A 72,089-nucleotide genomic window follows, 5' to 3' on the forward strand; every position below is an offset into this window, starting at 1 on the left:
CGCAGTAGACATACCCCGCCGCCAGTGATGGAAAGAGGCGAAATCGAGATATCGCTGTCAAAAATTAAAAAATAAAAATAAGTAAAAAAATTTTATTCCGACGATAGAACCACAGACCGTTGTTTTTTAATGTCAGATAACACTGGGTCCCAAGTCTTACTTAAAAGAAAACCCTTGTCTCTATTAATAAGATTGTCAGATAACCGAATCTCTATGGATTCTTTTAAAATACAGTCCCAATAGCGAGATGCAGGGGCAACCATTTGTGTCTCGTCATATAGTATTCTGTGTCCCTCGGTGAGACAGTGTTCCGCCACTGCAGACTTCTCAGGTTGAAGCAGTCTTGTGTGCCGCTGATGCTCAACACATCGCTCCTGAATGGTCCGGATTGTCTGACCAATATAAGTCTTTCCACAGTGGCAAGGGATCTTGTAAACACCGGGCTTCCTCAAACCCAATTCATCCTTAACAGAGACAAGGAGCGCTCTAATCTTGGTGGTGGACTAAAAATACTTTTGATGTGATATCTTTTCAGAATCCTTCCTATCTTCGAGGAAATGCTCCCAGCAAACGGCAGAAAAGCTACCGATTTGCAGGTATTTTCTGGTGGTTCAGGCGAAGGTCCAAACTGGAAAACACGACGGATCTGTTTATCTGTAAAGCCATTCTGCTTGAACACAATCTTAAGATGGTCCAATTCTTGTGTCAAGCTTTCTCCATCTGAAATGGCATAAGCTCTTCTCGCCAACGTCCGCAGGACCCCCGTACGCTGGAACGATGGATGACAGCTAGAAGCATGTAAGTAACGGTCAGTGTGCGTAGGCTTTCGATAAACGCTGTGTCCCAGTGTCCCATCATCCTTTCTGTACACCAGAACATCCAGAAACGGAAGCTTTCCATCATTTTCCACCTCCATTGTAAATTTGATGCTAGGATGCAGGGAATTGAAATGATCTAGGAGGCGGTCCACAGCTTCTCTCCCATGAGGCCACACGATAAACGTATCGTCAATGTACCTCCAAAAACAGGTTGGCTTTAAGGACGCTGTCTTCAGCGCCATGTCCTCAAAATCTTCCATAAAAGGATTGGCGACTATTGGGGACAGGATTAGAGCGCTCCTTGGCTCTGTTAAGGATGAATTGGGTTTGAGGAAGCCCGGTGTGTACAAGATCCCTTGCCACTGTGGAAAGACTTATATTGGTCAGACAATCCGGACCATTCAGGAGCGATGTGTTGAGCATCAGCGGCACACAAGGCTGCTTCAACCTGAGAAGTCTGCAGTGGCGGAACACTGTCTCACCGAGGGACACAGAATACTATATGACGAGACACAAATGGTTGCCCCTGCATCTCGCTATTGGGACTGTATTTTAAAAGAATCCATAGAGATTCGGTTATCTGACAATCTTATTAATAGAGACAAGGGTTTTCTTTTAAGTAAGACTTGGGACCCAGTGTTATCTGACATTAAAAAACAACGGTCTGTGGTTCTATCGTCGGAATAAAATTTTTTTACTTATTTTTATTTTTTAATTTTTGACAGCGATATCTCGATTTCGCCTCTTTCCATCACTGGCGGCGGGGTATGTCTACTGCGCTAGAGGGCGGTTACGGCACCTTCTCGCGCACGCGTTGTGGGTCTTCTGCGGCCTATATAGGGGCCGCCGCTTGCGCTGGGAAGTCAGTTCCGGCGAGATCGTGCACCAGCACTCTCACCTGAAGATGGCGGCCAGTTGTACCGCGGAAATATTGTATCATGAAGACGTCATGATCCGGCTGCATACCCGAGAAGAATATTATCAATTATTACGCCGGGAAAGCCTTCTTAGTTACAACTAGAATTGACCTACGTAGGTCAATTATAGTTACCGATTCCAAGATTAATTGTTATTCGCAGTTGCACAGACAGCTACACAAAGTAGGAATTCTACATCAAAGAACTGGACGCATTTACCGAAAGAACGCTGACAATAATGAACCTTCGAATTGGTGACTAGAACTGATCTGTAGTTTAATTCCACTTACCAATTCCAAGACTTCTTATTATTCCATGAATTTTCGTTACTACTGTAGTTCCATTTCTTTCAGGATTTCTGTGTTGCGTTCTTCTTATTTCCCGTTAATATCCTTTTACGTTTCCTATATGTTACTTTTTACATCATTTTGCGATTGTTACGCTGATTTTTGGGTTGTCTCCACCAAAAACCCACTTTCACGCGGTATTTCGCTTAAATTAAATTTTTATTATGTTTCACAACATTACAAGTTTACGTTACGTGATATTGTAGTGGACTGTAAAGGTCGTCTGGGGTTCTTTCACGTACTCGCGCGACCTCTGATAATTCAATTCACGTGTATTTCCTGGTTTTGTATTGTTACTTTCCTTTAAGTTAACTCAATGTCTTTTCGATATCATTAGTTCAATATAATCAATCTCGTGAACTGTGACTGTGTATTATTCATTACACTGTTGTATTGTCTTCTGCCATACATTCGTTGGTTTACGAATAATTCTCTGTGCCTTTAAACATCGCCTCTCTGTATCTTCTTTGTTTTAGATATGACGTCATTGGTCGAAGACAATCGGTGGGATCGGACACTAGAATTTATCCGAATCTTTTACATACTCTGTTAAAAGGAGATTCATGTAGCAATAAAAATAAAGCAAAACATAGTAACTTTTCTTATTTCAGAACAAAACCAAAAAAGGTACTTCAGATCATCAAAGACACAATTAAGGAGTAAAAGGAAACACCAGAAAAGATAGGAGAAAAGGAAATTATAGCTCATAATCAGCAATACCTTCATCACAACCATTGTCATTACAGTGCTGAAATCAAACAAAATTTCCCATGTTATCAGACGTAATGACTCAATAAATAGAAAGGTCAAAACAACTTAGAGTGAAATTAAAAGCAGGGGCGTCAGCATAAGACTGGAGGGAGGCTTCGGCTGTTGGGGGACGGGCGACAGGTGGTAAGAATACACTGAAGACGTCTATGAGAGGGAGGAAGTGTCTGCTGAAATAAGAGAAAATCTGGGAGCCAGTTTGGGAGATATAACGGGTGCAGTATTACAGTCTGAGTTTGGTAGATCTTTGGAAGGATTCCTATCAAATATGTTGGAACTCGTAGTTAACAGTCCTCTGAAATATCTAAAATAAGTGAGGGGAATATCAACCAAGCTACTGTTGAAGTTACTGAGTAGAATCAATAAGGCTGCTAACATACCATCAGCCATTCGGAAAAATTATTATCCGCGCAATTCCTAAAATAGGAATGGTAGATTAGTGCGAGTGTTATCGAAAAAATGGCTTATTAGCTTATGCATCCAAATTCCTGAGAAGAAAATTGTGCAGAAGAATGGAAAGGAGAATTTTCGATCTCTTAGGTGACAATAGGCCTACCTTTAGGAAAGATAAAAACTCAAGACAAATAGTTCTTTTGTTCTGCCTGGTAATGTAAGCAGAACTTAAGACTCGAGTCACCTTTATAGGATTTGTTGACTTAAGAAATGCATTCGAAATCCGTATAACGATAGGTATAAGCTAAAGGGAAAGACAAGTGATATACTGTACGTATAAGAACCAAGAAGGAACAGTAAGAATAAGATATCAAGAACAAAGTGCGCAGATGAAAGAGGAGTTACGTGAGGGATGTAGTATTTCTTTCCAACTGTTCAATCTCCACATCGAAGAAGCAATGACAGAAATAAAACATATGTTCAGGAGTGGAATTAAAATTCAGGACGAAACAACATTAACGATGAAATTCAATGATAACATTGCTTGCAAAGAAAGTGAGAAGGAATTATAGGACACGCTGAGTGGACTGAACAAAGAACTGAAGACAGATTATGGATTGAGAATAAACCGAAGAAAGACGAAAATAATGAAAAGTAGCAGCAATGGGATTAGCGTTAAACTTAACATCAAACTTTGGGGCGAAATAAATAAGTGAAGGAATTGTGGGATCCTGGAAGCACGTATGACGGATGAAGCAAGAAGCACATAGAAAGTAGACTTGCACAAACAATCAGAACGTTCCTGGCCAAAAAAGATTATTGGTACGAAACATCGGACTTTACAAGAGGAACAGATTTCTGGTAATGTACGTGTGGAACACGGCATTGTAAGGAAACTAGTCACGGACTATGGGTAAACCCGAAAAGAAATGAACCGGAGAGTTTGAGGTGTAAAGCCGCAACACATTTTCCTAGCCGCCCAGTTATTCTTGCGTGATTCATTGTTGTAGTCGCCTCATCCTATTTTCGGCGGCCGGAGGTTTCATGGTTCAAATGGCTCTGAGCTCTATGGGACTTAACAGCTAAGGTCATCAGTCCCCTAGAACTTAGAACTACTTAAACCTAACTAAGCTAAGGACATCACACACATGCCCGAGGCAGGATTCAAACCTGCGACCGTAGTGGTCGCGCGGTTCCAGACTGAAGTACCTAGAACCGAAGTGGTTTTATGTTTGACCTGGAGAAGAGGGGCTAGATTTTTTCCCAATCCTTCTAAATGGGTATTTGTATCCATGTAAATCTGAAAGTGACGGTTTCGAATGTCCTTTTCTCTGTTGTCTTCTAATTGTGTTCCTGATTGTTAGTAGGATAATGAACAACTTCATTTGCTAACAACCAGTGATTTGCAGGCTATTAGCTGTGAATTCCTCCAGTTCAGTGATGAGACCTCAGTCTCTTTCCTGAAAGTGGTTAGAGAGCTACAGGATTTTTTTTATTGGCTTTCGAGTTATCATGTAATACTGTCTTGTTGGTTAAAGCGATGTTCGAGATACTTATTTATATTGATTTGGCATTGAATCAGTGTAAACCATTGCTGCGGATATGTCAACAAATGTACCCAGGTATAGAGCGTCAGGTCTCCTCACTTGTGTCAAACGCGGCGTGTCACACAAAAGAGAGTGGATTCTGGCCGCGACAGTGACCGTCGTTTTGTGCGAGGCCATGGAAGCCCTAACAAAGGACGCAATGGACGTTTCACTACTGTAGAAGGATACTGAACAATAGACTTATAATAGAAGAAAAGTTTCTTCTCTTATTCGGCGAGGTAAGGAGTAAGTGTAAAACAATGACCGATGCTACTCCTGATTTTGGGAATACGCAGACTAAATATGTTAGGTCACCCGTCTGCTATTCAGCCCCGAGAATGGAATTCGTCTATCCCCATCTGTCTGCGTGGGCAACGGCCTTGCACAGTGGATACACCGGTTCCCGTCAGATTACCGAAGTTAAGCGCTGTCGGGCATGGTCGGCACTTGGATGGGTGACCATTCAGGCCGCCACGCGCTGTTGCCATTTTTCGGGGTGCCCTCAGCCTCATGGTGCCAAGTGAGGAGCTACTCGACCAATAGTAGCGGCTCCGGTCAGAGAAAACCATCATAACGACCGGGAGAGCGGTGTCCTGAACACACGCCCCTCCTATCCGCATCCTCAACTGAGGATGACACGGCGGTCGGATGGTCCCGATGGGCCACTTGTGGCCTGAAGACAGAATGCATCTGTCTGCGTCCAGAGTGAATTCTATGTGTAAGTTTGAGAAATTTTTCCAAATGTTTGGGCAGCGTGTATCTGAAGTGGGACGTTCGTACCAGCCCGATATTCGCTTAGTAGGGTGTGAGAGACTGCCTGAAAACCACATGCAGGTTAGCTGTCAGACCGACTCTCGTTGTCACTCCGTCATGCGGATTCGAACCAGGATCTGCGCACCTCCCTGTCACGATAGCGGGAGCACTAATGCCCACGGACATCCGAGCGAGTGACAAGGTGATTGTGAGTGTTGTTAAGGTATGAGGGATAACTTGCATGGTAACAGAGATTCCTGTAGAGGGTAAAAATTATAGAGGCGGCCACAGTGAAGGAGTTGTGAGAAGAATTCGTGGCCCACCGCATCAATCAATCAGAGGACTGATGGAAGAGAAAAACACATAGTTATTTGCTGTAACTATCAATTAAGTTTATTACCTCATTTTTATGAGGCAACAATGTGCTCTTTGCAACAAGATGTAGCGTTATAAAAAAGGTGCAGTGATTTTAGGTAAAAAGGGCACTTCAATTTCCACTCTTGGATAGTGTATTCAAAACACTAATAAACTCACTCGTCTATGTTTCCATACAATTGTGCTGAAAACGTATTTTTTCCCATTTATATGATGATGACGAGAGCTGCAAACCTCGTGAGGTGGTGCTAGTAACATCATCCACCTTCTATACTTCATAGCGTGCTCACACATAAAACGTTTGATGTTGATACTGTATTCATTTCATCACAACTACGACCGCTGCCAATCCAGTAGTGGTGTTTAATGCAAATCTCCGTACCCTTAATTATCTGAACCTATGCATTTCACGTCCGCTTTGTGTGAAAGCTCGTAATAGACTTCTGCTACTTAAGCATGCTTAGATCGCTATCCGTGCTCTGCCAGCTACCCTAATCTTGGTGCTTCCCTAATCAATACATGATCTATTGTTCTTTATATTGCTATGTTTTATGATTTGCGTAATACAGTGAACCGGTTGGAACAAGATTTTGCTTCCAAGTCTGATGCCATCAACAGTGTCTGTTTCCTCCTACAGCCGATACAGGCGTATTGCGTGCTACGCCACGCAGCTACTATTTTACTGACAATTACAAATATTACATCACTCCCAATGTCTATAACATTTATATGGCTTAAATATTGTCTCGTCACGAAGTATTTTGTATGACGAGAGAATTTTGTTCATAAATCTGTTCATGCATTACTACATGAAATTGCTTAGATTTTCTGAAGAAGGCACAAGCAGTTGGTGTTGAAACCACGTTAAAGTACAATCTTGTTGCTACCGGTTGACTGCGCTATACAAAACATATTCTTGTACTGTTGCTGTATACAATAATGTCGAAAACTGTAAGAAATACGTTTTATCTAATTCCTGGACGCTTGCAAATATGATTCGTGAAATAACAGTATTTATAAACATGAACGTTGCCTTTACATCCCAGATAAACGTTTTGTTTGTAGTCAAACCCGTTTTTGCATCAAACAGAATGAAAAATTCTCTTTTGGTGTGCTTGTGTGGTGTGTGTGTATGTGTGTGTGTGTGAGAGATAGAGATAGAGAGAGAAAGAGAGAGAGAGAGAGCGTGCGCTTAGCGTTTTGCCACTTGCGATACTTCCTACCTACGTCACAGCCATCACAAGGTCAAGGACGATATCAGTCAAGCAGGCAACAGGCCAGGCCAAATACGCTGGCTGAATCGAAACGAAATTGTTTGGGTTCTTAGGGCATGTAATGTTATTTCTGTGATTTCAAAATCACCAAAAAATTCCCAAAGAACTTGGCATTATAAGCGCACTTATGAATATGACTTTTAACACTCTTTGCCCTAGGTGCACGCACTCATTTGGTTGGAGAAGGAGTCTTAAAGACGTTTAGCCGCTTCTGGGACAAGCTGACCCACAGTTGTTGCGACAAGTTCCTGGTAGCTTGTATAATGGCACTGGTCCCCCAAATATTCTATCGGGAACAGATTTGGAGAGCTTGCTGCCACAGGAGTAATTCAGTATCGCACAAACTCTGTATGGGTAAGCATTACCCTGTTGCAAAATGGAAACAGAGGTACTGTATCGTGAGAGGCAACACAGGAGGCTGCAGGATATCCATGACGTACCATTGTGTTTTTTCAAAGTTCTTTCAGTCACTATTAAGCGTAAGCAAATATCATTCCCGAAGGCTCCCCACACCATCCGCACCGGGAGGAACAACGCCACTTTGCTTGATACACAATACGGTGAGCCTTCCTCGTGGTGGTCGGAGGTGGTCGACCAGACGCTTGACGTGTATGACTGGCCTCACGTTCCTATGCAGTGCAACACTGGGCCACTGTCAAATCCGAATGCACAACAAATAAGCATACTAAAAGATTCCATTAGCCAGCACCAGTGTGAGTCCCACTATCAGGTCCATTTCAGAGTCTGCAAGACGCTGATAACACAGTATACAAATAAGAGCATACCGCATCTCCGTGTCCTTCACAGTGACCATTCAACTTCTGACACTATTCACGATTCGTATATATCCCACAAGGTCTGGTAAGAACACTTAACATCGGCAATACTAATTCACTGTGGTGGCCCTTCTATAAGCCGTATAGAATGGAAAACCCACCACTAATGAGTACGTATACGAAGTTGCATTGTCATGTAACCATGTTTACTGTGTAAGGCAGAGTAGATTATGTTGTGGACGAGTGACTGAGCACAGGATTTTCCGAATCCAAAGATTAGCGAGACCACTCTTAATGGCCTCCCAGGCTGAGCCCTCAACATGGCGTATAATCGGTAACAGCTAGAGGTAAGAGTTGAATTACGAAAAACCTTGTTTGAGTCTCCTGTATTCTGATTTGTTTGATGGCAGTCAGCCATGAATTCCTCTCTTCTTTACAATGGCACCTACATTCCACGCACGTACTCAGTTACACCAAGTACTTGGCTGACTTCAGAAGCTAACATGACCTGCTCAAACCGGTCGGAGGTATTCTAGTTTAAAAATGTACAATTAAGTATTCTACTGGCCTTGACGGTTAAGTATTCAGCACGACTGACTAACATGCGCAGGACGCCTGCTTAATTCCCATTACTGCCAGGAATTTTCCCTGCTGGGAGGACTGGAACAGGACGCACCCCTGCCTCATGATAACAGTTCGTCAGCTGGTTGACCGAGTACCGGCTCCAGGTTGCAAAAACTGACAGCGCAGGAGAGCAATGTGCTGAATCCACGCCCGTCCATACAACATCTAATGACGCCATACTAAGAGGATCACACGGCCGTCGGTAGGTGCCCATAGATCCAACAAAGTGTTAGGACGAATTTTTGTACTGGAAATTTAATATCCGAAAAATATACACACTGGTCAGTAGAACATTATGACCACTTACCTGATAGCCTCTATGTCCAGCTTTGTCACGGGTAACAGCGGCAACGCGTAGTGATATGAAAGCAGTGAGGCTTTGGTAGCTCGCTGTATGGACTTGGCATCACATCTGCACACACGAGTCACCAAATAACCGTAATTCCGAGGAGGGGCGCCATGTGCTCTGGCGCTGTCTTCAATAATATCCCAGATGTGTCGTTGAGGTTCAGATGAGGTGAATTGGGAGGCCAGCACTCCAATAGAAACTTGCCACTGTGTTCCTCGGACCAATCTATTTCACTCCTGGTCTTGTGACATGGCACATTATCTTGCTGAAAAATGCCACTGTCATTGGGGAACATGAGCGTCACGAGGGTGTGTACGTGTTCGGCAACCAGTGTACGATTCTCCTTGGCCTTGTTTTGCACGAGCAACACTCGATCAATGGATGCCCATGTGAATGTTACCTAGAGCATAATGGAGCCGCCGCCATCTTGTCTCCGTTCCGCAGCATCGGTGAGAGAGAGCTGTTGCCCTGGAAGACGGATTCGTCATACCATGAAACGCTCAGACACTGTGCCAACGTTTTGTACCTTTGGTCACGTGGCCGTTTCAGTCGTAGTGGCCGATGTTGGGGTGTTAACATTGGCAGGTGCATGGGTCGCCGGCTGTGGGGGCCTATCGTTCAGAGTGTTGGGCGGACTGTCTCTTCATACACACTTGTAGACTGTCCAACATTAAAATCTGACGTTAGTTCCTCTACGGTTTGCCTCTTGTCCTGGTTTACCAATCTGCCCAGCCTATGACGCAAGACATCTGCAATGAGGGGTGGCCGCCCACCTCTACGACGTCTGGTTGTGGTATCACCTTGGCTTCGCCAAGTGTTGAAGACAATCAGCACAGCACTCCTCGAACACCCGACAACTCTGGAGTTCCCGAAATGCTGTTGCCGAGCTTCCGGGCCATTATAATCTGTCCTCGGTCAAACTCAGATAGCTCGCACGCCTTCCCCTTTCTTTCTAGTACATGCGTCGTGATGCTCCTATCGCTTGTACGGGTCTATATCGATAGATTACTAATGCAATAAGCAGCGAGGGTGTATAGCACTCAGCAGTACATTACTGTAATTAGCTGTTGAACATGGCAAACTGTTACGAAATTAAAGTCATTAACTGCCAAGTGATTGACAATGCAATCATGGTTTAAAAAATCATTCTACTGGGCCTACAACATATACATGAAAGTGTCGATGACCTTTTTGAACTCGAAACTCGATTAATACACCGTGTTGCTCACACACCGACATAGTGAAATTACACATCGCCTTGTTACACTATACAACTTAGAGCCCTCTAGTGGCAGAGAGTTCCAACTTGCGCCAGACAAGCGAGAAAGTCAGTTACGTAACACGCACGTCCGTACCTCAACCGACATTGAAAACAGAATAAAAAATTGCTGGCATTGCTTTTAAGTACGTCCTCATATGTTACTGGTATATTTACTGACTGGGAAATTATCTTAAATTTGGAAAAATTAGACTGATCCACAAAATTTCTTTTTTATTTTTTACAGAAAAGAAAGTAGCCGTAATTTATAGATTCAGATGTGCTGAACACCAATAGAAATATTAAAATTGACTCCTAGTTCATAGTTACAAGTAAGTAAGGTGTTTACATTTCGCATTCACACTTAAGTGACATTATAACAAAAAAAATGCTTCAAATGGCTTTGAGCACTATGAGACTTAACTGCAGTGGTCATCAGTCCCCTAGAACTTAGAACTACTTCAACCTACCTAACCTAAGGATATCACACACATCCATGCCCGAGGCAGGAGTCGAACCTGCTACCGTAGCAATCACGTGGTTCCGGACTGAGCCCTTGTAACTTTTGTCGTATTTTAGCAGTCGTTGTTTTTTTCAAGAAGGTGACTATTGACCGAAGCGCATTTCGTCTACACTGAACGCTTGAATGTGTGGTAAAATGTCTCCATGAAGTTTGGTGTTAACCTACAAATCATACACCGGGCTGTTATTTTTGTATGCTACCGTCCTTGAGCAAAGCAGTCAGTACCAAGAGGAAGAGGACTTTTCTATACCCTGACACACCACCAGCCACTCTCTCTGGGGCTCACGGCGAAAGACTGCCAGTTTCCGTTCTCCTACGTGTACCACCGTCAAGCAATGAAAGCGATGGTGTTGAACCGATACATACAACCGAAAATGTGCAATCATCCGCCAGTGACAATGGCCCTGCATTGCCGTCTGGAGAAGCTTAAAAATCAAATACCGTGAAATTAATGATCTGATTAGGGATTTAGATTTTCAAAAGCCTAAAGCTGAACTCTTAGCCTTGCGACCACAGCAATGGAATCTCGTCGCTGACACAGCGAACAATTCTGGTGCCTCAGTCTAAGATATTGCTAAGGAGCGTAGTTATTCTTATATTGCACATTAATTTGGGACTCTTGGCAGCATTCAGTGTGTAAGAAGTTTCCCCGACTGAACACAGAGAAAAGCACGAAGTCCATGTTAATTTCACTCTGAAGCGGAATCTGCGCTGATATGAAACTTACTGGCGGATTAAAACTGTATGCCGGACAGAGACTAGAGTTGCGGACCTTTGCCTTTCTGTGGCTAGTGCTCTACCAACTGAGCTACCCAAGAGCACTTTCTCGCGAGGGGCAAAGGTCCCCAGTTCGAGTCCCGGAACGCCACAAAATTTTAATCGGCCAGAAAGTCTCAAGAAGGGACATTCCGTCTGTTAGGGTAACACACTGCGACTCCACTCTAACCCCTTATCAGCTGCATGAGTGGCATTGTTTCGTAATGTAACAACTCTGTTCTTGGGAAACAGGAGCGCAGGTATCTTGTAGACGAACGCGTTCATTCTTATAAGGATTTTGACTGCAACACGACAGTGAAGCTGCACTTCCTTTACTGGTACCTCAATGTGTTTGCAGTACATAGGACGGTAGACAATGCTATGCTGTTAGTTATGTTCGATATTAGAGAGAGATTAGGTTAGGAATATAGACGTGACAAGTGCTGTCCAACTTACTTGTAACCCTGTGCTATGACACAATTTTAATCGCGATATTCCTGTTCAGAGCATCAAAATCTATAAAGAACGTCTTCTTAGATTTCTGTATAAAATTCACTGCAGATCAGTATTATCTCAGGTAAATAACGAAAGGTCATCATAAAAGTGATTTTGTTCACAGGACTCGTAAGTTAGCACACCCTTTTATGAAAACGTTTGTAAACAATATGTGAGGCGGCAAGTAAGTTAATTCATTGGTTTAAAGTTTTGATGCCGTCTTTCATCACGTGAGCCTGGCAACTAATTTGATGGTCTGCCAGAAAGCGAAGGGAAACATACTGATCTTAGTTTCCACTCTGCACGGCCACATTCCAGTCCAGCCCACTGAAAGAAAAGTTTCTATCGCCCATTTCTTTGCGGTATCAGGACTATGAGTTCAGTAAAAGTTTAAAGTTCCAATCAAGATGTAATTTAATTAAAGTTTCTCACAAAGAACACTTAAAATTGCGTTATGTTCAATTGAAAACAAGTCTTTCTAATGTAACAGCACCTTTAATAGTTCAGAGGCGACCTCTACGGTAACTTCCTACAAGATTTTTTTTTTCGCCCTGACTAACATCACTCAACTGAAAGTTCGCAATGAATGTTCAAAAATTAATGCTCGCCATAAAAGTGGAAATAAATTCACCACTTGCCACGCGGAATTGAATTTCACACGGACGGAACACTAACAGTTATTTTACCGAATTCTAAACGATCCAGGACGGTGTACAGTCGTCGCGAGTTCACTATCCGTTTTCACTACCAAATACGTGCTTGTCACAGCTCATTAGGGAGGACGATGGTTCAATCCCGTGTCCGGCCATCCTGATTTATGTTTTCCGTGATTTCCCTAAATCGCTCCAGGCAAGTGCCGGGATGGTTCCTATCAAAGGGCACGGCCGACTTCTTTCCCCGTCCTTCCCTAATCCGACGAGACCGATGACGTCGCTGTCTGGTCTCCGTCCCCAAAACCAACCAACCAACCTCGTCACAGCTCGGCTCTGACGTCATCAGAGGCAGAGCGCGACCAGACGTTTAACTGGCGCCCGCATCTCGTGGTCGTGCGGTAGCGTTCTCGCTTCCCACGCCAGGGTTCCCGGGTTAGATTCCCGGCGGGGCCAGGGATTTTCTCTGCCTCGTTATGGCTGGGTGTCGTGTGCTGTCCTTAGTTAGGTTTAAGCCCCCAGGGGCTCAGCATTCGTTTGCTGGGTACGGGCGTGGCGACCCCGGGGTTCCTGAGCTGGGGACTGGTAAGCGCCGCCAGTCTCCTGTCACCGTAAGCTCTGGGCATGCTTCAACGACCACCGTGCGGCGCGGCGGTGGAATGTTGTGTGTCTCAGGGAGTGGGGATCTTGGCTTGGCCGCCCGGATCGCGAGGATGGAATATAAACAACCCCCCAATCTCAAGGTGTGCTGCGCGCCGATGAGATGCGTGGCTGTTGAGGTGGAACAGTCGTTAGCGGGCAACCTCTGGTGAACCTGCCGCACCTCAGTTGTATAAGGCTTACCTAGGCACGCGGGGCTCTGTCTAGGTGGACTTCTAGTTCCCTAGCTGCTCGTGGGACCGAGATGGAACCCTCGAACTTTTGTTCTTCTCCTCCCAGCGGAGAGGGTGGCCCGCTGGTAGTTTCTAACACCCAATCTAACAAGAGGGCTCGTGTAGCCAGTCCTCCTGATTCAGGTAGTCGTAACAGAACGCATGTTGCTTCGGCGAATGTGTTTCTGGTAATTAAAAGAAAAGGTGGGAGTTTCGCAAAAGTTTCACCATTTTATATCCAGAAGGGCTTAGAAGGTATTGCTGGCACCCTAAAATCTGTAAAGCGCTTGCGAAATGGCACCTTGTTGTTTGAAACATCTAGCTTTCAGCAAGCCCAAAACCTTCAGAAGGCACAATTTCTTGGGGAGTTTGCGATAGAGACTGAATTTCACAGCACCTTGAACTACAGCAAGGGTGTTGTGACTTGCAGAGATCTCGTTGACATTCCCCAATACGAACCGAAGGCTGAATGGTCCCGGGAAGGAATTGTCGACGTGCAACACGTTATGAAACGGGTGGATGGTACTCTCGTAAAGACTGACTCCACCAAATTGCCAGAGCATGTGAAGGCCGGTTTCCTCCGTCTCAGTGTACGGCCTTATTACACCAACCCCATGCGGTGTTTTAAATGCCAACATTTTGGACACACTACTCTCGGCTGTAGAGGGGAAGCCACTTGCGGGAATTGTGGTAAAGCCACCCTTGAGGGAGTTGGTTGCTCCTCTCCTCCCAAGTGTGTCAACTGCTCTGGGGCTCACCCTGTGTGGCGTAGGGCCTGCAGAGCTTTCCTTGAGGAACGGAAGATCCAGGAACTTAAAACTACAAAACGCCTCTCGTATGGTGAGGCGAAGAAACTTTACAAGTCCATGCAGCCGCCCACGTTCGCTGCTTCCTTTTCTTCCGTTCTCAAACAGCCAGTGTTGAAAACCGATGCCACTACACAAACGGAGGTTGCTACTATCAGCACTAGCACCTGCGTTTGTCAATGTACGTGTGCTGCAGCCGTTCCTGTGAAGCCTGCTGCTCCCCCCTCCCCCCCCCCGCCCCCCCCCCCGCCCCCCCCCCCCCGGCCTTCTGACCAGGCCGTGGTAGCTGACGTCATGGAACTTCCTTCCACTACCCAGCGCTGCTACACTCCCTACTGCTTCTGAGGTTTTGGCACCAATGCCGCCTCAGGCCAGAAAATCGAAGACAAAGACAAAGGTGAAGACTCGCCCGCTAAAGGAGACCGACGTTTTACAGTGTGCTGATGTGGATGTCATTCTCTCTGACGTCTCTCTCGACTCCTCTTCAGAGGCGATGGAGGTTGATGTCAGACTGGGGCACTCGCCCCAAAACTGAGCCTCCGTCTGTGGTGGGCTCTCCTCCCCGACAGAAAGTGAGAATGAAGGTACTCCCACCCTAATAGATGGCTCCAATTATACAGTGGAACATGAATGGATTCCGGGCACATGTGGAGGAACTGCACCTCCTAGCACGGCAACGCCCCCTGTGCTTGTGTTTACAGGAAACGCATTTCAAACCATCTGATGCTCCTGTACTAAGGGGCTACACGTCATATCGCAGAGATGACCTGACTGGAGAAAGGGCCAAAGGCGGAGTCGCTGTGTTTGTCAATAATGACCACCACTCCTCTGCTCTCCCCCTGGATACTGACCTGCAAGCAGTGGCAGTTGAAATTCATTCACCTCAGAGGCTTACCGTTTTCTCCTTTTATTTACCCCCTCTGTATGCAATGACCTTAGACGCTCTCACAGATCTTATCGACCAACTCCCCCGCCCATTTCTCCTCCTGGGAGACTTCAGTGCCCATAATGTCCTGTGGGGCTCCACTTCTCTTTGCGTTCGAGGTCGAATTTTGGAGAGCCTCCTAACATCTCAAGTGTTGTGCATCCTCAACACAGGTACTCCGACTCATTTCTCACCTGCTACAGGGTCATACTCATCCATTGACCTATCTTTCTGCTCTCCAATCCACACCGACTCTGTTCACTGGGAGGTCACTGACGACCTTCATTCCAGCGATCACTTCCCTATCCGCATTCATCTCCTGGATGGTTTATTGCTGGAGCAGCGGCCACCATCGTGGATGTTTGGCAGGGCTAACTGGCCACTGTTCACTCGGTTGGCTGTCTTTGACCGCCACAATAGTATCCAAGAATGGGTGGATCACATCACGCTTGTGATCCATCATGCTGCTGACCTGTCCATACCACAGTCTTCTGGCACTCTTAAGCGGCGCTTTGTGCCTTGGTGGACAGAAGAGTGCCGTTCAGCCATCCGGGACAGGCGTGCGGCTCTTCGCCGATTTAAATGCCGTCCAACAGCGGTCAATCTTACAGCCTTGCGAATCCCGAGAGCCAGGGCACGCCGTGTCATTAAAGAGAGCAAGAAAAGGTCATGGCAGGCGTTCCTGGACTCCATCACCCGTTCCATTTGTTCCACAAAAGTATGGGAAGCCATCCGGCGGATTTCCGGTAAACATAGCCGTTTACCAATAGCTGCTGTCCTGAACCAGGGATGCGTCCAAACGACACCCAGAGCCATTGCTCAGACGCTGGCAGAGCATTTTGCACAAAGTACTGCCACTGCAAATCACGATCCAGCGTTTCGTCACTACCGTGCGACTGTCGAAAGAGCGAACTAGGACTTTCGGTCGAACAGTTCTGAGGTGTACAACTCCTCTTTCTCCATGTGGGAACTTGAATCGGCTCTTAGTGAGACTTCTGACACTGCACCAGGTTACGACCGCATCCGGTACTCCATGCTTCGACATCTGCCAGCGGCGTCAAAGGAAATCCTCCTGGAATGTTTTAATTTCATATGGCAGACAGGAGCGTTCCCCACCTTGTGGCGGGAGGCAATCCTCATCTCTCTCCTCAAACCAGGAAAGGACCGCACATGTCCCAGTAGTTATCGTAGTATCTCCTTGACAAGCTGTGTCGGAAAGACCCTGGAACGGATGGTTAACCGGCGTCTGGTCTGGCTGTTAGAGACCAGACAGCTCCTTAGCCGCTTTCAGTGTGGATTCCGAAAATTTCGGTCCACGGTCGACAACCTGACCCTCCTAGAGACGGCTATTCAGCAGGCTTTTCTCCGTCAGCATCACTGTATTGGCATCTTCTTTGATATCAGTAAGGCATATTATACTACTTGGAGATACTGTATTCTTGCACAACTGCATCAATGGGGCTTTGGTGGCCGCCTCCCGATTTTCATCCGGTCTTTCCTGTCTCAGCAGTTTTTTCGGACCCTCGTTGGTAACACACTGTCTGATCGCTTTGAGCAAGAGAATGGTGTTCCCAAGGGACACCGTTTAAGCGTTACCCTCTTTGCCATAGCCATCAACAGCATAACGTCTACAGTGAGGAGTCCAGTACAGTGCTCCTTATTTGTGGACGACTTTGCTGTTTTCTGTTCCTCCTACAGTGTTGCAACCGTGAGCCGTTAGTTGCAGCGGTTAGAGGAGTGGGCTGCGAAGACGGGTTTTCGGTTTTCTGCCGATAAGTGTGTTTGTGTTCATTTTAATCGTTCTCGTCGTCTTTTTACTTTGCCTGCCTTGCATATGGGGGATACTTTCCTACATTTTAGAGACACAGTGCGGTTTCTGGGCCTAATTTTTGACTCCAGGTTGTCATGGCCGCCACACCTACGTGACTTGAAAGCCAGAAGCCTGAAGGCACTCAACATCCTCAAGTGCCTCAGCCACAGGTCTTGGGGAGCGGGCAGGGCGCGTCTCCTTCAGTTTTACCGAGCTTTCGTGCGTTCACGGTTGGACTATGGGTGCACAGTATATGGGTCAGCGAGGCCTTCTTATTTGCAGATCCTTGACGTGGTCACCATGTTGGGATTCGACTGGCCACGGGTGCTTATCGGACCAGTCCCATACCCAGCCTCTGTGCTGAGGCTGGGGAACCGCCACTCACCATCAGGCGGCAGCTCCTGCTGGTCCACCAGGCTTGTAAGTTTCTTGCAGCTCCCAGCTCGCCTGCTCACCATCTTGTTGCCCATCCACCTCTGGATCGCCTTTTTTCCCGCCGTCCCCGGGCTACGTTGCCGTTTGGAATCCGTGTGCGACGTGTATTAGAGTCCCTCGGTGTGGAGTCTGTACAACCCCAAATCCAGGGTTTTAACCGCCTGCCACCCTGGTTACTGAAGAGGCCCGGAGTGATTTTAGATTTATTGCAGTACAAGAGAGATTGCACTCCTGCCACCGTGTTTAATGCAGCATTTTCTGCCATTTTATCTGAGCACCACGACTATGTAGCTGTTTTTACGGATGGGTCGAAAGAAGGGGACTCTCTTGGTTACTCAGTTGTTTTTCCAGATCGTGTCTTAAAGGTCCGCCTGCCTCAGACTTTCGCTGTCATTGATGCACAATTGTCTGCGATCTTGCGGGCACTGGAGCACATGAGACATTCTTCCTCTCCTAAATTTCTTGCCTGTTCCATTTACTCAGTGCCCTTCACTTATTGCAACGTTTGTATCCGGCAGACAAAACTGTCCAGACTATCCAGGATGCCCTCCTCCAACTACAGCGACTTGTAGGTTGTAGCTTTCTACTGGGTTCCGGGACATGTCGGCATTGCTGGGAATGAATGGGCAGATCTCGCAGCCAAGGAGGCGTGTCTCGCCCCACAAGTATCTCAGTGTGCTATCCCATTGCACGCACTCACTTAGCTGTTGAGCTCACGGGTTATGGGTCGGTGGGAGGATGAGTGGCTGGAAGTGACTGACAATAAGCTCCGTATAGTCAAGCCCACAACGCGTGTGTGGTGTACTTCCTTTGAGCCCCCTTTCAGCCTCACTCGGCTTCGAATAGGCCACAGCCCTATGACGCATGGCTACCTGCCCCGGCGAGAGGACCCTCCAATGTGTGGTTCTTGCGGCGTCCAGGTCGCTGTGCGCCACGTTTTATTGGATTGCGTTTTATTTTTTGACCAGCGGGCCGCAATTGACTTGCCAGCTGACCTGCCATCTCTTTTAGGCAACACTTGGACGAATGTGGCTAAAGTTTTAAAGTTCTGTGCCATGTCAAATGTTTTTACAATGATTTTAGGGAGAGGATTTCAATTTGCTCACTGTGTGACAAGCTAGCCCATATTTTATTTACGTGGCCAGCCAATAACAATTTCCTGTGACATTCTTGTTACTATGTTTCCCCTTTCCTTAGGTTTTATTTTATTATGTATCATTTTCCTTCTTTTCCTGCTTTCTTTGAGTGTGTGCTTTAGTTTTCTTAGGTCTGTCCACGTTCGTTCCTTTCAATGTGTGTCAGGGCGCTGATGACCTCGATGTTGAGCACCCATAAGCCCCAACACACCACCATTAACTGCCGTGGGCCTCACAGCGTCTGACAGCGAAGTGAACCTTCGTAACTGTTCAGGGACTGTATTTAGTCCTACAAACGACCGCTATCTCGGGCATATAATCTTTAGTAATATAGTTACCAATTACTTCAGAAACTTCTGAATTTTTGCTGGTATGCAGATAAGCAGTTTGAAAGCGCGTAGAAAGTTTCAGTTCGATAGATTGAAAACTTTGCCTAATAGAATTTATTTAGTGGAACTAACGGTCGATTGTTACCTCTGAACCATACCTTTGCTAAGACATATATCTGTTGCTATTTATGTTACAAGTCTTAAACTTGGTGTAGCTCTATTATTTGATACATTTGATCATCTGATTTAACCAAAATCCTCTATCATTAAAATTTCAAGTACTTAATCTACAACACTTAACCACATTTCAGTTACAAAATTTGTTTTTATTTAATTACTCAAAAACTATAAGAGGTAGATTAACATGGACTCCCTGTTATTGTTTTGGGGGTGTACCGAAGCACAAAACAAATTTTCAAGTTTCTATGTCCATAACTTAGCTCCTCTGATTTTTCCGGAAAACATGGATTCTGGCGTTAATTTTTGTTTTATGGTTTTGGGAACCAGCATTACTTATTTATAACTTCTAACTGCACCTTCTGACCAAATTCTGGCTTCCTAGCGCCATTATTTAGCGCCTCTGATTTTTCTCTTAAAAAAACATTTTCTCGTAAAGTATTAAGTTTAGAACATCAAGACTTGGTATTTGGTACATTATTACACTAAACTATAATTTAACGAAGTCTTAAATATCAATTTTGATTTTTAATTTCATACTAGATTGTGATGAAGTACATGTGCGTTACATGCAGACGCGTTAAGGTGACGTGGTGCTACTAGCAGTGAACAGGGGTAAGTCACGGCGCACTCGCTCGCCTCTGTATCTCACACATTATACAGCGCTGAAATTCATGTTATTACATTAATAATTTAAAATTCCGTACAAATTTGTTGTGAATCATGTAGTTTTGAATTATCTTTGATACTATCTAAGGACAAAAATACCACTCACATAAAAAGTGTATCGTTGTGATAGGCTATAAACGAAATTAAAGGAGAACCAACAGGTCGTTGGACTCTACAAACAATCAATGTTGGAAGAATTCAACCTTTCTATAAATGAGTGTAACAGAGAGTGTGAAACAGAAATTAACCTTCTTGAGGAACTCCAGTATCATCCGGGACTCGAGGCCGTCCTGGAAAGTGGGGTCCTTGTCGTCCAGCACGACATACGGCGGGTAGTGGAAGGTGCCGAAGACGAACTCGCGGCCCTGCAGGTCGGACAGTTTGTCTGGGAAGAGGTCTGCAGACGGCGGCATCAGGCCGCGACCCCGCTCCCAGCCGCCGAGCACCACCTCGTCCCTCCACGTCCACCGACCCGTGAAGCGCACGGAAACCAGGTCGAACCTGCTGGCGACCAAACACACGCCAAATCAGGCTGATAAACGCTGATGCTAGAAAACACTGGATGATGGACATTTATGCAGAGAATATAATTCTCTAATGAAATTTCCTCAGGATGCAGATACTTATGAGACACAGAGATTATTATTAGCTGGTGCATGTGTTATCACACTAACAGAAGCTATGAAACTTCTGTTGCATGTTGTCGGTGACCTTATCAATTTTAGGTAAATAAGCTAGTTTTCGACGTTATATCTCTGTCGTCTCAGGAAAGAAACTAACTGTCCTAACAAAAAATTTTCAAATGTGTGTGAAATCTTATGGGACTAAGGTCATCAGTCCATAAGCTTACACACTACTGAACCTAAATTATCCTACGGACAAACACACACACCCATACCCGAGACAGGACTCGAACCTCTTCCGGGACAAGCCGCACAGTCCATGACTGCAGCGCCTTATAACTGTCCTAACAGTATCAGAATCACATATATTTAACTGTTTGCAAAAAGGGTAGGCCTATAGAAAAAAATAAATATCCATTGATTGATTTAATAAAACAATAATTAAACGTTTATAGAAACACTGCAATAATTTTGATCACAACGCTTAGTTTTACTCCTTACTCACGCGAGTATATTGGCTCCAAACATCATAGTGACACGCAAAAGGGAATATGATATTGAAAATTAACAGTTTGTCCAGTATCAGAGCAGAATGTAACCAACCACGTGACGTTCAACTAAACAAAAATAATGGGAATACGAAAGAAAGTTTTTAATTAAACTTTGGCAATGTGTTCGCTTTGACATCATAGAACTGTAACCGGTGCGTCTAGCATGGACAGCATGGAGTGGAAAGCATCAGTCTTCACTTTGTGTACAATCAACCAATAAAAAAGCAGTGAGGAAATAATTACAGTAAAGGTAATAATTAGGAACGAAGCTTTCCCTTCCAGGGGCTCGGATGCTTTTGATGAGAACATCGCCGACACATTGACCTATAAACTGGAGCCTGAGTCCACCAATAAATAGGAGCCACAGAAATCCCACAACAACTAACCTGCGGCAGTGTGTTATTAACAATGCAATCGACTGCGACTTCTGTACGCAACTAAAGATATCACAAGTGCATCCACCCAGTACACAGAAGTGTGACTAGTCACATGGAAAATGTAACGAGCCAACTGTATTTGAAGAGATTTTCGCAACACTAGCTTCTTAAGATCATAAACAAACATCATGTATCGTGCATCCTCGTGAACATAACACTTGTGGCAAACAATACCTAGCAAGCTTTCCGTTTAGAACATACATCGATAAAAAGGTCATAACAGTATACACAGACTTTACAGAAGTCATGGAATTCCTCCTACTATCGTGTTGCACCTCCTTTCCACGGCGTAGTGCAATGACTCGAAGTGGTATGGAAGCCCCTTGCAGAAATAGTGAGCCACCCTGCATCTGTAGCCGTCTGTAGCTCTGGAAGTTTTGCCGGTGCGGCATTTTGTGCACAAACTGTCCTCTCGATTATGTCTCATACATGTTTGATGGAATTCAAGTCATGGTCTGGTGGCCAAATCGTTCGCTCTAATTGTGCAGAATGTTTGTTAAACCAATCGCGAACAGTTGTAACCGGATGACATAAAATTTCCATTCCTTGTACCATTAAGTCCGTGAGTGGCTGTAAATAGACTCCAAGTAGCCAAATTTAATGATTTCCAGTCAATGATCCGTTCAGTGTGACCAGAGGACCCCACCCATTCCATGCAAACACAACCCACAACATTATGGAGCCACAATCAGCTTGTACAGAGCCTTGTTGACAACTTGGGTCCATGGCTTTATGGGGTCTGCGCCACACTCGGGCCATAGTGTCAGATCTTACCAACTCAAACCTGGCCTCACCGGACCAGGCCACAAGGACCAAACTATTGGGATCATCGGACCCTACTTAAACTAATGTATGCTAAGAACAACACACACTCCTATGGTCGAGGGAGAACTCGAACCTCCATCGGGAGCGGCCGCGCAATCCGTGAAATGGCGCCTCTAACCGCTCGGCCACTCCGCGCCGCAAGCTATAGTTCTCCAGTCCGCTTAGCGTCCAACCGATATGGTCACGAGTCCAGGACAGGCGCTGCGGGCGGTATCGTGGTGTTAGCAGAGGTACTTGGCGTTGGCCGTCTGCTGCCAGATTTCACCACGCTGTCATAAAGGATACGTTCGTAGTACGTCCTACCGTGATTTCTCCTGTTATTTCACGCAGTGTTGCTTGTCTGTGAGCACTGACAACTCTACGTGAAAGCTGCTGTTGATCGTTAACTGAAGGCTGTCGGCCACTGCGTTGTCCAAGATGAGAGCTAATGACTGAAATATGGAATTCTAGGCACATTCTTGGAACTCTGGATCTTGGTATATTAATCCTGTAACGATTTCCGAAATGGAGCGTCCCATGGTGTCTAGCTCCAACTACCACTCCGGGTTACTGTCTGTTAAATCACGTCTTGCGGCCATAACCTCGTCGGAAACTTTGTCACATGAATCAGCTAAGTACAAATCAACTCCTCCAATGGACTGCCCTTTTATACTTTACATACACGACACCGCCATCATTTGTATATGTGGATATCGGTATCCCGCGACTTTTGTCATCTCATTTTGTAACACATTTTAATTAATGTTTTTTTGGCTCATTCCTAGCTGGATCGAAGCCATACAATGAATTATAATAATTAATTTAAAAAATTTATACAAGCTCTCGGCGCTTGAGGATGGCGTTTTCGTTAAAGGTCCGTTCATGTATTTTTAACGGTGTTTTTTCTCTCTGTGTTTTCTCTAAAATCGCACTTCGTTATCAAACAGCACCCGAAGACGACAGTGGATCGAGTTGGACGACTTTTTGCTTAAATGCACGGAATTTTTTGCCATGCCATGTCACCCAACAATCTTACAATGACTAAAGACACAAAATAAAACATACATAGGCTAGTAATAACTATATTCTGAAATAAAAAGACAATGTAAAATTACTACACTTACATTATTACTTGAATTATGAAATTACAGGTGCTGTTTGGTTGCAACTCGTGAATAAAATAATGAAATGTTGTAGTATTAACGGCTGTGTGCGATATACACTCGATCTGGACTAGACCTAGAAAACAAGAGGTGACTATTTCGCCAATAATATCTTCAAATGTTTCCAGTGCTGAAGACAATATTTATACAGCCGTGGACTATATCTATGTCTTAAAGCATTTTTTATTTTATCACTTACAATTATCTTTTCCGCTAATGAAAGCTCAGCATGCAAATGTGCCTTTAAAGCACTTAAGTCTCCTTGGGAAGCCCTAGGGAATAGAATCAATTCCACACTATGTCGAGGCAGGAGGTAGTTCTGAACTAATCGCAATATCGTTCCTGCTGAAGATTCCTTACCACAGTGAAGTACACAGACATCATGACCACAAAATAATTCCGTGTATCGGACGTGGGCGGAAGTTAACCACACCAGCGGCTCATTCATCCAACAGGGATTGCCATACCTCCATCTCTGCAAATTCACAGTAATTCCGCACATGCACGCTGCCATGCTAATCATCCACTCCCCACTCGCGGCCCAGCCGCCAAGCCTTACTCCAGCTTCCACTCACTGACTCTAACTGGCCCACAGTAGCCTCGTGCATTCGAACGGCCAAGTACCAACAAATCCTCTCTTAATTTGCGGGCAGACCGCCGAGCACAAAATCCTTCACTGCCCTCTAAGCGCATAGCGCGCTCGCAGATAAACACTCTCTATCCAAAAAGACAAACAGCAGAAGTGGAAGTCATTATAAAGGCATTGTTGGTTGGTATAGTTGCACACGGTGTGCATGCAATGCAGTCAAATGTTTATCGCATTTTACGTCAGTGTTACAGTATATGATAAGACATCAACGATACATGTGGTACAATGTGGAGGTTGGTATGAAGGTGCAGTGTTAGTCTGTGTGTGCGTTTCCTGCTGACACGAAACAGACACCATCACTGACAGTACGTATTGTGTTCAAAAACCACGATTGTAACATAGCCTCGAGAAATGAAAAGGCAATAATCGGAGCATAAAAGGAAAATGGGACTCTCTAATCGTAAATTCAGCAAAAAGTTAAACCGTTCAAGTACAGTTATTTGTAATTGCGTTAGATTCGGCGCACGATATGGGCGGAACGGAAAATATGGGAAAAGCACAAAAATTTCTTAGGTATCGAAGCGGTTCCTCTATCGCTGATTGAGGGTCACAAACAGTTATTCTTCTGAACGTATTGCTGATTTCAGTTGCCAGTAAATGCCAGAGCTTACGACATATTCTGTCAAATGGAAACATCTAGCATTCATCAAACGACTACAGAAACCTGCCCCAGCAGCCAAATGCAAGCAGGCTACATTCAAGTTTCCTGAAAAACATAGATCATGGACTTGAGAAAGGGATAAAGTGATCTTCAGTGATGGTTCAAAAATGGCTCTGAGCACTATGCGACTTAACTTCTGAGGTCATCAGTCGCCTAGAACTTAGAACTAATTAAACCTAATTAACCTAAGGAAATCACACAAATCCATGGCCAAGGCAGGATTTGAACCGGCGACCGTAGCGGTCGCTCGATTGCAGACTGTAGCGCCTAGAATCGCACGGCCACTCCGGCCGGCTTCTGTGATGATAAGAACTTTAATTACGATTGACGGGATGACACCCAGTATGACTGCGATAATTTATAAACAGAGGAGCAGGTATGAATGAATAGAATTTATGGTGGTGGAAGTAATGTGATATGGGCAGCATTCTGCGCTAAAAGTAAATTACGCACTGTGATTCTTGAGTTTCTCCCGGCGTATTTGATAATCAAAATATCCACGGGTGTACTGCCGGTCTATAGTGTCCAACGGGCACAGTATTACGGCGATCAAACATGTCGCCATCATCAGGTGAACTGACGGACTGAGCTCCTGTGAACGTGCCGGCGCGTTCACAGGAGCTCAGTCCGTCAGTTCACCTGGTGATGGCGACATGTTTGATCGCCGAAATATTGTGCCCGTTGGACACTATAGACCGGCAACACACCCGTGGATATTTTGATTAAATTACGCACTGTTTGGAAGAACACTACAAGAATAATATTCACACTGAGGTCCTACAGAGAGGTTGGATTAGCTTGTATGATAATGTTTCAATAAGATAATTCAGGCTTCTGCACAACCAAAATGTGGCTTGAAGATAAAGATATCGATGTCTTGCCCTAACTTGGACGTAGCCTGTGTCTGAACCCCACGACGAATCCTTAAATACTTAAAAGACATGTTTATCGCAATGGAAGGCACGTTTAGGCCGTATGTGAGCTGAAAAGAACGATACGAGGAGGGTGGGTGACTAATTCACTGCAACAGCTACAAACCCTAACAAAATCCATGCATTAGGGAATTTTCGACTTAATAAAAATAGAGGTTGGACAAAGTACTAACAACGCAACACCACAATTGGAGAGTAAGTGCTTACATAGCAATTTCCAACCAGGAAATGCAGAAGCCCTGTTTACTTATTTGTTTTATGAAAGGAACTATGTGATTCTGTTATGATTGTTTATGTGCTACATCTGTCTGTCACTTTCACAATAAAGTATTAACCCTGCTTTTATACTGATTTACACAACTATATTCTCGCCAGTGTCTAGGAACAAGCACTAGTGGTAGCCCAGGAAGTGTGGTCATTACAGTGCTACACACGGCACAATGGCGACTAAGGTTAACACCAGCGAAAACGAATAGTCACTTGCAGCGTCTTTGTTTCCATTTCAGTCAATATTACCACATATTTCTATACAGTCCCACTGTACATTTTAGGCACACATCGTATGCCGAGAAAATCGTCGACTTTACACTGTCACATTAAACAATTATATCTATATGTACACTGGCTTTAGACTGGGACATTTTTACGCAGAACTGAATTCAAAATAATCAAAAAGATTTCGGGCTTGCAGCCAGTCGTCGTTAGCTTCCATCCACGATATTTCGACTCGACAACTGCGAGCCACCCTCAGGTGAGCCATTGAATACTGACGAAGACGCCTTTTTTTCTTTATTGTAATTTCATTCCCCTGCCCCATATGGGCAGGGGAGGGCAGTAAGTGGCACAATCCGCCGCTCTTCAGCCGAGTGACACTACAACTAAAACAAGAATAAAATGATACGTACATTAGGAGATAAAAGGGGAACATAATACAGAGTAAGGGGAGAAAATGGAGGTAAAATATACATTGCAATGGAGACGTTCATGGGGGACAGTTAAAAAAAGCCACCAGAAAGTTCAAAAACACAATTGGCGATTCTTAAAACACAGAGAAGACACTGAATCCGCAGGCACAGGTTAAAAGTCGGCCACAGTAGGAAAAAGACTCCGGAACAACACACTTAAAACCAACTTGGAACACACACGACGAAAAATAAAACTGCCAGGTGGCTACCTGCCGACGGAAAAGGTCAGAGAGTATGGAACAGGAGGGGAGAGCAAGTGGCAGCTGGGGAAGCTGCGGGATGAAGAGAGGTGGGGCATCAGTGGGTTCACGAAGAGGCAGGAGACACATGGGGTAGGAGAGGAAGAGGGAAGACAGGGCAGGAGGGAGCGCAGAGACACTGGAAGGAGGCAAAAGAGACGGAGGGGGAGTAGGAGGGGGAAGCCGCTCAGGGGTGGGAGGGGGAGGAAAGGGAGCCCAGAGGAGGAGGCAGGAACAAGGGGTTAGAGTTGGTAGGAAGGGTAGCTGTCAGGACGAAGCTCATCATCTGGGAGGGGTAGAAGGTGGAAGTTGTGTTGGGAAAAGAGATGTAGGGTGTGGAGATGGGTGGAGGGTGGGACACAACGGTAAAGGTGCGGCAACTGGTTGGGGTTGAGAGGATGGGAGAAACAAAGGGGTGAGGGAGATTGAGGCGGCGGACAATATAGAGTGTGCGGATGTGTTCAAGGAAAAGGAGAAGGTGGGGGAATGGGATGAGGTCGTAGAGGATACATGTGGGGGACGGAAGGCAGATACGGAAGACGAGGCGGAGCGCATGGCGTTCAAGGATTTGGAGGGCTTGATAGAACCGGGGAGGGGTGGAAATCCAAGTGATGCTGGCATAAAAGAGGATGGCCTAAGATGCCCTCCGTCCCGTAATATATAGCGTGCAGCGAGTATTCCGCGCATGCGTCAAAATCATATGGAGAGACGAACAACACCGCACGCCAGCAGCGCCCTCGCTGGTGGAACTGCAGAACTCAGCTGTCTTCGGCGTTGTCAATTGCCGCGGCCATCGGCTACTGATTCAAGTGCTCTCTCCTCAAAATCCTCCATAAAAAGGTTGGCCACCAAGGGAGACAAGCGGCTACCCATGGCGACGCCGTCAATCTGTTCAAAATATTCTTGGTTTGCCTGTAGAGCTTGCCCGTCTGACGAGGGTGTCCAAAGAGAATGGCTCTTCTTCCAGCCAAATTAGCAAGGCACTTGCAATTAAGCCAAAGAAACAGGGGGTGGAGAAAGAAGAGAGCATGTCTACTAAATCTTTAGCTTCTCTTTGTTGGCAACATTTCCTTCACAATAGCAAGAATCCTCCACGGTTTCGAAGTGAAAGTAATTTTCCGTCCACCATTGAAGAATTTCGACCTAGTGGGATCAGTGAAAGACGATCTGATATTGCGGAAGGCGGGAATTTATAAAATACCTTGTCAGTGTGGCATGTCATATAGAGGACAAACAATGCGAACCGTAGAAGAACATTGCACTGAACATCAGCGCTGTACTCGCCTTTTGCAACCTAGCAAGTCTGCAATTTCTGACCACTGCATTTCCACTGGACACTCAATGGAGTATGACAAGACAACAATTTTAGACACAGCAACATCTTTATGGGACTCTGTCATAAAAGAATCAGTGGAAATTCGCATGACAGACAATCTTAACAACCGTGACAATGGCTACCAGCTAGATAATGCTTGGAACCCCGTCATTTCTTTATCTGCTCTAGACGAAGACGTCACAGTACTCCGATGGCCGCGGCAATTGACAACGCCGAAGTCAGTTGAGTTCTGCAGTTCCACCAGCGAGGGCGCTGCTGGTGGGCGGTGTTGTTCGTCTCTCCATGTGATTTTGACGCATTCGCGGAATACTCGCTGTACGCTGTATATTACGGAACGGAGGGCGTCTTCGTCAGTCTTCGATGGCTCACCTGAGTATGGCTCGCTGTTGTCCAGTCGAAATATCGTGGGTGGAAGCTAACGATGACCGGCTGCAAGCCCGAAATTTTTTTGATTATTCAGTTCGGCGGGAAAATTTTGAATTCAAAATAGTTCCCATCCAACCATTCTTTTTTCTGCGGCAAGTCAAGAGCTCGAACTGGTAACCATCTATTTCCAATTGTGACTCCCGTTGTTCCTCCACCAGCTCGCATGGTATTTGGCTGAAAAGTCTGTAAACCCTCCAATGGGTCATCACTCGAAGTACCAACTCTACTTTTAGGGGTAGGGAACAGAAATACATATAAAATATGTAGAGCCTGGATGTAAAATGGATGTAATCCCCCGGTTCCGATCAAGGTTACCGTTAGGTTTATCTTTGGCAGTAGATTAATGCCGGAACGGGAAACCCTCTTCGAGATACTGACAACCTTGACAACCACTGGGATATTTTCTGAAATGAACAACTTCTACAACTGACCGCCCATCTGTCATGGCTGGGGGAAAAAAACAAAAAACACGTATCTAGTACACCTTCCCTCCTCCTCCCCATAAACTTGTGAAAACCGAATACTGTATTACGTTAAAGTCGTTCACACACACACATTCTAATTATTGGCACCCTCTTTGCTAAATGAGTATCAGCTGTTTCGAGTGAGAGCTAATATCTGTGCCTGCTGAAATAAAATTTCATGTTTAATTCTCAGGTCGTGTTCCTACATTTATGGCCACTTCCGTGCAGTCAACAGCTCGCGGTCTCGTGGTCGCGTTCTCGCTTACCGAGCACAGGGTCTCAGGTTAGATTCCTGGCAGCGTCAGGGATTTTCATCTGCCTCGAGATGACTGGGTGTTTGTGTTGTCTTAATCATTCATGAAAGTGGCAGATTGGACCGAGCAAATGGGGGGAACTTTTATGGGCGCTGATAACCACGCATTTGAGTGCCCCACAAACCAAATGTCATCATCACTTTTGTTCAAACGTAAGGACGAAAGTTACTTCCACATGATGCGTCACCGCGAAATAACATAGCTCGAAACTTGGACCACACATAGAAAGATCTATGTACAAAAGGTAACTGAAGGAATACCAAATGAGACGAACAGAAATGAGACTATTATACAAAGACCACAATGACACTGAAGTCGACGTGATCTTTGATGCTCCCGTAGATATTACAAAAACGAAACAATGGTTCTTAATAGGGTGTGTGATAACCACAGACAGTAGTACACTTTCTGCAAGGTGCTCACATGTTGGCCACAAGGTTGGTAAGGATTAATTGTGGTATGGTGCTCCATTCCCCCACCAGCGCGTTTGTCAATTGCTACAAGATCATTGGTGCATGTGGACTAGTTGCAATACGTTTCCCCATGGCATCCCAACAGTGCTTGTTGATATTTAAGTCAGCGGAACAAGCAGGCCAAACCATTCGTTAAATATCCACCCATTCAAAGACATTCTGCACCTGTCCTATTAGATGTGGTCACGCATTCCCATTCACACAAGTGAAGTCACAACCGAATGAACCCATGAAGAGATTCAAATTCGGAGGGAGTACAGTGTCACAATAACGTCGACCAGTGCGTCCATTTTGTTCAAATATTTGGAGATGGTACGTGCATGCAACATTATGCGCTCCCACACCGTTACAATTGGACCACCAAACCGATCATGTTCAACAACGTTTCTGGGTGCATTCCTGCTCCCACCTGCTGCTACACGAGTGTACATCCGGAATCAGTATTCGGACAGTCTGCTATCCCCAAGGAGAGCACACGACTCCAGTCCAGTTCCTGCGCTCTTGGCCCCATCGGAAACGGTGTCGCCGATGTGCGAGTGTCAGCGGAAAACAACGTGCTGGTAGTCGAACAAAGAGACCACCCGCATACAGTCACTGTGCCTTGCCGTCCTGTTAAATGTCTAGACTGTTGCACAATGTAACGGTCACATGCTACTATGGTTGGTCGTGGTCAACCAAATCGTCTCATTCGATCAGCAGTGCCTGTGGTTCGTAACTCTCCCACACATGTAAAATAATGCTGTGAGTAATACCAAACTCCTGAGCTACACTCGTCACACATAGTCCTTCTTCTAGTTCCTCTATGATTCTTTCCTGTGTGAAGTCATCAACATGTTGTCTCCAGGCCACGTTCTAATCAAGAACCTCACCACAGTGGTCCGTAACGACGTGCTGATTTAAATTGAAACGACGGTCTTAGTGACAGGTCACAAGGGTGGGAGGGTTGGAGCAACAAAAGCAGTATCATTCACAGTGTACATGATGACAATTTATTGTGCCAGTTTAACCAGTGAGTGCATGAACCAAATGAAGCATATTTCTTCCTGTACTAAATACTCGAATGAAAGTCTGGTTACAAAGCAAACAATTCTCAGTTAAGAAAGCAGACGTTCGCAATAATTTCAAGAAATTTGAGAATTAAAAGAGTATGGGCCTGTCGCTTACTGGACTACCTGTCAATCATAATTTGTCTCTGCAAAACAATTTAAACGAAATTTTCAATTTCCGAAAAATGCGCTCCTGGCGCTTTCCAAACACTGCGAGTAACCTTTCAATTAACAGTTGTAATTAAGAAGCTTGTGCGACCACGCTCACTAAGTCTTTAACTGACGGCAATTGAGGTTACAAGAAACTTAAGACCAAAACCGCCACGGCGCTCAGCTAATAATTAATTAAATATCAACAAGTCAGTGCGAATAAGCTCCGAACTTAGACGTTACAGGCCATCAGAATAAAGCCTGATGTGTTTAAGAAAGTTTGATACAAGGAATAAGGTTGTGATTGTCTTAAAGCTGCAGCCTCGAACGTGAGCAGACCAACATGAGACGGCCCGGCCTTTTCTCACAATGGCACTACGATCGGTCGGTGTGTCACTAAGAGAGAGGCGCCAGACCCTTGGTCGACCAAGACAGCGGAAACCTGCCCAAGCTCTAGCCCGGTAACTGGTAAGATGACAGAATCCCACAGATGGACTGAACTACAACGCACTAAAATTCTAAATCAACAGATGGTTAAGCGTAAGGAAGAACAGTTATAAATGGGGTATAAACGAATTTTACTTAAGGGAAGTGAGAGTGACGTCCGTCCATTGGTCCTCACAAACAGTTTCTATACACACTAGCAATGGCATTGAATTTTAGGTGCAAGAAACTGGAAACTCAAGACCAAGTCAAGCAGTTAATATTGTTCCTGGGACATCAATATTGACCTCCAATCTTAAGGCAGAATATTAGGATTATAAGATCACAGCGATCTGCCTAATAGGCACGACTGTAAAACATTTTGAGTGTTCGAAGACGTAATCAAACAAAGATTTGTGGGTAGGACTTTTTTACTATCTGTGTTATACATATTAAAGTGATTGCGGAATCTTGCTGCGTTAGGTATGAAGATATAACATATTGGTCACAATTAAAAGTATAGCAAGGACAGTCACAGATAAACAGTATCATTGGCGAGACCGTTGTGTTGCTCATTGTGGTTAGAGAGTATTTGACTGACTCGATATTTATAACAGCTTAGTGAGAGGAAGGACAGTATACAGACTGGAAGACGTTATCGAAAGCCCCTTTCGTGGAACTCTCCGAGGGTACCGTGGCTCTCGATGTCAGAAAGAACAAGAAACAACAATACGTCATTCGTGTGCAGAAATGCCTGTTGTATAGCCGCTTTCAGAAGGACCAGGTTATCGAACGTGGAGCAATATCTCCTCAAGCCAGACTCAAAGTCATTGGGGATTAGACTGAATTCTAATATCGAGAAAATGCGACGATTGACCAGCTCCTCTAGGGTCACTCCCATGCAGCTAGCGAGGGCAAATTGTAGTAACTACTGGGGAGTGTACGATCCTTCGCAGGTTTTAAAAGTGGAATTAAAATTGACTGTCTTCACAAGTCGGAAAACTATTCACATGCATAACTGAAGATAAGCAAAACGAGGAGGGTTTATCCTTTGCTCTGTGTTATGACGTAACAAATTATGGTGGACCCCACCGTGATCAGGTGCTATGTCACGAGTAGCAGATAACGCAGAATCGATTTCCCTGTTTGGAGAGGGGCAGTTGCATTCACCATAATTGGGGGAACTGAGATCCCAAATGGCCCTTTCAGCGGACAGTCTGCAGCACGGGAAAGGAAAATCCACACCAGCAGCGACGGTAATAACCGCAAAAAAGTTCACCATAGCGTGGAATATATTTCAAGCGTGCTTCCCCCGTCGAAGGTTCGAGTCCTCCCTCGGGCATCAGTATGTGTCTGTTGTCCATAGTGTAAGTTAGTTTAAGTTAGATTAAGTGGTGTGTAAGCTTAGGGATCGGTGACCTCAACAGTTTGGTCCCATAAGTTCTTACTACAAATTTACGATTTACAAAACTCCTACGATGGTTTAGAGACTTACATCATCCGTTACAGCGCCTACTGATCACCTCCCAACGCTCCCGGGTATCCTCCTACGACTGCAATTTTAGTGGAACAGCTTATGGTGCTCAAAAGCGGTTTACCTCTTTTTGTTGTCTCCAATCATTCGACGACATTTCACTGTCGCTGCCCCAAAGGCCCCCGAGTTGTCTACTCCCAGCCGGCACTTGAACCTGACCATAGTTCTCTTCCTAGCCCTGATTGTGGATCGGCATTCATCTTTCCACCAAGGCTGCCTTTTTAATTGGTTGTAAGAATGTTTACAGGGATTGGCGGATCAGTTTGGTAAAATGACCCACCATTTCCTGGACGCTGTCACGGAGTCCACGTATAAAAAGTCGGTTGTGAAGCGTCCAGTCGGTCCTACTGAAAACCCATTGTCGCTTATTTCTTTCGGGCAGCACTCTTTATGGCTGTCGAATTCAGATTGGAAGGTCGTAATCTGAATGTAAGTCTTGTAACATTTTCCACAGAGCAATATTTGAGTGGGCCAGAGAGCATATTGGGAAACCGATGCTACTGCATCACTCTACCGCAGTGCTGTAGTGCGTGTCCTGCCATATGTTGATTAGACACAAAAATGATGACATGAGAAACCCCCAAAGTCATATAGTCTTAGGGCAAGTGGTTGCAGAACTACAAAGCACATTGTGCATATTGAAATTTCCGCAGAAAAGGAATGAGTAGGATAGCTGTGTAAGGAGTACAGTTGTGACGAAGCAGGAACCGCATCTAATAATAATGTTACTAGAAATGGTGTTCAGGTAACAAAAGTGAAGGAATCCTGACACGTCTCCCGTGCTGCGTACCCAATATCTCATAAACAGAAGGCTGGAGTTAGCTGAAACCAAGAATAACCGATACTTCTCAAGATTAATTGAATTTGACGCCCCCAAAAATTGGAATAATTACTAATTTTACCACAGACACAACTAAAACCTCACGCTGGCCATAGCATGACGAATATTGACATTTGAATAAACTTAGGCCATTACACTTCTACCACAATCCAGTTTTCCCACTACTAAAGTAGTTCACCAATGAGAACACATTGACTAGTTGTGCTTGGCTGCTGCCTGCTAGCTTGGTGTAGGGCATATGACAATGACCAGCAAGAAAATGAGCACAATAACAAGCAACATTAAAACACTCAAAATAAAACTGGCAAACAACAGAAGAGTACATGTATACAAAACAAGAAGAAGACTACAGACTTCAGTATCGCTGCCAAAAATAGTACCTATCTTAGAGAATGATCACCGTGTCGAAAGATAATGGGCTTGTGGAATTTTGTGGTAGAAATGTATTTAAGGAAGGAATTTAATTTTGATCTTACTTGCGAAAGTTACTAAAAATGTGATTCAAAATTGAGTGGAATTTCAGTTATGTGACAGCCAGAGAATATGAGGAACTAAACACAACTTTAACACAAATGAAAATTAGATTACAAAATTCTTTCACCAATAATTCGTGATTATTGAGCTTTTCTTCGATGTACAATGGCAATCTTCATTCAACTGGCGTGGTCGGCGTATCGTCATCGTCTGCGTTGTTTGCTTATAATCTATGAGAGCACGTTCCACTGATTATCCGGTCACACTAAACCTCTGGCCTTCAACAGTCTGTTCGTAGTTGCAGAATCCTCTTGATTAACGTGTATGCAGCTAGCAACGTAGGTAAGGCACACTTAATTCAATTAACACTTGGCACACGCCGACGTCATAACGTTTGCTATCCGCCAATGGCCACAGTTTTTATTTTGCTGTTTCTCTTTCGGTCATGACTCGGAACGTTTCAGAGTATCACAGTCCATACAGAGAACATACATTAATATGTCGATAATTTGGTTAACAACACGCATTTCAAGCCAAACAGTTAGTACTTTTCACAGTGGATGCCGTACTCGCATTGCACCAATGCGGCGATCGTACATTCAAGATTGATGTTCTGAACATTAGCTCAAAAATATAAAGAGCATTAAAGTGTCTCTAATTTAATTTGATCATTCATGGTACTCAATATACAGTTTATGCTGTTCACACTAGACACAGTGCACGCACAGCATTTACGGGGCTTTACGATATGCGTGTCGTAATTTCAACATTGATATCCTGAATAGCAGTTAAGAATGAGAAACAGTGCCACACGTTTGTTTATTAGTTTCATTGCCCATGGTACGCATCGAAATCAAAACACGTATCATGGGTAGAACCGCGTTTCAATTCGGCCAAGGACACACCACTACCCAACTCACACGAAACTGCAGTCGCTTCCTTCCCTCTCTAGAGACTCCTTTGGTGCCATTCAACTACAGACTTCTCGATATATGTCTGCAGCTCAACACATCTCGCTTCGCCATTCACCGAATACGCTGTTTTATAGTTTCATATTAACACCACAATATCATATCATCATGTTTACAGAAAATTAATTTAAATAATACATTAATAAAAGTGCAAGCACATAACACCAAAAAGATAAAAATACCATTTCCATGGCGTATACAGAAAGAAAGTTGTACAAAGGAACGACGTTACAAAATCCATACCGTATTAAATCTTCCAACTGACGAAGAAATTAGAAAAAAAAAGAAAAGAGAAGAGCTCAGGAGAAAGGTAATGAAATCTGTATAGTGTCGTAGCCATGTCTTCACACACTGAGAGCCATTTCGTCTACCATCTCATGTGGCGACATGTAGTGGGAATTTATAGTTAAATTATGACGCCCATGTGCTGGTACAGGGACAGCTTGTAGGCTGGTTGAGAAAAGAAAGGAATGGTATGCATCGTTCACCAAAACAGCCACTCCTCCTTTAGGTTTCTCCTCGCTAAGACCGTCTTTTTGTAGAGAATGCAGTCACATAGTTCAGGGACGTCTTTTGGAGACATGTGTATATTCGCTTACCCTGACCTGATAGACATAGTCCATCCACAATTATCTTCAACGAATTCAGATTCCACTGTAGTACGAAATCCGTTTTAACTTTGTCATTTTCTCTGTCTTTAGCCCTGTAGTTCCTCCAGGGTAGGTTGCCTGAAGTGGATGAGGGTTACGTTAGGGATCTGCTGGTTCTCTAAGGCAAAAATCGTCGTCCATACCATCGACAATATGATCACCATTTGATCCATAGAACAGGACCAACGTGCAATCGTGTGATAGTCTGGGACGAGATCATTTCGGTCTGTTGCTTTTCGTCCCCAATTAGGATTTTGTGGATGGAGACAAGACTGTTTTAACAGAAATTTTCTTCTGTCTGCCGTGAGGGTCTGTTGTTCTTCCCGACATTAGATTTTGACTCAACCATTACTTCAATTACAAGGAAACCTCATTATTTGACTTGTGATGTAGACGTGCGATCCTACAGGATGTACAACAATTCACGCTACACAATTTGAGATGTGGCACAGGGGACTTAGTAGACGAAATTCTACATAAGAACCCATGTCCGGAAACGTCATCCAACGACGCTCCAGACCGTTAAAGGCAGATGTGTTTCACAGTAGCGAAGGTGAACAATTCCTCTTACCTCTTCAGGTAGGCATTTTAAAACCCACGTATATTTGAAAAGTTCTCCTTGTTTTGGTCCATACTACCACTTATGTATATTGTCTACCCCGCACTGTTAGGAAAAAGCAGCAATACATGTATTCATCTGTCAGATGTATAAGAACGATTTCCACTTATAACTTTCGACTCGTTTGTTTCTGGTGCGAGACGAATACCTCTAATTGATACATTTATCCTTCTCCATCATCGCAGAAAGTTTGTAACATCATTACGGAACCATCCTGTATCATACACATACGTTTACAGGCGTACTGGTGTCTGTAACTTTGACGCTATGTATCGTCGCTGGATGACGTTGCCGGACATCGGTTCCTATGTACAAAACTATTTACTAAGTCCCCTCTACAACCTCTAGAAGTATGTAACATGAATTGTGAAACATCCCCTATATTTACAGAGGCAGGTTTTTGTGCTTTGCAGTTGAAATCTGGGTGCCAACATTAGTCATCTGGAAGCACTGCTTAATTTATGATACACTGACTACATGAAAGTAGGTGGCTAGGTAGGCTAAAAGCCCTCTTCAAGTCGAAGTATAAGATGCGTCGTGTAACTTTAATCTAATTGATTTTAATCTCTTCTGCGAAATGGAAACTGGATGGTTTTTGGAGCAACTGAGACACATTGGTGGAAAAGTGCATTGAATAACTGTCTGGTGTGCAACGCAACCGCATCTCCGTATGTAACACGACCATTGTAAATCATCGTGGCGTGGCCGATGCGTTGATGCTTAAAGCAGATTTTAGTTAAATTGGCCTAATTTTAAGAGAGAGACAGTCTGCTGCATTATTCTCAGGCAGTGTCAGTAAATTGAATGTCACGCCAAAACGTGGTGTCGTCTGGTACTCACCATTAACTCTTTTGATAAAATTTTGAACTTTGGTGACACATTCGCTTTCCTATTCCTGTGGAATTTCTTTGGCATCTATATCCATAATGTCCCTGCATCCCTGCATGTTACAACTCCCTTACAATAATTTAGCCCAGTACACATTTAGCTATTGATTTCATATTCCCAAAGTAGTTTCGTATTTAGTAAATTGTTTACTTGGTTAGCTTTCCTTCGAACAGGAGTGTACAATTACGCATCCTCTTGATATATTTGCGTTGTCCTCACAGTTCATCTAGAGCTTTACTTGCATAGGAATTCGATATATTTCACACTACACATCCAGTAACACTGCACACGTTATTTACCACACTAAGTGATCCGCTACTACGACTGATTTCACTGTGGGGTCTGGGTATTAACAATGCCCACTGTTGGAAAAATGGTTCAAATGGCTCTGAGCACTATGGGACTCAACTGCTGAGGTCATAAGTCCCCTAGAACTTAGAAATACTTAAACCTAACTAACCTAAGGACAACACACACATCCATGCCCGAGGCAGGATTCGAACCTTCGACCGTAGCGGTCGCGCGGTTCCAGACTGTAGCGCCAGAACCGCTCGGCCACCAGCGGCCGGCCCACTGTTGGACAAGTTATATTTATGTAGCTTGTTAATCTCTCGCGTCCTCATTTCGTCCTGTGCTGGAATTCAGTTTCACTTTCTCTATTGCACCTTCGCACACAAAGTGAATAGCACTGGTAATTAGCTGCCACGCTTCCTAAGACCATCTGCATCACGAGCTCTTTGTCTTCGATTTTCAACTTTTGTGGCTTCCACCTTCGGTAGATATTTGTGAATATTTTTAACTATTATTCTGTCTCTGTGCATAATTAACAGTGTTTTTAGATGTAGAACATCTTACAATAATGTGCATACCTCGTTACATATGTTTCTTCATCTGAAGTAATTTTCCTACGAGTGTAACGGTTGCTTAGAAAAAGGTGTTCCATAGACAAATACGGTGTCTGGGAATGTAGTAAACTTTCAGTCACAGAAGCATTCACATTAGTTCATATGAGAAATGTGTGAATAAAAATCCTAGATCAAGAGCGCTAAAATTCCTTTACTGATTACTAGTTTCACCTCACTGACAAACCTTCTTCAGATCTAAAAATACAGAAAAGTGCAGAAAAGAGGGCAGCAATAAACTTTCATTCGGTGATATATACCTATGAAAACTACTGACCGCTCGCCAATGGAAAGAGTGGAAAGAACCACACCTCTAGTAAGACACAGTTCAGCGCCCATTGTTAACGCTGCCTTAACTAGCCAACGGTTGCTGGTTGGACCCAATTTGGTCGCAGGCTTCGAGAGCATTAGTACTGAGTAACATGAAAATGGTACTTAGCCTGCGTTCTGCGAGTAGTATAAGAGTGTAAAATAATTGCTTGTAGGAGGCACAGAAAACACATCACTCCACTTTATAACGAGAAGTTATGTTTCTTTCCTGTTAGAAATAGAGTGTTCTATTAATTTGAAAGTGTTATGTACAGATCCTTTTGGACTTCTTTCGCCGGCCGTCGTAACTTCTGTCATTCATTGTTTGTGTCAGTGTTGTAGAGGACAACTAAAAGGCGGTGCCTCTTTCCAAAACGATAATGCTCGTCCACACATGGTACTTGTCGCTATGAATGGCCTGTGTAATGTTCAGATACTCCCGTGACAATCACGATCCACAAACGTGTTCCGTTCTGGGCGTTTCAGTGTTTTGTCAGACAGTGTACACAGGAAGCTCAATTTCTCTTCCCGACTTCTATGGTTGTAGAAAGGACTTAGTGAATAAAATTTTGATAAGGAACCCATGTCCAGAAATTAACCGTTTGAACATAGAATCCACCGTTCAACGTACTCACACAGAGGAGAGGGCTATGTCGTCAGTTCTTGTTGTAATTAAGAGATCACACACCATTTTACACCGAAGCGGCAAAGAAACTTAGCGTATTCAAAGACAGATATATGTAAACTGGCCAAATACGGCTCTGTGGTTGGCAACGCCTGGCCAAATACGGCTCTGTGGTTGGCAACGCCTATATAACACAAGTGCCTGGCGCAGTAGCTAGGTCGTTTACTGCTGCTACAGTGTCAGGTTATCAAGATATAAGTGAATATAAACTTAGGCTTCCGCGGCCATCGTCACAGTCAATAACATTTTCCTCGGTTTGTAAACAAAAACAACCGGAAGAAGGTCACCTGCAACAGTGATCGCAACGTCGTTAGTTTTACGTATTGACAATACAGTCACAAACCCAGGCAAATTTTACTGACGAGGATTTAAGTGAGTTTAAAAGAGGTGTTATAGTCGGCGCACGAGCGATGGGACACAGCATCTACGAGGTAGATTTTCCCCTATGAGCACATCACGAGTGTACCCTGAATATCAGCAATCCGGTAAAAGACCAAATCTCCGACATCTCTGCGGGCGGAAAAAGATCCTACAAGAACGGAACCAACGACGACTGAAGAGAGTCGTTCAACGTGACAGAGGTGCAACCTTTCCGCAAATTACTGCAGATTTCAATGCTGGGACACCAAAAAGTGACAGCGTGTGAACCATCCAACGAAACATAACCGATATGGGCTTTCGGAGCCTAAGACTCACCTATGTAGCCTAGATGACTGCACCACACAAAACCTTATGCCTCGACTGGGCTCAACAACACCGACATTTGAGTGTTGATGACTGCAAACACGTTGCCTAGTCGGACTAGTCTCACTTGAGATTGTATCGAGCGGACGGACCTACATGTGTATGGAGACAACCCCATGAATCGATGGACCCTACATGTCAGCAGGGGACTGTTCACGCTGATGGAGGCTCTATAATGCTGTGCGGCATTTGGAGTGTACTGGGAGCACTGATACGTTTAGGTACGACTCTGACAGGTAGCACGTACGTAAGCATCCTGTTTGATCACCTCATCCATTCATGTCCATTGGCCATTCCGACGGAATTGGGCAATTCCAGCAGGACAGTGTGGTACCCCAAACATCCAGAATTGCTACAAAGTGGCTCGAGCAACACTGTTCTGAGCTAAAACACTTCCGCTGGCCAGCAGACTCCCCAGATCTGGGATGCCTCGCAACGTGCTGCTCAGAAGATATCTCCACCCCCTCATATTCTCACGGATTTGTGGACAACCCTGCAGGATTCATGGTGTCATTTCCTTCTAGCACTAATTCAGACATTAGTCCAGTCCATGCCACGTCGCGTTGCGGCGCTTCTGCGTGCTCGCGGGTGCCCTACAGATATTAGGCAGGTGTACCAGTTACTTTCACTCTTCAGGGTAGTTTGGCTATAACAACGGCTTCTAGACACTGGTGCGTTCACGTATGATGCTCCACGGACGCGCAGGACTATCACGTAGAAGAGAGCCCGACAACTACTCTAAATATTGGCCATGCCCAGGGCTCCTGTAGAGCTCACAGGTCACAGCTCATGGTGTGTTCTGTGTGCCGTGGAACGCGAGATTTAAAGTGATTCACTATTCAAACATATTTTACATCGAAACAGTAATTTTCCAGACGTGGGCTCATTATTATATATCTACTAAGTCCCCTCCACAACACCTGGATTCCGGTAGTAGGAGATGTGAAACAGCCTGTCTACAGGGTGTAAACTATAGCTTGTCATATCGTACAAGAAATGTGTAGTTTAAAGTCGAGGCATGATAGTCGCAATCTGTCAAGCCAGGAAAGAGCTTCTAATTGGCCTACAAAAATCACGTACGCTACAGCGTATGGACGCCACGCGAGATATTGGGCAAAATCGTCTTTTATAATTAAAAACTTTTTCTTGATCATTCAGAATGTAAATTTTAAATATGTGTAAATTTTTTAGCCAAATATTGTGAATTTGAACAGTGTCATATCAAAAATGCAATCTTTTTGTTTTGCCTGTCCTTGTCACAGCGAAGCTATTGTGATTTTAAAGGTTAAAGCTAAACGTAATTAGGTTTTGCATAACGACAGTTCTTTTTCTTTCACTACCCTCGCGGAAAAGTTGAAGTTAATAATGTTAATGAAATAGCCGACTAAGATAGTTGCGTAAGAGAGCGAGATACTACTGGAAATCTCTGAACCTTATAAGCGTATTTGTGGTCGTTTCCCGCCGCTGTACGTTGCAGGTGTCCTATACTGAATTATTCGTCAACTTAGATACATTATAAGCAGTTATCGCCTACAGCTATCGTTTACACCCGATGTATACGTAAGGCGACGCTAGTGATGATAAAACAAAAAGAAGTACATTGAAACTGTCAACAATGTTATTTAAATCGTTACATGTTAGTGCACAATATGTGAAGCAAAAGTAAAGGACAGAAATCAGAACGAAGAAAATGACAAACGTACTCGTCAAATCTTTGGGAAACAATACCTGGCAAACATCTGTTTAACACACTTGAAATACACATACCACTAAAACAAATGAGGAACTATGTTATTCACAGGTATTTCCAAGTATCCAGTGTTACAGGAAATTGTGAGCATGAATTTTTTATTTTAGATATTGTGCAATGTGACAATGCAAAGAGCCACACCGTCTCCACAATTAAAGATTTTTTTAAAGGAATCATCATTGTTCTTTTTTTTTATCGAGGTACCTTTGCTATTCACCTATTGCCCATAAAGAGAGTGTCAGACTTTTCCGTAGTTCAGCATTGTGAGCACAGAAACTTAGGTGATGTAATCGTTTTCCTAACCAGAATGCAGGGAAAAAATTATGCGTTGTAGTAAGGAACATCAGTAACTACCGTGTCATTTCCTTTTATGACACTTTCTTGTGCATTTGGCCTTCTGTGGCCCACGGTCACCTCCGTCAGCCTTCAAGTACTGGCGTCATTTGATTTCACTCTGAGAGAATTCGCTCCTATGCTTCGCACGTTGGAACGCACATCAGTAGTGGTAAGGTTTTCCATAAGCTTCGTGGTTAAAACATCAACTAACTGTAAACAGCAAATTACTTCAGCAGAGTATTTTATGGAGTGTTTGTACTTGCACAGCTCAGTACTCCTACCAGTGACAGATACACATAATTCACTCCACTGAAGAGCCGAAATATCCCGATTACTGCTCACCGCGAAACTGAATGCAGCCTGCAGCGCCACCTCTCACAATATATACTAAAAATAAAACAATACAACTGCCGCGTCTGCCTGGCATCTCATTGACCTTGCTAATCTCCACTACTAGTAAACAAATTTTCCTTAGGCTTTCACAGGTAATATAAATATAACATTTCGTCGAAATCGGATCACGGAAAGAAAATTATAATGATTTAAGATTTTGCCTAAAACCGTTGTTCGCTCTTTTTTTATTTTTTGCTGCTACGCTGATCTCCAAACCTAGTAAACGAATTTTTGGGATGTTTTCACAGGTAACTCGATGTTAGTATACGAGAATATATAACTTTATTTCATCAAAATGGGATCACAGGAGGAAAACATATTGTAATATAATGCGTTGTAGGGAAAGATTTTTACTCACTGAAAAAGCTGTTTACTCTTTTACATTTTAATTCTACCACATTCTTGAAAATGCTTTTATTGATCATATGTCCTACATAACACGATTCAGTTTAATGAATATATTGCTTATACAGTCTTCACCGTGTTTAATCCATGTTTCCATACTAATATTGTTATATGCAGAAATAGCTCTATCTATCACGTCTTCACGACTAAAATGCTGAACCGATTTCGATTAAATTTGGTATGCGGAGTGCTTGATCCCTGAGGAGGGACATAGGATAATTTAGAAAGTTAAGAATAATAATATACGAAATAATCGAACATTTAGAGTATGAAATAAGGGATAGGATACCTTTCTCTACATCAGTGAACATAGAGTCTGGCAAAAAAACATTAAATTTGTCGAATATCGTCCACATGCGCTACCACCCACTTTCTTCCTCATGCACCGCTCAGCAGTGTCGCAGCGCAAATTTCTGTGTCGTGCATTGGGGCTTAGTAGCAGTGGGTAACAGTGCTATGCTTTCAGACACTGACAGACACGTGAGGGCACCTGATATTATTCCAAGTACAATAGATTAGCTACTCAGCATGAATCATTATAAGAAAATTACGGATATACCAGCACAGCCACGGGTAAGAAGCTAGTAACTATTGTAAATTTGGGTGTTGTGCCCGTCTAATACGGTAAGGAAAGTTATTAACCTCAGCAGAGACGAAAGTTGTATCATTCTAGAAACGATAAGGCTTCAAATGGCGAAACCCAATGACAATAACTATATTCACAAAGGGCGGGTTATTGGAGCTCTGAACCTCGGAAGAAGGATCACGGAAAGAGCGAAGCTGGTCAGATGTTGGTGTGCTGTTCTCGTGAGTGTTGGTGGAAATTGGATGAAGGAAGGTGAAACAAAATGTAGGCAAAGAGGTGTTGTACGTCCATGCACCGTGGAATGTGGCTGCGGGAAAAAGAGGGACACATGTAAACTTTTGGCAGAAAATACGACACAGCACAAAGCTGGTGCCAGTAAAAGTGTTTGGGACCAAGTAGTTCAGCGAAAAATGTTGATAACAGGGCTTCAAAGCACACGATATCTATTTAATAATATGTTTATCCAACAACATCATCAATTACAAATGTAATAGGTACGACATCATCCGGGTTGTAACGTTAATATATCGGAACATAACACCATGTCTCGTGTTGTACCAGGCCGGTGTTAGTGTCCCAACAAGCCTGCATCCACGCAATCGGCTGCTGGAAAGATGAACTCTTCCACGAATGGTGGCGAGTTATGGCAATATTCCCTTTTTCACATCTTGCACCAAGCTTCTCACGTCATGGTAGCGATTGCAACCTGCGTCCTCAGTTATCCAGGATGCATTCCAATATCTGTCTTCCTCTACGGTTTTACCCTCTACTGCTCCCAACAGCTACAGTAGAAGTGAGTTACTCCCTGATGGCTTAACAGTTGACCTGTCACCATGTCCCTTCTTCCTGTCAGTGTTTTCCGTACATTTATTTCCTCGCTGATTCTGTGGAGAAACTCTTCATTTCTTATCAGTCAATCTAACTTTCTAAATTCTTCTATAGGACCACATCTAATTCGATTTTCTTCTGTTCCTGTTTTATTACAGTCCTTCTTTTACTACAATGCAATGCTGTGCACCAAACGTACATTCTCAGAAACTTCTTCCTCAAACGAAAGTCTATATTTGATACTAGTAGACTTCTCTTGGCCAGGAATGCCCTTTTCTGACAGTGCTGGTATGCTTTTTATGTCCTCCTTGTTTCGTCTGTCATGGGTTATTTTGCTGCCTACATATGAGAATTCCTTAACTTCATCTGCTTCGTGATCCCCAATTCTGATGTTAAGTTTCTAGCGCTTCTTATTTTTGCTGCTTCTCGCAACTTCTGTCTTTCTTCGATTTAATCTCAATTCGTATTCTGTACTCATTAGGCTGTTCGTTCCATTCGACACATTCAGTATCTCTTCATTTTCACTGACGCTAGCAATATCCGCAAAGAATCTTATCCCTCATATCCTTTCACTTTGAATTTTAATCCCACATTTGAACCTTTCTTATATATCCCTTATTGCTTCTTCGATGTATAGAGTGAACAGTAGGGACGGAAGACTACCTCCTTGCCTGACACCGTTTGCTCTTGGTCTTCCACTCTTATTGCTGCATCTTGGTTCCTGTACATGTTGTATCAGAGTTTTATCAGAATTTCGAACATCCTTCACTATTTTTCACGGTCAAACGCTTCTTCTAGGTTGACAGATCCTGTGAACGTGTTTTGATTTTTCTTCAGTCTTGCTTCCCTTGCCTCTCTGGTACCCTACCTTTCAAGCTACACTTCATCATTAGTACAATTTGATGTGAACCTATATCTTCTGCCGGGTATGTATTGCAGTCAACATCTGATTTCGGAATGTCTGTCTGAACATGATTTAATCTATCTGCAAACTTTCCGTATCTCCAGGACTTTCAAAGTCTATCTCCTCCTTTTGTGATTCAGTGTCACCAGTTGAACGTTACTGCAGAGAAGCAAGATGTCATTCCCTCTACCAATCTCCTATTTTTCTCTACCCGTTTCTTATGCTTCTTTCCTACAGCCGCATTCCAATTCATCATTGCTATTAGGTATTCATCTCCTTTTTCGTACTGAATTATTACTGAATTATCCAGTTAGTTCAAATGTTCCTCTTGTGCTCGCGACATTGGTAGGTATACCTGAGATTTTGTGTCGGTGTTGGTTTGCTGTCTATCCTGATGGAAACAACTGTATCCGCGGACAGGTCAGAGTAACTTACTTCCTCTTGTGTCTTTCATAGATGGGCAGTGAACTCACAATTGAGAGAAAGAGGAACAACAGGTTTAGTTTGCGTGGATCGTCGATCCTTCATGGTCCAGGGCATTGCGGTGTGCGGCAGTTACGGTGGGATGCCAGCCCATCTTCCGGACAGCGTAGAGCGTCTGCCGATGGACGGCAGTAACACACCGGTTGTGTGATGGTGTACAGAACACAATCTTTGGCGAGTAGGAGTATAGGCTCAGGATGTAGATAGCGTCTTAAGAAATCTGACCTAGAAACTCCACGTAGGTGACGTTATTGAGAAAAAGGTCTCTCTCCCAACCAATGCTAAAGTGTTGAACCTGTTTTTTTCCTTTTGTTTTCCCACGGTGGTGAGATCGCGCTGGCGGAGCGAACACGCTTCGCCATTGATAGGTGTGCTGTGGCGCCTATCCCAAGTTCCACTTTTGGAGCGGAGAAGGGTGCTAAAGGAGTGGACTGGAAGAGAAGGAGCTCTTAAGGAACTAATGGAGGGACCACAGGACACTATAAAATTATACTCTCGGGCAATGGTAGCGTCAAAGCAGGAGACTCGTTAGAATATTTGAGGCGCACCGTATGCCCGGCGAGAGACAAGTGCACTTTTCTTTTGGAGACATTCTAGACATTGATATTCAGGATTCGGAATCGAGCGGGCGAAGTAAGAAGTACAAAGAAGCGGCATCGCGCTGTCTAGTAGGCAACATTCGGAGTCAGAGGACGTCAGCGGAGCGCACCCAACAGGGAGTGACGAAGGGCTACCCCGACTGACTACCGTCCGATACCAGCCAGCAGGTGTCACGATAATATTATATCGCTGCAGCAGCATGTCAAGCACAGATTAATGCAATAATATGTTCGTTTGGCTAGAAGCGGTGGCCCCCATAACGGTCGCTCTGCATCAGTAAGGGAATTCTCTTCATTCACCGTCAACTCATTCCCAAGCAATCACAGCATACCTACCATACGATATCGCACATCTGTATGTACGATAGGATCACGTCATAACTTGATTGCTATCATTAAGCATCTCTGGACGTTACCAACCATTGTTCATTATATGATGGCTTTTCGCAAAGTAAACAACGATTGGTTGCGAAATTGGAATCACAGTGAAAATCAAAACTGTTTTATTTCGAACTGTTAGCTACGCCTTCCAGCTAATTCTCTATGAAAAAGTCACTACGACTTTAGACTTCTGCCGTAGCGCTGTTCTCGTCGTAGAAGGTAGTGTCCTATGCTTTCCGACAACCTTCTAAGCTGGACTGCAGATCGTTCTCAGCACAAATTGTTGTCTTCATAACCAGCGGTTCATTTGAGCTTACACGTTATCAGAGGGAGCCAAGTCGGACTGTATGATTGGTGATCAAACACTTCCCACCGAAAACACTGCAGGAGCGTCCTAATCGCCCCTGCAATGTGCGACCGAGAACTGTCGTTCAGAAAGGAATGCATGACAGTTATGTTGTGCAGGGTTACGTTTAATCGGGCGAAAGCTTCCATCAGGCACCAGTATTGGGCGATGGAGGCTATTTGATAGGGATCTTTTCGGGCTCACAGTGCAACAGATCTAATTATAGCTAAAATCCTGATGTGTAGTGTTTCGTGCGATCTTTTGATCTATTAACTTTATACTATTACCTGTATCTGCCATTGTGTAAATCATCGGCGGATATCGTTAGAAGTCAGCAGGAGACGGTATACGAATTGTTGGCAGTATACTTGTTCTAGTCGAAATGTTTATACGAGCACACAGTTTCAAAAATGGCTCTGAGCACTATGGGACTTAACATCCGAGGTCATCAGTCCCCTACAACTTACAACTACTTAAACCTAACTAACCTAAGGACACATCCATGCCGAAGGCAGGATTCGAACGTGCGACCGTATTGGTCGCGCGGATCCAGGCTGCAGCCCCTAGAACCGCTTGGCCACACCGGCCAGCGAGCACTCAGGTGGTTCCAGTCCTATAATTATTTACTCAAAACTGAGAAAAGTGACGTGATGCTATCTAAGAGCCTACTTGAGTCGCTGCCCAACAGATCTGTGCAAGATTTCATCGGATTTTCACTGTGGTTTCCATTTCGCGAGCGACGATTCCTCACTTTCCTAACAGCCCTCGTGTTATTCATGATGAGAGTGTGAAGAATAAATGGCCCGTACTTGGAAACTTCGATATTGTTAAAGAAATAAATTCAACATACTCCATTCTCTGAATTTGCTTCCATAATTAATAAATTCCATGTCGCAGTAAAGATTTGCAGAAGATCCAGATCCCTCTCGGAGTAAAGTGCGTAGCACCCCTTTTACCGGAAGGCGTTATCCAGATTAGCACAATGGACCTTGAGGAGAGATCTGCTACTGGAATTAGACCCACCGGGTCAGAGAGTAGAAGCGCAATACAAAGACAGGTCTCGTAGTCTGTGTCATACCGAATTGAAGATGGTCGGTGGCCTAAATGCGCCAGAAGGTTAATAAAATATTTCTGATAGAGACAAAAGTGTAATTAAAATACGTAACAGCAATTACGACGAAAGCATATTGAGCTGATGCGCTGCTCGCGCCAGTCTCCAACAATTGTCGTCCCGATGTTGTGAGTAGATTTTCGATGCCTGCTTGTCTTCTTCTCATCTTTGCCGGATGGCTGTTCAACTGGGGAGCGCACGCTCTTTAGGTGGCTGCCGGTGGTGGCTGGGATTTTCCGGAGATTTGAAGGACAGATTTCCTTCGCGTCTGTTACATGTTACTCGAAGTGAACGAACTGGAGTCGTCGAATTGTTTGTTGGTGAGTTCTGCTCGCGTTAATTGAATACCCGAGTGCACTGAAAACTACCTTGGTTGTTTCAGTTATTTGTCACTGTACTTGGTCTGGGCGCCTCATTTGTTGCTGGTATTTAAGGGAGTGCTAGCTACGCACAACCTACAGACATACAGCCGTGCTCAATGCGTAGCTAGAGGTCATGCCAAATAGTACGTATGTCTATGCCTGACGTTCAAGAACGGGCCGAAATAATTTTCCTATTTCGTGTTCCTGTGTTACTGTTTTATTACTTTGTTCTAGAGATCTGGCTGATCAAAGTCTAAGAGCAGTTACTGGGTAACTGCTCATCTAGGTTAGTCATATTGGGTTTCATTGGTGCCGTGTATAATTAAAGGTTTATTTATAACGAGTTGAGCAGATATGTTTCTCTATCTGATGCGCCAGAATGTTGTCTGCCGCTAATATGTTTATGTTTAAGATAATTAGCAGTGGTCGACACGAGAAAACTCTGATAGCGGTATCACGGTGGAAGAGGGAAATTTAAGGACCTGTTTCGGTGTCTGTGGCTACGTTGTTAGTGTCCTGTAATTCCATATTCCCGGCGAAGCGTTGTGGTTTTCTGGAAGCTTAATTGTAGCCCAAAGTTGAGTATAGCTCCATTTCACCTTCTCGTCCGTGAAAATCCTCTATCTGGTAGCACCTTACGGTCTGTTCGTTTCCAATACTAATTTTCAACATAAAAATTGTAATGACTCCATGTTAAGACTATATAATATTCTATTATTATATTCTGGCCATGAAATGTACATGAACATCGTACCTGTGAGTAATACTAAAGAGGACCTTAGTCGAGTGTATTAATCTGATATTACCTTTAATTTGTTACAATTGCTTAAAATCAGTCGATGGAAGCAGTTTTAGAATTTGATACGGGTTGTGTGAGAGCCAGTTCCTATGTAAGTCATGAAGCATTCAGTCATGTCAGTTAAAATTCTATTAATATTGCTTTGATGACCATTGTTTAAATTAGTTAAAATTGCTTGAGTAGATTTTGAAAGATCTGTGTCTGTGTTTATAATAAAGAAGAGAATAGCAGATGCGAAGTGGTTATGTGTTTAATTTCGATGTGTCGAAAGGAATGACGCATCACATATCATTTTCTGTTCATGCTATTTATTTTCAAATTTAATAACAGCTACACTCTATTGCGCAGTTGCAGAGACACTTCTGAAGCTAAAAACAGTTCGCAGTAGCGATTTTGGAGTTTGTACATCTGGTCGCAGGAAGAAGTCTCAGAAAACCTAGACACCCACTAGCTGAATGGTGGTGGGTAACTACTGAGGAGAAATTTACAATGGCTAATTATAGCCTATAGCTTTTGTTTCCGCAAAAACTGAATTACAGGCCCATATCAAATGTTCAGATGCGTGTAAAATCTTATATTATGTTCGAACATTATGAATTACCTCTAAGAAAACTGTCTATTAACACAAAGTCAACATGGGTTTAGAAAACATTGTTCCTGTCAAACTCGACGCTTTGTTTGTAAGTAGGCTGTTTACGTACATCGGTACCATATTTCTCTAACACATAAATTACACAGCTATCTGATCATTTAACTGAGAGAGACAATCATTTATTTTACTACATTTGTGACAGATGTTTACGTAATTACACCGTTGGATAACTTCACACTTACGAAATTGTATTTTGTCTATACTTTGTGAACTGTTCATATTTTTTCGGAACCATTGTGATATTATGAGAGCTTTGAATGATATATTTGGTATGGGATCACGATTTTTAAAGTACGATTGAGGTAAATGACACTATTGAAATGAGCAGAGAATATTTTCTAGGTTTTGAAGTTATTTCTGAAAGCTACGATGATTTTGAGATTTGGCTGAGGTTTTATGATGTTATTATGACGATATGTATTATGCTGTTGCGCTATGTTTATGATCAATAAGCTGACGCTATATGAGGAATTTGATTATTCTACGTATTTATTATGAGGAAGTAATGAAGAAGTGTCTACGAATATGTATATGTGTAATAAAGCAAGGAATAATGAGTAGTGGTTAGGGACTCTGACTTCTGAAAAAGGCTGTTGGAAACCAAGAACCGTACTTTAAGAGTTATGAAATGTGTGTAAATGCGTGAGTGTACCACAATGCTGACGAAAATTTTTGGGACACTTATATTTACAGGATTTTGTTTCTACACATTTGTAACGCAAGTTCTCGACCTGTGAAAATATTTTTATATGAGACTGCCACTGTAGCGGAAACTGGTGTCGTAAATATTTCGATATGACAGTTAAGTGACCACCTGCACGTAATGCGTCGTGGGCACCCAGCTGCGCGACAACCACCTGACAAAAGATAGCCATTAGTGTGTGCCTGTCAGAGGCACAGGTGGAGAAAAAAAAAAAGAGGCCATTATCCTCGCTATTGACATTCCTTTGTAGAAAGCATCGTAAATACGACACCCTCAAACATGAAAACATGATTACACTGTAGAGTTCTTAATTTATGATATTTACTGAAATGAAATGATGAGAAACAGTTTATATCTATTGTCTTTCTAGCTGAGAGATTGCTCATTTTGTTTAATATCCAGTTTCTATCTGCACTGCAGCATTGGTTAAAATAATATTTAATAGATGTACTAATATCACTATTTTCTGTCTACAGGTCCAGTAAAGAATCATTTTATGATGTACTTTCTTGGAAAAGAGAGCACAAATAGACATTTCCCTTCACAGGAATTGCAAAAATAATTTTTTTTACGATTTGGTAACTTATCTGCTAGCGTATGTTCTCGTGATGCATCACTCTAGTGTTAAGATGTGACATAGGTATTAAACACTTTTACTGCAATATTTTTTCTGCTTCAGCTTTGTCATGTTTAGATATAAATTATTACATTTATTGCTGCTCGCTATGCTTACTTGCATTTTTTTTTTGTTATTGCTGTTTGTATTAACTGTTTTGTGCCGCTGCATTGCCTCGTCCCTTAGTTAAGCATCTGAGCTCAGTAGATTTAAGTTAGCTTAAGAGGGGGTAGCCTATATATGAGAATGAGTTGCGATGGATTGGAAGAAATGCGTTGAGAAGTTATACAAAAAAAGTACAGAAAGCAGGTATAGATAGGACTGTTAGGGAATAATGAAGAACGAAGGGAGATCTCCGAGAAGTAAAGAAAGTTTTGTTTGCAAAATACTGCAGTAAAACAAACCCTGTCCTGTCCTTCCCTTGTGTTAGCCCACTACGTGTTTGTATACCCTTGGGTATTTATGTTCTTCCTGTCTTTATATGTTTATCTGATAAGACTTATGTTGCAGAATTTTTCTAATACTAAGCTACATTCACTATGATGAGGAATACTGTTATCCTTAAATATAATTTGCATTAGTAACATGTTATTTACTTCGTAAAGATGTTTACACATTATTTATTCTGCTTTCTTCTAATGCTAATGTGTGAAGTTGATGTTTCAAAAGTTATACTTATCTTTTATGTATGTACTTATGTCATAATTTTTGTAACACTGATGTATTTGCTATTTCGATTCTTTTGTAAAGCCTGTACTACTACAAATGTTATCTGTATTGTTATGTTCTTTAAAGATGTATTTTGTACCTTAGTTATTGTATTCTTATGTTATAAAATTGTAATTGACACCAGTTCATCAAATTAAGTAACTTGTAAATTACATTTCACTACACACGTTTCTGTTGGTCATAGTATATGGACAATATGTGAGAAGTAGGGACTGATAGTGTTTGCACGTGTGTTAATAATTCAGTAAGGGACTGGATAGCAGCATTGATGGTTCTAAGGACATTTCAAAAACAATTTTTGTGAGTGCACAAGTGGTGGTTATGGACTTGCTATATTATCCGCAAGACCCTTCAATGGTGATTGTGCGCCTTCACAGTCAAACAGATGGCTGCTGGCCATCTCTACAAGGTCTACAGTGGGTCTACACCTCTGATGACCCACCAATTCCATTATTTCTACAAGGACTGCAGTGAGTCTGCACCTCTGGTGGCCCACCAATACCGTAATCTCTACCAGGACTACAGTGGGTCTACTCTGTGGCGACCTACCTACCAATATTCTTCAAAACTTCAACTGACTCTGCTGTGGGTTTGCTCTGTTGTGGCCCTTTACCTGTCAGCATTTCAAGAGTCAGCACTGTCTTTCCGTTGGAAGGACAATACTACTTCTTCAAGACTGCATGGAAAAGCACTACTTTCGTGTGCATTTTCTTTTACTTCTCAGACTTTGAGAAAAACACTGTGAGAAAAACACTGCAATTTTACTTTGATGAATGATCAGGACTGTCTTTATGGACTGTGAGAAAATTTTAGCTTTTGACCAACATTGTATCGATAAGTGTGTGCATTTCATTTCTTTGTCATTGTAATTATGAAAAAAATTTTCAAGTCTGTATTGGCCACTGCCCAAAACAATTTGTAAATTTTTTTTGTTGGGAGCATGGGGGCTATGTTAGTAGGCTGTTTACGTTTTCTTATTGGTAACGCCACGTAGCGCTCTGTATGAAAATCACTGGCTGTGCCGTGTGCAGTCTGTGGCTGGTTTGCATTGTTGTCTGCCATTGTAGTGTTGGGCATCGGCAGCTGGATGCTAACAGCGCGTAGCGTTGCGCAGTTGGAGGTGAGCCGCCAGCAGTGGTGGATGTGAGGAGAGAAATGGCGGAGTTTTGTAATTTGTAAGACTGGATGTCATGAACTACCATATATATTTTGACTATTAAGGTAAATACATTGTTTGTTCTCTATTAAAATCTTTCATTCGCTAACTATGCCTATCAGTAGTTAGTGCCTTCTGTAGTTTGAATCTTTTATTTAGCTGGCAGTAGTGCCGCTCGCTGTATTGCAGTAGTTCGAGTAACGAAGATTTTTGGTGAGATAAGTGATTTGTGAAAGGTTTAGGTTAATGTTAGTCAGGGCCATTCTTTCGTAGGGATTTTTGAAAGTCAGATTGCGTTGCGCTAAAAATATTGTGTGTCAGTTTAAACACAGTCCTGTATAATTTTTCAAAGGGGACGTTTCACGTTTATCGACTAATAAAGTCATCAGAAGATCAAAACAAACTGCAAAACGATTTAGAAGAAATATATGAATGGTGCGAAAAGTGGCAGTTGACCTTAAATAACGAGAAGTCTGAGGTCATCCACATGAGTGCTAAATGTAACTCGTTAAACTACGGTTACACGGTAAATCAGTCTAATCTAAGAGCTGTAAATTCAGCTAAATACCCAGGTATTACAATTACGAACAACTTAAATTGGAAGGAACACATAGTAAATGTTGTGGGGAAGGGTAACCAAAGACAGCGCATTATTGGCAGGACACTTAGAAAATGTATCAGACCTACTTAGGAGACTGCCTACACTAGGCTTGCCCGTCCTCTTTTAGAATACTGCTGCGCAATGTCGGATCCTTACCAGATAGGACTGACGGAGTTCATTGAAAAAGTACGAACAAAGGCAGCACGTTTTGTATTATCGACAAATATGAGAGAGAGTGTCAAAGGAATGATACAGGATTTGGGCTGGACATGATTAAAAGAAAGGCGTTTTTCGTTACGACGGAATCGTCTCACGAAATTCCAATCACCAACTTTCTCCTCCGAATGCGAAAATATGTTGTTGACACCGACGTACATAGGGAGGAACGATCACCAAGATAAAATAAGGGAAAACAGAGCTCGTACGGAAAGATATAGTTGTTCATTCTTTCCGCGCTCTATACGAGAATGGAATGATAGAGAATCGTGTAGGTGGTTCGATGTACCTTCTGGCGGGCACATAAATGTGATTTGCAGAGTATCCATGTAGATGTAGATGTAGATGTAGAAGCAGGATCTTTCTATGACGAGATGGACCACCGACAGGGTTGTGTTGGAATAACATCGGGGTGGATCTTGTCGCCTCAGAATGTGACCAGGAGACAGCCAAGAATAATCGACATGTACTTGGGTATATGACGCTAAATTCTCTTTAGGAAGGGCGAAGTGAAAAACGCTATATGGTCGTGGAACCCTTTTGCGATACATTGCTTGTTCTTTGTTCCAGTCTTCCAAAAGATGAAAGACACCGTCTCGACCGCAACTCAAGTCCCAATTTTCTCCCTTCCGTGGTTTCTATCTCAGTAGTTTCCGTTCATAATTTGGCTTCAGGATCCCTCCATGACTTGGACTTAGAAGACAAGAATCGGGTTCCCAGTTTCGTCATTACGAGGAGGATCGTGTATTGCAACACTATCTGGTTCCGATGATGCGTTGCTCTTATGGCTTGGAGGATGCTTGGGGAGTCACTACAAATTGGAAAATTTTCGCCATTGCGAGTGTACGTTTAACAGAGCTCTTGTATAGTGGCCACTGATTATTTTCTAACAACACATCCGGACGGTTGAGAATCTTGTTCACGGCCCCCTAGAATTTGTGAACGAAAAACTGATGTGCTCATCAGTATCTGAGTTGTCAGCATAGATGATTATGGTACGAGGATATTCGCCAAGAACTGGGAGAAGCAAACGTAGATATTGCCGATATGAAGAGGGATTTGTTTACTGTAGCCCCATACAGAAGTTCAGCCGGATCTTAAGATTCCGGCCTTCCTGCTGCTCGGTAACCTGACGGAAGAGTTCAGTGGAGGTAGGCGGAAGTCATAACGAAGAAACTAATGCAGGAAACTGCTGCTGAAGATCCAGACCTGAAGATCCAGACCTAGTGGGAAGCGAACCACTCCTCAGGAACCCAAGGTGTCTGGGGCAGTAATTCGTATAATAAGTGTCTTTGGAATCGAATGGAGTCTGACCGTGTCCACGAATAGGACTTCCCGTAACACAGCGGAAGCTGCGAGCATGCGACAGATGTAACGTTTCACGTAGTTTAGTTACCTATCGCTCTCTTCCACGAGCCTAGCCACTACGATGTCCGGTGCGAGTTTGATGTCCTCCAGAGCGAATAGGGCGGCGGTGTCGACGGGCGCCTGCCGAGACACCGGCAGCACCAGGAGGCGCCGGACCGACCGCCTGGAGGCCCACCGCGTCGCCGCCAGCAGCGCCGCCACGGAGCCGGCGGCGTCCCGGCGCCGCACCACCACCCCCAGGCAGTCGGCGTCCAGCGCGAACACCAGCAGTCGGTGCTCTAGCGCCCCAGACAGCCGCACCGACGACTTGTCGGCAGCCACATCGCACGCCACCGCGTCTCCGCCTTCCGTGACTGCCGCTACGCACGTATAGTTGAAGTACAGCGACAGAACGTCACGCGTCAATTGTCCCAAATCTGCTTCGAACAATTCCTCAGCGTTTTCCGGCAGAGCGGGAAAAGCGCAACACCTTGTGCACTTTAGTAAGTTTAACAACGCCAGAATATAGAAAACCTGCGAGTACATTTCTTGTTCTACCAGAACAGCAGTGCTAGTCCAAATATCTTCGTTAGAAGACAGTCGTACCCTGCTTCGCTGTAGCGATGAACAATACTGTTAGCGTAACTCTCGTCCTCTAAAATTTTAATGACCGCTCCCACGGCCAGTCACAACTGAGGCTTGTGAAGACAAATGTATTTCTCCGTGACCGTTGACTACATTTCTTTCGTGCCATAACGTTCCAGACTGCTGCCTCATTATCTATGGATAGGGATAACGTACAAATGCAACGATAATACTTCTTACGTTTTCATGCTCAAACAACCAGCAACGGAGCTCCTAGTGAGATTCAAATGTCACCGCGTTGAAATATTTAAAAGTAGGAGAAAAATGAACTGCTGAGGTACTCTAATAAATTATTTTCAGAGTCAGGCCGCTTGTGCTTTTCGTGGTGCTGGTACCAAATATTCCGTGACTACTGCAAAAACAACGAAAACACTAAAAGATGCATCTCCAGGTTACATGTTGTTGTCGGTTCCTGTGCTGCATCACAAAAATCAATTCAATCCGTGAAGAGAAGAACGTTCCCCGTTACGTCCTTCTTTCATTTAATGTACACTGTTACCTCGGCACGAAAGAAACAGCAGTTGGCGTATGAAGCGTGGGGAACTTCTGAATAACGTCGTGTGGAATTATTTTCTTGAGTAACTCATTACTTATAATTGCACCAAAGAAATCGGTAAGAACAATAAGTGGTGTTCACCCACGGACGTCATGTAGGTACCTGTTCAAGGAGCTCGGCATTTTAACTGCGCAGTCACAATACATATTTTCACTAATGAAATTTGTCATTAACAGTACATCACAGGTTGAGAAGAAGAGTGATCTACAAAGCTATAAAAGCTTTATTACCCATCGTTGAAGCTATCAGTGGCTGAGACGGAAGTTCAACATGCAGCAACCAAAATATGTTTTTTCATTTGCCCTATAGCGTAAAATGTCTGACAGATAGCGAAGCACGTTTGAAATTTTAAATCTGATTTAAAAGGATTTCTCCAGGACAACCCCTTCTCTTCCGGTGGCGAACTTCTACATAACAACTGTACCTATTTAAATATTTGTAGTAGAATGAAAAGCACAAATAATTGTGCGTTAGTTAATTCTAACACTAATCATGTATACATATCCTGTATACTGACTCGTTCCGCATCCTTTCGATCAAAATATCGTTCAAATGATCTGTGGAACATGTAACTAACTAAGAAACTAGACGAAAGCTTATCTACTTAGTTCCCTTCACCGATCCTCAATGCGCTGCATTAATGAGTTAGATGGTTCGATAAGTTAAGAAAAGCAGCAAAAATGTTTCTTCTTATGTTAACATAAATTATGACGAACAAAGGGAGGGTCTCTCGCTTGTCATTCTCTCTTTACAAATAACCTGCCCCACCCTGGGTTGAGTTTGCTTCTCTTAAGGTTTATTGGTGATTAAATTAATATCGTTAAATAGGGGTGAAGCTTGTTGAGCTCCTCTCACCGTTGATTGTGCTTGCCGCAAGAGCGTTCCCAGGATGTAAGCTAGGGGCCCGTGGGATTGCGTGGTGTTTGAAATCGTGTGATCTGCCCACATCATACGTAGTTCTATTGCGACTAGAGTTTCCAATTCGTCTCGTCCGCGGAGAGTGCAATGTTTCACGCCACAAATGGTTTCAAAATTCATCTTTTTTTTAAGCTTTTCTGTTCTCGATGCATAGAAAAATTGTGAATCAGATGGACGTGGTAGATACGAGGGTGTGTGAACATCTGTAGCGTCAGATGGACGTGGTAGATACGAGGGTGTGTGAACATCTGTAGCGTAGCTATCCACAGATTTGTAGACTGCTTGATTTTAATAGCATGGAGCAATTTTAGAGGGCTGTTATTAATATATGCTGCGCAACTGATAAGCTCCAGAGTGCATTCAACGTGAAATCAAACAGGAAACCTTAAGGTAACAGCCCCAGAAAAAATTAAAGCACGTTACATTCTGGTATAGGTGACACGTATCTGAAAAACTGTTGCTTTTCTCTTCCTGCTTTCAACGTACAATCAATCTAATAGCGTCCCTTACACTCGCTAATAGCGCCATTTAAATCCAACGGTGATTTAATTTGAAAGCATACATGAAATGAGTATAACATTACCGTTCCCTTTCATTACACTATTCCAGTTGAGGAGGGGAGAGACAACATACTGTCGGAGAGCGGCTGTCGCATGGAAATTGAATATATGCGTATCCAGTAAAAATATTAGTTCCAAGTGATTGCCAAACTAAGCTGGATACAGAGAGACAGAAGCTTTGATCTCGTTTATTTTAGTGAAGTCTGTAAATAAAATCAGACTGCTAACGAATAGTATCGCATCAGCCCCTAAAAGGAAACGTAACGTTTGACAAAGTGTTGCGTGAGAGAGCGTAAATATTCGAGCACTTAATGAAAATTGCATATTCTGTGAAGAGGGGCTGAGGCACTTACTATGAAGTTTCAAAGAAAAAATTATCACTACACAACAAAATAAAATACTAGAGTGGATTAGTGATATTTAACCACAGAAGGACACAAAAGTAACGACTGGATAGTGAAGAATATTACACCACGAAAATATTCTCTACAAAAGCGTAAAGATTTCAAATAAAATGTTGCTTTTTGATTATGTATTTATTTGTTTAATTAACAAGATCTGATAGAGCCATCTGGCTCTCTTTTACGTAGGACCACAGTTTCACACCTACAACATCTTTTTTACTTCATAATAACGTTTTGATGTTGTAGTCATCAGTCCAGAGACTGGTTTGATGTAGTTCTCCATGCTACTCTATACAAAACAAAGCAAGCTTCTTCGTCTCCCATTACCTAATGCTAACTACATCCTTTTGAATCTGATTAGCGTATTCATCTCTAGGTCTCCCTCTACGATTCTTACCCTCCACGCTGCCCTCCAACACTAAACTTGTGATCCCTTGATGCCTCAGAGCATGTCCCACCAACCGATCCCTTCGTCTAGTTAAGTTGTGCCACAAATTTTTCTTCTCCCCGAATCTATTCAATAACTCGTCACTACTTACGTGATCTACCCATATAATCTTCAGCATTTTTCTGTAGCATCAAATTTCAAAAGCTTCTATTCTCTTGTTGTCTAAACTATTTATTGTCCACGTTTCACGTACATCCAAAAATTTTCTGAAACGACTTCCTGACACTTATATTTGTTTCCGATGTTAACAAACATCTCTTCTTCACAAACGCTTTCCTTGCTATTGCCAGTCTACATTTTATATCCTCTCTACTTCGACCGTCATCAGTTATTTTACTCCCCTAATTGCAAAACTCATTTACTACTTTAAGTGTCTCATTTCCTAATCTAACTCCCTCAGCATCACCCGATTTAGTTCGACTGCATTCCATTATCCTCGTTTTGCTTTTGTTGATGTTCATCTTATATCCTCCTTTCAAGACAATGTCCGTTTCATATAACTGCTCTTCCAGGTCCTTTGCTGTCTCTGACAGGATTACAATGTCCACCGTGAACCTTAAAGTTTTTATTTCTTCTCCATTGATTTCAATATCTACTCCGAACTGTTCTGTTGTTTTCTTTATTGCTTACTAAATATACAGATTGAATAACATGGGGGAGAGGCTAAAACCCTGTCTCACTCCCTTCCCAGCCACCGCTTCCCTTTCATACCACTCGACTCTTATAACTGCCATCTGCTTTCTGTACAAATTGTAAATAGCCTTTCGCTCCCTGTATTTTACCCCTGCCACCTTTAGAATTTGGAAGAGAGTATTCCAATCAACATTGTCAAAAGATTTCTCTAAGTCTACAAATGTTAGAAACGTAGGTTTGCCTTTTCTTAATCTTTCTTGTAAGATAAGTCGTAGGGTCAGTATTGCCTCACGTGTTCCAAAATTTCTACGGAATCCAAACTGACCTTCCCCGAGGTCGGCTTCTACCAGTTTTTCTATTCGTCTTTAAAGAATTCGTGTTAGTATTTTGCAGCTGTGACTTATTAAACTGATAGTTTGGTAATTTTCACATCTGTCAACACCTGATTTCTTTGGGATAGGAATTATTATATTTTTCTTGAAGTCTGAGGGTATTTCGCCTGTCTCAAACATCTTGCTCACCAGACGGTAGAGTTTTATCAGGACTGGCTCTCCCTAGGCTATCAGTGGTTCTAATGGAATGTTGTCTACTCCGGGGGCCTTGTTTCGACTCAGGTCTTTCAGTGCTCTGTCAAACTCTTCACGCAGTATCACATCTCCCATTTCTTCTTCATCTACATCCTCTTCCATTCCATAATATTATCTTCAAGTACATCGCCCTTGTAAAGACTCTCTATATACTCCTTTCACCTTTCTGCTTTCCCTTCTTAGCTTAGAGCTGGGTTTCCACAATAGCTCTTGATATTCGTACGAGAGGTTCTCTTTACTCCAAAGGTCTTTTTAATTTTCCTGTAGGCAGTATCTATCTTAGCCCTAGTGATACATGGCTCTACATCCTTACATTTGTCCTCTAGCCATCCCTTCTAAGCCATATTGCACTTCCGGTCGATCTCATTTTTGCGACATTTGTGTTCCTTTTAGCCTGCTTCATTTACTGCTTTTCTATATTATCTCCTTTCATGAATTCAATTCAGTATATCTCCAGTTACGCGAGGATTTCTAATAGACCTCGTCTTTACACCTACTTGATCCTCCGCTGCCTTCAGTATTTCATCTCTCAAAGCTACCTATTCTTCTTATTCTTCATTCCTGTCAGTCGTTCCAAATGCTCTCCTGAAACTCTCTACAGCCTTTGGTTCTGTCACGTTATCCAGTTCCCCTCTCCTTGAATTCCCACCTTTTTGCAGTTTCTTTAGTTTTTGTATTCAGTTCATAACAACTAGCTTCTGGTCAGATTCCCCATCTGCCCCTGAAACTGTTTAACAATTTAAAACCTGGTTCCTAAATCTCTGGCTCACCATTACATAAACTATCTGAAACCTTTCAGTATCTCCGTTCCTCTTCCATGTATACAACCATATTTTATGATTCTTGAACCAAGTGTTAGCTCTGATGAAGTTATGCTCTTTGAAGAATTCTACCCGGCTTCGTCATCAGGGGAGCAGAGAAGAATTATCAGAGAAACTCAATTAGTAACGATTTCTGTTTCTGTAAGGATTTTGTTCATAATCATCTCACTGAACGACGTTTGCTTGGCACCTTAGACTGTTACTGTGATTTACTTTCAGCTAGTTTTACAATTCAGAGCATCGGTTAAGAGCAACTATTATAACTATTATTATTTGCTAAGTCTTGAACATGGCTGCTTGATTCAGTGACCGTTTATAATTTAAAGTTGAAGCAAATGAGCTTTCTGTCATAATTTTTTAGTTTTATTAACCAGGTTTCAACACTTCTAAGAGTGCCTTCATCGGAATTTAGACATTTATAGTGGTCCATAATATAATTTCAAATTTGTGGGGGGAGAAAAAAAAATTACATGAAAAAGTATAAGTACTGACTAACGATACAAGACAGATCAGTTTTCACATGTCACGTGTAAAATAAATAACGGGCCAGAAGGGCTTTAGTCATAAAATATGAAAAGAATGTGTGAAGGCGACCCTGTAAGGGCTGCTCATACCTCTACAGCCACAGGTTGCACTCTTAGAAGTGAAGAAATCTAGTTAATAAGACTAAAAATAGTGACAGATCGCTTATTTGTTTCAATTTTAATTATTACGTGCTTTCGACATCGAAGTCGCCGAAGTGGTGTCAACTAAAAAGAGCTTGCACTAGGCTATCGGTCTAACCCCACGGGAGGTCCTAGCCACACGACATTTCATTTCATTACCGGCTTTTGTCATATATTGACGACGTGTTCACTTGTACATTGTTAAGATTAAGAGCGATGCAAGCAATTAAACGTACACCAGATAGGAAGTCAGAGAGACAACTCAGAAAGCAGGCAAACGTGCTACCGAGTATCTTATCGGAGGCAAATTACTGGAGGTAAACTGTAATGGTCGAGCGCTGAAAATTTCAGACGCTGTTGCCAGCTGTCCCGGGTATCAGTTCCACTTCAGAGAATTAACTGTAGCAACACCAAAAGAAAGGAGGGGGGGGGGGTATTCAGTGGTAAACTTTATTCCCACCTTTTGAATATACTGTAATCTAGTGAGTTATTTTATATTTTAAAAATTCTGAAAGGAAGCTAGTTTTTAATTACTTCTTCTGCCAGATTCCATACATATTTCAAATATTTCGGTTAAACGTAACTCAAGAATTTATATCTCACTGTCAGATGTTATTTCGCTCAAAGAAGGTCGTATCCAATAATTCCATGTTCGGTATGTTACTTATACGTTAATATCTCTTTAAAAATTCTATTGAGGGTAAAAGTCAACGAAAACGAATAACATCTTCATTTTTAATCTTTTTGTGATGGTCACAGAGTCGGTGTTACACGTCATTGAGAGTGCGTTGATATTGCCGGTAGTGAGTGTGCTCTAGGTTTTTTCATGGTTTGTTTCTCACTTACAGATCAGAATCTCTTCAAAAGTATGTTGTTAGCACAAATCGGCAACAATTAACAAGTTTGTTTTTTAATCAATTTCTTTCGGGAAGAGATATGGTCGTACACCCCTCGCCACCTCACTCTCCCACTCCCACCATGGTAATGTGAGTTATGGAAAATCCCTTGCTATTGCTAGGGTTAATTGGTAACTTCATGTGAAGCCTAGACGCTCTTGTGAGGTGTCATAGTAGAAGACGGTGAGAAACAGGCACCTCTTAGCATAGGCAGCAAGCTTGCAGCTTGCTCCTGAGAACAACAACTTCCATGGGCCTACCCAGCATAGAGTGAGATGGGAAGTATGTAAAACTGCTGTAACATGTGTCCCCCACGTCTGAGGGCGGGGTTAAGTAACCAGCAGTAACAGTGACGTTTAGCTTTCATCAGAACTCTATTGCTACCAGAACTGGAGTTTGTTAATGTGAAAACCAGTAATAACCATACTTACAGAGTAGGACAAGGGGAGGAATTTGAATGTGGTTGGGTAGAGGCAATCTGGAGGTGCAACGCTGCACGTCAGATATGGCCGATGTCCTTAAGATGGCGGTGGACTGACGGGCCGGCTACAAATACAAACAGGGTGCTGCCACAAGCGTTTAGAAACTCAATTTTGTCCCGGTTTTTTTTCCACAAGGGGCTTCACAGTCAGACTGTTGGGACTTCAATACGGTGGCGCTCGTCGTCAGCCTAAAGTAAGCACTGAGAAATCTGACTTGGTATGCTGCTCTAATGTGTGTAATTTACAATGCTGCTAGTGTTTTCTCAAACATCGGCATCTGTGGTGCCAATAGTCGGAATCTTGGCGTCTTCTAAGGCTTATATGTAGCCTTCGGTGTCGTACTTTGTATGAATGACATAAAGAAGTATATTTCAGTCCTTATAATCATCGTCAGAATATTTAAAAAGGAACTCATTATAAATTATCATAACTTGTAAATTAAATTCATTCACCTTCCACAGGGGTACCTATTTTTACTTCTTGAAGATATTTGCTATAGTTTTTCTAATAGCCAATTCTTTTGCGAATAAAAATATCTGAAACATCTATCAAAGGACAAATTTGATGTCCATTTTTAGTTGTCTTTCCTTCGATTGTGCGCACGGCGGTGACGTAGGACGGGCGAGTCCATTTGCTCTGAGGTAAGGTAGGTGTGTCAACAATGTGTGCTGTCAGCAGCAATAGTAAATTCCACTGGATAGTGTCTCCACAGCAGTTCCAACCTATACACAGAAGAGAAGGAAAACTTAACTGGGAGCACGATTGGGTTAAAATAATGAAAGGGAAATCAACTTGATACTTTAGTCGTAGTTAATATCTTGTTTAAAAACCATAAAGAAAGTGAGAGAGGCCCAGATATACCGAAAGTTGCGAGATAGATTAGGTGACTTAGAAATTATATATATGTATCACACAGAAAAATGTATTTTGCACTGCAAAACTTTTTTTTTCGTTTTCATTAGCCGTCATATTGGTGCGATGCTTTCGGCAAAGCTGAAAGGTGGCTACCCTTTGGGAACACCATCTTTCAGTCCTTGTTAATTGCCTAGTCCCTGCAAGATATTGCAGCCATCTCAGCTACATAGCCATCAGAATGAGTTGTGGTAGGCATGACAGAGAATGAGAGTTTGCGTGCCACTAGCAAAAATAGCTATGGCAGTAGATTTTTTTCCTGTGTTGGTGAGGAAGGCTGGGAGACGTGACCACGACGCCAGAACTGAAAGAAACAGATATAGGCCCTTCCAGGACAGCATCCAGGCCTCACTTGCCAGAGGCCTGCATTCCAGAGGCATATTGCCCACCACGGGAGTGCGACCCACAGCGATTCGCGAGTTACTCTCGGAATAGAAGTATTGTTCGTCGTAGGTAATGAATGCACATGCGTTTCTGCGGCGCCAACTTCCTCTTTTGGAGGAAAACTTTCTCATTGGGGGAATACCTCGATCACATGTCTAGGCGGGAGTTATGGTTCAGTGTTGTAAGTATGCAACTGGCGTAAATTCGCAGGCCATTGGGGGTGTCAAATATTGGCACCTAAACGACGGTATGTTGTCGAGGAGGGGGGACAGGAAAGATTTTTGAGACATTTGGTGGATGTCCACCGTAGAGGACGGCCTGGGCAGTTCGGCCGAAATACGTTGTACGCTCTTCAAATTGGCGGAGTGCTACCATTTTGGGAGCGCCGTCCGTGATTTTCTGCACATCTCGGTGTGAGCGTACGTCGCCCACGGCCTTTGCAGTTGTGCACCTGTGGCCAGTCTTCACATAATCCATTCGACATTTCTTGTCAACGTATCTCTTATTTGGAGAAATGCATATGGGGCTTGAAGACTACATAGTGAAATCCTGAAACCGGTAGCCTTCAAAGTAAAATGAAATAATATCTTAAGTTACACGGCTGTTGGTTAATTTTATTGACATTGACAACTACTTTACCAGCCGATGTTCCCTGTCCATAGCGAACCATTAGAAATTGGGCAATTCCGTGGCGAGCACAATGGCATGGGTCTGTTGACAATCTTTGAGAATTTACTCTTCATTGTAGTGAGTTCAATCTGGCCTGCAGCCCTGTATTTCGACCGACCTAAGTCGTACTGACGTTCAGCTAGCGGTTCACTATCTCCGTCAGTACCTCACGTATAGTCAGAGTGTGTTCCTCTTTCCTTGAGGGAGTAAACTTTATAGCTTTAAGTCCTGTCCCTTTAATAATTTGCCAGCCATCAACATCATCTGTCACCATATATTTTGTTTCCTATTTGTTTATCTGCTTGCTAATTCTTGAAGTGAACGTGTTGGATGTGCAATAAACTATGTCTGAAAAGAGCAATATTTCATTTCAGTACCATATTCATCGTGACCTCCTGAATTATAATAAAGTTTTTCTGAGCTGAAGGTACGTAAATAGGGTAGGAAACATTAATTGGCTTTTCCTCCTGTGACAAGATCTTCATCTCAGAAAGCACTTACACTCATCGTGTTGTACTATTTGTTGGGTGTACACTGGTGTCCAAAACTTGTAAGTAGGCTATTTGGGTTTTTATCTTGGTAACGCCACGTAGCGCTCTGTATGAAAATCACTGACTGCGCTGTGTGCAGTCTGTGGCTGGTTTGCATTGTTGGAATATTCGTTATTGTAGTGTTTGGCAGTTGGATGTGAACAGCAGTGGTGGATGTGGGGAGAGAGATCTCAGAATTTTAAGAGCGGACGACCTGGACGTATGACTTTTGAACATTATTAAGGTAAATACATTGTTTGTTCTCCATCAAAATCTTTCATTTGCTGACTATGCCTATCAGTAGTTAGAGTCTTCAGTAGTTAGAATCTTTTATTTAGTTGGCAGCAGTGGCTCTCGCTGTATTGCAGTAATCGAATAACGAAAATTTTTGTGAGGTAAGTGATTCATGAAAGGTATGGGTTATTGTTAGTCAGGGCCCTTCTGTTGTGGGGATTATTGAAAGTCAGACTGCGTTGCGCAAAAAATATTGTGTGTCAGTTTAATGATGATCAGAATAAGTAGGGAGAGATATGTCTGAGTACGTTCAGCTTTGATATTCTTCACGGGTTTGCAGCCGGATCATTTCGTCCTCCAGACACAATATTTCGGCGGACCAGCTGGCCGCCATCCTCAGGTGAGTTAATGCTGGTGCACTGCCTCGCCGGAACTGAGTTCCAGCCACAACGACGGAAACCTTTATACACCACAAACCGTTCACCGCGCGTGCGCGAGAAGATAGCGCCTCCTGGCGGTAAGAAGACACGCAGCGCGCCGGTGGAGAAAGACGGCGGAAACGATAAATCGCATCAGGAAGGATCCAAAGATCGAAAAGAAGGACGTTTTTGTTTAATGTCCGACAACATCGGATTCCATATTTTGCTTAGAGGAAAACCTCTATCCCTGTTAATAATATTGCTTGCTAATCTGATTTCAATAGATTCTTTAAGAATACATTCCCAATAGCGAGAAGCAGGAGAGATCAATTGTGTCCTGAGTTGATGTACGACAGGACACAATTGATCTCTCCTGCTTCTCGCTATTGGGAATGTATTCTTAAAGAATCTATTGAAATCAGATTAGCAAGCAATATTATTAACAGGGATAGAGGTTTTCCTCTAAGCAAAATATGGAATCCGATGTTGTCGGACATTAAACAAAAACGTTCTTCTTTTCGATCTTTGGATCCTTCCTGATGCGATTTATCGTTTCCGCCGTCTTTCTCCACCGGCGCGCTGCGTGTCTTCTTACCGCCAGGAGGCGCTATCTTCTCGCGCACGCGCGGTGAACGGTTTGTGGTGTATAAAGGTTTCCGTCGTTGTGGCTGGAACTCAGTTCCGGCGAGGCAGTGCACCAGCATTAACTCACCTGAGGATGGCGGCCAGCTGGTCCGCCGAAATATTGTGTCTGGAGGACGAAATGATCCGGCTGCAAACCCGTGAAGAATATCAGCAGTTATTACGCCGGGAAAGTCTACGAAATCACGTTCAGCTTTGCTTAGCTGTTTGAAAATCAAATAATGTAAGAGGTTTTCCAGCACAGTAATTCATTAATTTTTCAAAGTGGATGTTTCAAACTTAATGACGAAAGTCTTACAGTTACTGTCTTCATACATATGGTTAAAGGCTACCCAGCTAGTGACCTTCGTCTGTGCGAATGCCCACAGGTTGCCCAAACTCTTATGGAAATCGCCAAAGCGTGCGCTAGTAATGAGTGAATGGCCAAATGTCTATATGGTACATTAAATATGTAGATTTGTGGACAGTTGGAATTGTGAGTCTCACGGGAAGCGTGCAAGCGATAAGTCCCTGCAGTCGCGCTATTCATCTGTGTCCTCGGTGGCTCACTTGGATAGAGCGTCTGCCCCGTTTGCAGGAGATCACGGGTTCGAGTCCCGGTCGGGGCACACATTTTCAGCTCTCCACATCGAGGATTATCAACAACACCTTCCGGTAGCTGAGGGTTTCAGTTAGTCATCATTTATTCCAGGGAAAAGCTGCACGGTCATCAACAGTATTCTGTTCTTTCAAGAACAGTTACTGTCTTCGTATAGAAAGGAACTTTAGTGTTATGTGTACCTGCGAAGTAACATAGATCGCTGAAACTCTGACTGTGAATTAAAAAAAAACTGCTACAGTATGGTACAGAAGGTAACTGAACGGAATACCCAATGACACCAAAAGCAATAACACTTATACTCAGAGGCCGTAATTACAGTGAAGTCGCAGAGTTTCATGATGGTTCCATGGAGATTACGAAGGGGGGAAGGGGGACCTAGTTCTTAATAGGATGTGTGATCACAACGCGTGCTGTTTGGTGCAAGAGGATGTGCTGTATTACTTCTCCCCAAAGCATTCCATTTTCGATGGTATTTGATTCGGTGATGGGGCAGGCCAACCCACTCGTCGAAAGCCTCCTAATTTTAAGAGATTCTCCACCTGCGCTGTTCAATGGAGTCATGCAATGTCATACATAAAAATAAGGTCAGACAAGAATGCACCATTGAAGAGACGTACATGGAGAAGGAGTACAGAGTCACAATAAAGTTGATCGGTTTTTGTACAGTGTTCGAAAATTTCGGGCTCATAGCATCAATGCAACATTATGACACCCCACGCCATGCGATCTGGATTTCCGAAGTGATTTGTATACAAAACTTTACTAACGTTCAAACCGAAATCGCTTCGGACTCTCTCCTTCTCGTGCATGAGGAAGTGTCTAATTTGACATATATTTAATCCACTTAGAATACAAATACGAAATGCAACCACGCTTTACGATACACACACGTTTTGCTTTAAGGTCATTTTGGACATGTGTATTACGTGACAGTTAACATCAGTTCTATTTTCGTATTTTATTTTACAATTTCACACTTTTACTGTATTCTGTGTGTAGGTACCAATTTTCCATACTTGCCATTTTACAAATACGAATGATGTCGCAGATGCGTATAGATATCAGGTCAGAAATAACAGATTCTCTGCCCTGCCTGTATGTTCAATGTTCACATTATGTGATAGTTATGTCAAATGTGACCACGAAATACCACGGTCTAATACGTGGCAGCAGTAACATACACGTCAAATAGTGTTCTGTGATGTAGAGCGCGTTGGATATCCTAATTTATACTAATTTATACAGGGTTGTGATTAAGATCTGTTTATCCGCTTGGTTTTCTAGATGAATATCATGTTGAACATGACGAACGCATGCTTATTTGGCCTCTTTGCTCTGTCTCTCGTTGGTTGCTTTGCTGTCTAGGTAGCAGAATTTCTGAACTTCGTCTTCTTTGTGATCACTATTTCCGGAGTCCAGTTTCTCGCTCTTGTCATTTCTGTTACTTCCCATTCTACTACTTTCATTTTTCTTCGGTTTACTGTCAGTCCACATTCTGTACTCATTAGACGGTTCACTCCATACATCAGATCCTGTAATTTTACTTGACACTACTGAGGACAGCAATGTCATCAGTGAATCTTATCTTTGATATACTTTGACATTGGGTTTTAATTCCACTCTTCAACCTTCCTTTTATTTCCTTCATTGCTTCTTCGTTGTATAGATTGAACAGAAGGGGCAAAAAACTACGTCTTTGTCTTCCAGTCTTAGTGTTTCGTCTTGATTCTGGCGCATACTGAATGTTACTCGTGTTTCCTTATAGAGATCTCCTGTTTTCCTCAGAATTCCGAATATCTGGCACCATTTAATATTATCGAACCTTTTTTCCACGGTCGAAAATCTTGTGACATGCCTTGACGTTTCTTCAGTCCCGCTTCCATTATCAGCTGCAATGTCAGAAGTAAATTTCTGGTGCCTTTAGCTTTCCTAAAGCCAAACTGACCGCAGTCTAACAGATCTTCGATTTTCTTTTCCATTCTTCTGTATATTACTTTCGTCACTAACTTTGATGCATGACCTGGTAAGATGCTTGTGCGATAATTATCACACTTGTCATCTCTTGCTATCTTGGGAAATGAGTGGAGAAAATTTTTCTGAAAGTCTGATGGTACATCAGTTTCATACAGTCTATCCGTAAAGATGAATAGTAGTTTTGTTACCACTTCCACCAATGATCTCAGAAATTCCGACAGAAAGTTATCCATCCCTTCTTCCTTATAGGATCCTATGTCGACCCAATCTCTTTTAGCCTGAGACTCTGATAATGGATCGACAACCTCTTCCCAGCTGACTTCAGTTTCTTCTTCTATCACTTTATCAAACAAGTTCTCCTCGTCACAAAGACCTTCAGTATACTCTTCCCACCTCTCCTCTGTCACCAGTAGATGTAGTAGTGGAATTCCCATTGCGCTGCTAGTGCCAGCGCACTTGCTTTTAATTTCACCAAAGACTATTTCGAATTTGTCGGTATGCTGTGTCAGTAATTCTGACAATAATTTCTTCTTCCATTCCTTCATATTTTTTATGCAGGTATTTCGCCTTGGCTACCCCACACTTCCAATTTATTTCATTCCTTAAGTGTGTTACATTTTTGTATTCCTGAGTTTTCGGGAACATATTTGTACTTTCTTCATTCGTTGATCAACTGAAGTAATTCATCGCAGTTACCTTCCTTGCAACAACATATTTATTTCCAACTTCTGCCGTTTCCGTTTAGAAATGTCCAGTTCTCTTCAGCTGAGGTGCCTAGGGTGAGCTGTTCATAATCATAGTATCTATTGCCTCAGAGAACCTCGTCTCCCCTAATTATGTAGTACTTCCACATCCCACTTCTTTGCGTATTGTTTTTCCTGACTTCAGTCCTCCCTCGGGCATGGGTGCTTGTGTTGTCATTACCGTAAGTTAGTTTAAGTTAGATTAAGCAGTGTGGAAACCTAGGGACCAATGACCTCAGCAGCTTTGACCCCTAGGAACGTATCACAAATTTCCAATTTCTGATTTCGGAATCTCGGTCTGACCATAATGCAGTCTAACTGGAGTCTTCCCGTGTCTCTCGGCCTTTTCCAAGTATACCTCCTTCCCTCGTAACTACTGAATAGAGTAGTCGCTACTACTGTGGGAAATTATTCCTGAACGCAATTAGTCTTTCTCCTCTTTCACTCACATTGAGAAGTCGTTATTTCCTCGTAAATCTTTCTTCTTGTCCTTCCTCCAGAACCGTATTTATATCCCCCATGGCTAGTAGACTTTCATCTAGAGTGAAGTGCTGAATTACCCATACAGAATCTTCATCTTTTTCGTGCAACGTCAGCGTGTATACCTCAAATACTGGAGTGTTGTCGATTCTGGTGCTTACAAACATACCACTGAACTGTTCCCAGTAATTCATTATCTGCCCTACCTTCTATTCGTAATGAATTCTACACACAGTATATAGTTTTCTGCTGCTGCTGATATTACCCTATACTCGTGTGAACCGAAATCTTTGTCCTCTTTCCGTTTCACTTCACTGCACGCCGCTGACTCCAGACTTAGCCTTAGCATCTCCCTTCACAGATTTTCTGTCTTCCTCACCACATTTTTTTCTGATGTCACCACCCCCTTGGCAGTCCCCTCTCAGAGATTCGATAGTGGGACTAGGCTGGAATCTTTTTGCTTATAGAGAGAAAGTCAACGTTTTCAATTACAGGCCATATGTACTGTGGATACATCTTATCTGTCTGTAATGGACTTTTATCCATTGTCTTCTACATCCTCATAATGCTGATAATTACAGATTCTTCCGCCTATTAGGGGCCGTACACCAAGGGCAAGAGAATTCCCTGAGCATCTGTTCTCTCCTGCGCACTCTGGCAAGGCTGTTGGCGACGTCTTATGCCGCAGGTCCGTGGCCGCCATTGCTAATAAGTTGTACTCAAATTTAAGCAGTGACGAAGTTCTAACGCGGGATTCAGGATGGTCCGAATTCTAGCCAAAGACGCAACTCCTAGACAACGAGTACAATTGGACCTAATAGTCACTATGTTTTGCACCCCTGGAGAGGCCGCACACCAGAGTTGAAGAAGCTATGTCAGCATTTTGAGCACCCGAACTGTAGCAAACTGTGTTAGTGTGAACCACATGCCAGCATGGAACATCCTGCATGATAAGCCATTTCGTTCTCACCCACTCCAGAAGGCTCATGCGATGACTCAGGATGACTTTTTTCGTTGTGTCCACATCTGTCAATGGCCCGAATAAAGTAGCCAGGATCCTCAGTTCCAAAGATGTATCCAGTATTCTGATCAGTGCACCTATACCATAGACAACAGGTTTAACATCAGAAAAACTCATGTTTGGATGGATGTAAGGGTCTGCGAAACCGAGGCCACCAACGTGACTTTGCTTGCAACGCATGGGAGGTCACCTTGATGACTGTCGTTGATCTGTACTTCATGCCTGCGCATGTTGATGGTCACATTATCGCGACACGTCTTACCCAAGTTGGATGAGGGGTCTTTGCACATCCGTCAGCTAAATGATTGCAGCATGATGGTGCTCTAGCACACTTCGAGACTGTGGTACGCGGCCACTTGAATGACAGCTTTGACAGCATATAGTTTGGAAGTGGATGCCTAATAGCCTGGTCCCTCGCTCACTGGACTTGATACGTCTGTGATTTTCTATGTCCTCCACATTTTAGAG

Source organism: Schistocerca gregaria, chromosome 2 (genome assembly GCF_023897955.1).
Source record: "Schistocerca gregaria isolate iqSchGreg1 chromosome 2, iqSchGreg1.2, whole genome shotgun sequence".
Classification (NCBI taxonomy): Eukaryota; Metazoa; Arthropoda; class Insecta; order Orthoptera; family Acrididae; genus Schistocerca; species Schistocerca gregaria.